The 72,089-nt window shown below is 31.9% G+C and overlaps 1 protein-coding gene, 1 long non-coding RNA gene and 2 pseudogenes across 3 annotated transcripts; 1 reads left to right on the top strand and 3 right to left on the bottom strand.

Annotated features, from left to right (window-relative positions):
- Window positions 1-3,275: 3,275 nt before the first annotated feature.
- On the top strand, window positions 3,276-3,906 carry LOC149513440 (secreted RxLR effector protein 161-like; annotated as a pseudogene).
- Window positions 3,907-44,389: 40,483 nt separating this feature from the next.
- On the bottom strand, window positions 44,390-45,304 carry LOC111309585 (IAA-amino acid hydrolase ILR1-like 6 pseudogene; annotated as a pseudogene). The gene is made up of 2 exons (XR_016330395.1): window positions 45,191-45,304; window positions 44,390-44,999 (listed from the first exon to the last, which is right to left on the bottom strand). The product of XR_016330395.1 is annotated as an IAA-amino acid hydrolase ILR1-like 6 pseudogene (transcript).
- On the bottom strand, window positions 45,300-49,010 carry LOC149513441 (uncharacterized). The gene is made up of 5 exons (XM_089748568.1): window positions 48,778-49,010; window positions 46,754-46,829; window positions 46,551-46,659; window positions 46,145-46,256; window positions 45,300-45,653 (listed from the first exon to the last, which is right to left on the bottom strand). The coding sequence occupies exons 2-5, from the start codon at window positions 46,802-46,804 to the stop codon at window positions 45,617-45,619; spliced, it is 309 nt and encodes a 102-aa protein (XP_089604694.1). The 5' UTR covers window positions 46,805-46,829; window positions 48,778-49,010; the 3' UTR covers window positions 45,300-45,616.
- A 1,958-nt stretch (window positions 49,011-50,968) lies between these two features.
- On the bottom strand, window positions 50,969-53,522 carry LOC149513442 (uncharacterized). The gene is made up of 3 exons (XR_016330521.1): window positions 52,802-53,522; window positions 52,587-52,663; window positions 50,969-51,224 (listed from the first exon to the last, which is right to left on the bottom strand). It is a non-coding gene; the product is annotated as an uncharacterized LOC149513442 (long non-coding RNA).
- Between the last annotated feature and the right edge of the window lie 18,567 nt (window positions 53,523-72,089).

Genomic DNA, 72,089 nt, shown 5'->3' on the forward strand with positions numbered 1-72,089 from the left:
TTCTGAATTGATAATATTCATTTGATTAAAATAGTGAGAGCTACCAATACATAGATTTGGACTTTATCTATATTAGTATTGAACTATATGACTAATACTTGTTCATATTTTATAGGTTGCAAAAATGAGTAATAACTTACTGCTTCTTAGCATACTTTAGCTAACAAGCTCATGGGCCTAACTTTAATGATTGGTACTGCAATCTAAAGCTTGTTCTAAGGTAAGAGAAAGTGCTTCATGTTCTTGATGAGTTGATTCCATCAGAACTAAATGCTAGTGCTATGATGCAGTGTGACATGTTTATGAAATCAATAAATACCACACCGATCAAGTTGTATTTGGCTAACATGACCCTTGTGTTGTAAAGGCAACATGAGAATATGGATGCTTCAACAATCATTTTACACTTTAAAGAATTATTTAACAAACAAGGGCAAACTAAGAGGTTTGAGACCTCTAAGAAATTATTTTGAATAGTTATGTCTAAGAGCACTTAGGTTAAAGTGCATTGTTGTAAGATGATCAACTGGATTGAGAAACTTGGACAATTGGGATTTACGATGGATCATAATTTAAGTGTTGACTTGATATTGTCATCTTTTTACAATAGCTTTTCATGATTTGTAATGAACTTCAATATGCATCAAATGAAAGTAATATTACCACAATTTATGAATATGCTAGAAACTACCAAAAAGTCTGTTAAGAATAAAAAACTTGAGTCTCTTTTAGTTTCTTCATTTAAGGCCAAGAAGAAATCGACTAAGCAGAAAAAAAGTAAAAAGGTTTATAAGAAAAGGGATGCAAGCAAAGCTATCAAGCTTGCTAGCAACATAAAGAAAGACAAGAATGCATGTCACCATTAGGGTAAGGAATGTCACTAAAAGAGAAATTGTAAGGTTTACTTGGCAAGCTTGAATGAGAAGAAGTCTAAAAAGACTTCTACTTCAAGTATGTTTATCATTGAGATCAATCTAACTTTTCTTGACACATTTTTTTAAGTATTAGATATTAGATGTGGTTCTCACTTATTTAATGGCATACAGGGACTAAAGAATAATAGAAGCCTAAAGAAGGAAAAGGTGTCCTTACATGTTAAAAATGGCGTAAGTGTTGCTGCCTATGCCATGAGGACTTATTATTTACCTTTATCTTCTAGTTTAGTTTTAGAGCTAAAGGATTGTTATTATGTTCCTGTCATAACTTGAAATATCATTTTAGTTTCTTATTTAAGTATGAATGATGGATACTTATTAAATATTGAAGACAATTGTTGTTCCTTTTATTTAAATGATGTGTTTTATGGCTTATATGTTTTAAGATTAAACAATGATGTTATCAATATAAATGTCAAAAAGGCTAAACTAGATAACCTGAATCAATCTTATTTGTGGCATTGTAGGCTTGATCACATCATTGAAACAAGAATCACAAAGTTACATAAACAAAGATACTTTTATCCTTTTGATTATGAATCATATAGAACTTATGAATCATGTTTGCTTGGAAAGATTACCAAATCACCTTTTACTAGAAAAGATGAAAGAGCCAATGTGCTTCTAAGACTAATACATTTGGATATATGTGGCCTAATGAACACAAATGCTAGATGAAGATACTTGTATTTCATTACATTCACTAATGATTATACAAGATATGGTTATGTGTATTTTATGAAACATAAATCTAAATCCTTTGAAAAGTTCAAACAATTTAGAATAGAGGTTGAAAATAAAACTGGTAAAAGTATCATGACACTTAGATTTAATCAAGGTGGTGAAGAGTTAAGCCATGATTTTCTAGTTTATCTAAAAAAGAATGGGATTCTTTCACAATTGACTCCACTTAGAACACCACAAAATAAGAGGAGAAATAAAACTTTGTTGAACATGGTTTGATCCGTGATGAGCAATTCAAATATTCCTATAGCTTTATAAGTTATTCACTTGAAATAGTTACTTATTTTCTAAATATAGTTCCATTTAAATCCTTTGACAAGACACCATATGAGATGTGGAAATGTAAAATACCTAACTTGTCACACCTAAAGATTTAGGGATGTGATGCTTATGTGAAGCATGCACAAGACAATGAGTTTGGAGCTAGATTGTTTAAGTGTAAATATGTGAAATATCCAAAAGAAACTATTGGATATTATTTCTGCAACTTTGAGGAACAAAAGGTGTTTGTCTCTATACATGCTATCTTCTTGGAAAAAAAGTCTATTCTTGAATAGAATAGTAGGAGTAATATAAAACTTAAAGAAGTTTAAGAAACACAAATTGACACAATAATGGAACTTGAGCTAACCGTTAAGGCATCAAATGCACAACCGAAAGCTCAAAGTACATAAAAACTCTACAAGTCAAGTAAGACTTACCAAGCTCTTGAGAGATATAGATTTCTTGTAAACAAGGATGAGTTTATCATAGATGATGATCCTACTACTTATCAAGAAGCTATGTTGGACATTGATTCTAAGAAATGGCATGAGGCCATGAAATCCAAAATGGAATCCATGTATCAAACCAAGTGTGGACTTTGGTAGAACCACCTGAAGGGATAAAAGCCATAGGGTGTAAGTGGGTTTTTAAGAAAAAAACTAACATGGATGGCAATATACAAATGTACGAAGCCAAGCTAGTTGAAAAAGGTTATAATAAAAAGCATAGAGTTGATTTTGATGAAACTTTTTCACCAAAAGCCAAGTTAAAATCCATTAGGATTTTATTTTCTATTGCCACAACCATGACTATGAGATATGGCAAATAGACGTTAAAAATGCATTCTTTAATGAGAATTTGCAAGAGGATGTGTAGATGAAACAACCCAAAGATTTTGAATCCAAAGATAATATTGACATGGTGTGTAATCTTCAAAGGTCTATCTATGGACTTAAGAAAGTGTCAAAGAGTTGGAATATACATTTTGATGAAGCAATTATATAATTCAAATTCATAAAAAAATGTATATGAACCTTGTGTATATAAGATGACAAGTGGGAGTGCAATCATTTTCATAGTGCTATATATAAATGATATATTGCTTATAGGAAATCCGATAACCATGCTACAATCTACCAAGATTTGGTTATCAAAGAAGTTTTCCATAAAAGATTTGGGAGTAGCAACATATGTGCTTGGCATTAAGATCTATAGAGATAGATCAAAGAGGTTGATTAGTCTTTCACAATCCTAATACATAGACAAATTGCTAAAAAAGTTTAGCATGGAAGAATCCAAAGGGAATTCTTGCCAATGTCATGTGGCATAAATCTTTCTAAGGACATGTGTCTTAAGACACAATTCAAAAGGGTAACATGAATAAGGTTCCATATGCTTCAGCAATTGGATCCATTATGTATGCAATGCTATGCATAAGGCCTAATATCTTGTATGTTTTAAGCATAACAAGTAGATATCAAGCAACTATAGGTGAATGTCACCGAAAGGCCATGAAAACAATCCTTAAGTACTTGAGAAAAAACTAAAGATGTGTTTCTTGTCTATGGTGGAGTTGAACTCCTTGTTTAAGGCTATTGTGATGCAAGTTTTCAGTCTGACAATTATGATAGTAAGTCTCAAAGTGGCTTTGTTTTCACTCTGAATGGTGGAGAAGTGAGTTGAAAAAGTTTCAAATAGAGTATAATTGTAAGCTCTGCAATTGAAGTCAAATACATATGAGGCTACAAAAAAAGCCATTTGGATCAAAAAGTTTGTAACTAAACTAAGTGTTGTTCCTAGCATTGTTGATCCAATAACAATCTATTATGACAACAATAGAGCTGTTGTTCAAACCACGAAACTAAGGTCTCATCAAAGATCCAAACATGTATTAAGGCAATATCATCCCATTCGATACTTTGTTTCTAGAGGTAATGTTAAAATTGAACGAGTACCCACTTAGGATAACATTGTTGATCCTCTTACAAAAGCTATGTCCTAATAGAAACATGATAAACATATAGTCAAATATGGTATCAAATGCATGAATGATTTGCTTTAGTGCAAGTGGGAGATTGTTGGTATTTTCCCATTGTCATATTTGTAGTTTTTTGATATTTGATATTTTATAAAGGTCTTATTTCTTTATCATTGAGGTTATGTACATATATTTCGATATGATAAAGTCTTCATAATATAAATAAAGCTTTGCAAGAAAATTACAATGAGATTGTAATTATGAGATCATCATTAAATAAAAGTTATATGTTCTAAAATAGTTTTTAGTCAATGCTTTATCAATAGGAGGATATTGACAAAAGCTATTGAGATTAGCACATGGTTATGTTCTTGCTTATGAAGAAAGCAACCAATCTCATAGGTTGAAGTTTGGGTAAACTTGAGCTAACATGTGGGTGGTTGTTACAAGAACAAGTTCACTAAATACGACCCGATATAAGAATGCTATATAGTAGTTCATATAGTGTTTATAGCTACATTCTCATGTGATGGTTGTATAGGTTATCCTTTGACTTGAGATTATTTCTGATCTTAAATAATGAATGTTATACTTTGATTTTACTTTACTTATGGTTTAACTAAAAATGCTCTAATCAAGTATTGTTGGGTGTAACATGAGGCATATGAAGATGCATGATGTAATCAAGATAGGATTTATCACCTTATGTGATCAAGAGACTATCTGATAACTCTATAAAATAAAGTTATTTTTAGTGCTTTATTAGTTTATTTTTGCTTAGTTTTTAGCTAAATAAGGTTCAAATTACTCCTAATGTGCTTAATTTTCCATGAATCTAGAAGAAAAGAATGAATCTTGTTAAATCTTAAAGAATCTTGATAATTCTTTATCAGTCTTGGATGATTCTAGATGCATTATATGGAATCTTAGAATGTTCTTGACATGTTCTTATTGAATCTCAAAATTCTTGGAATTCTTGGAAATCTTTAAATGGAAAGATGTTCAAGATTTATTTTGTCAAGTTTAAAGGAGTTGAAATTATGCAATCTTGATGATCAATAGAGAAAATTCATGTAAGAATCAAGCTAGGGAATTTTTGGCTATATTGAAGGTAGAATTGTAATTTCAAGTGAATGCAAGTCCGTGGTAGCTATTTGTAGGTGCACATGCATGGGATTACTAAGAGATGACATGGCAGCAAGTCTTTTTTTATTGGTTTGTAAGGCATTTAAGATAAGGGTATTTTAGTAAAAATATGAATGGTTTGCATGTTCATTCATACACTCTCACATTTACATTACATGCATGAGCTCTATACTCAGACTTTAACCCCTTTTTAGGAGGAATTAAAGTAATTATACTCTCGTGAGGTATAAACCTTTGTAATAGCTAGTGAAACACTCCAACATTGATTGAACCATTTTTGTTCATAGCCTATAATGGGTGAGGATATGGGTGCCTTATTAGTTTGTGATGGACGATGATGTGAGAAACAATTAAAGAACCTTTAGACAAGCCAATTCCCAACCTAGCATATAATGAACCTTAGGGAGCCAACCCTAGGTAGAGCCATACCACACCCCCACTATAGAAATTATCTTAAATAAGCCACATGAAGAAACAACCATTTTTTTTTCTTATTTAATTTTCTGTTAATCTGCTAATTTGTGTTGTGCTTTTGATAAAGAAAGAAAAGAGTAAAAAAAATCATTAGGAATAACAATCTTTTCTTTTTTTGTTTAAAGAAGGAAACAAGGGGAAAAAAAGAAAACAAAAAAACAAAAAAAACAAAAAAAATGATGAAAAAAAGAGAGAAATTGCTTAGAAGTGTTAATTTATCTATTACATTGCATTTGCACTTTTAAGCTTTCTTTTCAATAAGTTTTCTAAGTTTTTTGTGTTTTCTTTTGTCTTGTTTACTTCATGCATCTACAACATTATGGTATTGGGGCATACATCTTAGATAACTTATTAACAAAAGTTTTCATGGCATTCCAAGACTCACAAGTAGAGTCCTCTGTTAATAAGTTATTCTAGAAGGTTAAGGAGCAGTCAGAAAATAGGCAACAAATAAAAAGAAATTGTTCGATGAATAGATATTTTGTGAGCCTTTTGGATTTGGTGTATTTGGATTTAAAGAGGAATGATATGATGGATTTATAGGTATTTTGAGTTAATAGGACTCAAAAAATAAGGTAACCTTCATGACTAAATACGAAAACATTGCCCTGGTGGTAATGGTAAAGCCTAATGATCAACTACTGAAAGCTACTGTGTGGTTCTAGAATCTAGCATATTGATGCTTTATGTTCAATAAGGAAGACTTAACGCCTACCATAGAGGAGTACTCCACCTTGTTGTACTCAGATTTGCCCAAGCTCAATAGAGTGTATTGGAAAGCATAAAAACCATCAAGGTATAAGAAAAAGTTGGCAAAGTTAATTGGAGTCAATATTTAGGTGATTAACAAGGAGAAAAAGGCTAGTCAAGGGATACCATGGACATTCTTGTGAGATGTTATGCTTCAAAATCATAACGAAAATCAGGTTATAGATATATTCACATTAGTAATCTATGGTTTGTTAATCTTCTCAAAGGTTTTAAAGTATATAGAGGCTTTAGTGATCAACTCTTTCATATAGTTGTAGTAAAAGACTAACCCTTCACTAACAATTTTGGTGGAAACCATTAGGTCTTTGAATCATTATTAAAGGAACAGAGAAGAAAGGATGGTAGGATGTATTCAGCTGTTATATGTATAGATTCCAAGTCATTTCTAGGGTGTTGACAAGTCTCCTTTGATGCCATATACGAAGTCTTTATCACCTCTAGTTTAGTTCAATGCAGAAGAATGGCCTACAAGTTTCTCTAAAAAATAGTAGATAATGTTTTTTTGAAGTTTAGAAAGGGATGGAGTAACCTGGAAGGTGCCTTGGGTGCTTCATATCTCGATTATGTATAGTCATAGAGCTCATCCTTGGGTCTTATTACTTGGAATATAGGGTGGTACTAGTTATGTGACGTTGATGGTCAAATGATAGTATAGGTCTTAAAAGTTCATCTCAATGACCCAAGAGCTAGATTAGATGAAATTTTACTATGGTACTAAAAACTACATAGCCAGGGTGTGCAACATTACAATGGCTTAAAAAAAGACATTCAGATTAAAGTTAGAAAGGTACATTAATGATGTGACTTTGAGGTACTTAATTTGAAGGACCAAGCAAGTCAATTATATATTGCATCCATCAGATCATGAGTTAACCTTACAAGTTGATTCATAGGGCAAGGCACCATTATCAAATATAGAGGTTACTAAAATAGAATTTGAGGCAGAAAAAGAAAAAATGAAAAAAGAAAACTTGAAGCTAAAAAAGAATTGGGACAGTTAAGGTATGACAAGAGTTTACAAAAGGATAAGCTTAAGAAAATGGCAAATGAAAGAGATTTGGCTCAAAGTCACCTTAATGAGTTACACTTGGAAAATCAAAGGTTAAAGGCTCAACTAAAGGATAAAAAAAAAGAGAGCAAGCACCAAGAGAAGATAGAATAGCTTAATATAGAGGTACGACTTTGGAAACATAGGGCCCGAGAAAATAAGGATAAGATCATTCGAATAGTGCAAGAAAAAAAAGATTCAAGTGAAGTGATTACTATAAACAAGAAAAAATTAAGTAGGAGCCAAGAAGAGAATGAAGAACTTAAGGAGGTGTTGAAGAATGAAAATAAGAGATTATCAGCCACTCAAGGGGAAAATGATGCACTTGGTATAGAACTCAAGGCTCTAGGACTACAATTGTAAGAAAATAAGGACTACATCACTCTCTTACACAACGAATGGTGGGAAAGAGAGGCAGAATGTGGAGGGAATTATACATCAATATACAAAGTTAAAGCAATGAAATTTTTAAAATTTTAATTCCCTAAAGTCAAGATTAATCAACAAGATTATACAAACATATAACTTCACAACCATGCTTGGGTTTTGACTTAGGTGGTTACCTTGGATGCCAAAATTCCTTTGGTTGAATTTAGTGATGTTCCAAATAGTTTCCCAAGCCAAGAAGCTATGCAAATGTTCATCCTTTTATAGTGATCCACACGAACTCTAGTGAAAGAATCTTCTCTAGGGTTTGATAGAACTCAAAGCCACACTCTAGCTAGTATGTGCTTTCAAGATCTCATGAATTCTCTCAAGTTTTGCATAGGCTCTCTTTACTTATTTTTACTTTGAGTAAATCTTGCCTATTTTTAGAAAAATGGTGTTTCTTTTTTTACAAGAGAGGTGGCATAATGTTTTTTTTAATAAGCAAAGTATTTGGCCATATTAGGTTTAATACATGGAATGCAACTTTTCACAATTAACCCTAGGCTCAACTTTCCACAAAAGCTAAGAGAGTCTAAGCAAAACTTGAGAGAACAGAAGAGATCTTGTAAACACTTACTATATAGAGTATAACTTTGAGTTCTACCAAACCTTAAAGAAGGTTTTTTCATAAGATTTCATGTGAATCTCTATTAGAGGCTAAACACTTGGGTAATTTCTTGGCTTGGGAAACTACTTGGAAGGTCATTAAATTCAACCAAAAGAATTTTAGCATCCAGGGTATCCACTTAAGCCAGAACCCATGCATGCTTGTGAAGTTACATGTTTGTATAATCATGTTGATTGATCTTGGCTTTAGGGAATTCAAAACTTTAAAATTTTTTATGTTTTAACTCTGTATAGTGATGCATAATTCCATTCAAGTGGTATCAAAGCCTTTTAAATATAGATTATCCAAATTACAAGTTTGCTTGGTTGTTCATGATATCAAAACTATTTTGATTACAATATGTTATTATGATGTAGAGGCTACAAAAATTAATTTTTTCCATATTTTTTTATTTGGATTCTTTTATAATATCAAAGAATGATGTCTTAGGATGATTGGATATGAATTTTATGATTTATAGATATTGTTTGGATACTTAATGAATTTTTTGTTTGCTATCTATCCATATCAGGAAAATTCTATTGTAGTGATATTGCAAAAATTGTTTCTTACTTTAGGGTTATTATCAGGTAATGAAATTTCAACATATGAAAATAGCCACATTGATAATCATTGTGTAAAAATTTAAGAATTTTTGGAGTTGATTAGGTCATTCAAAAGTTGATGCCAAATTCAGTCCAAAAATCTGCTAGTGGTAGCTAGGCATGTATAATATACATATAATGCATGGTTACCCTAATATGATTATGGTAATTGGTTTTCTTGATACAGCTAGTATTTTTAAAAGTTAAGAGAGTTTAAAAATTTATTCACCAAGATTTTAATGAAAATCTACTTGGTAATCAATTTTGGGAATCTTAGGAAACTTATTCACCAAGGTTTCAATATTTGCTTTCTTGATCACCAAGTTTAGTGGACTATTTTTGTATAAGTCAAAGTAATTATTGCTTGTGACTGAAGAATTATGATAAAGGCATAAAAAAAAGAATGGGAAAGAGTTTAGAACTCTTGAATGGTGGCAAGTTATGGCAGTATAAGAAATAAGTGGCCGAAACTACCTAGTTTCCATAAATAGAACCTTAGTCGCAACATGCTTTCCTTCTTGGATGGGCTTTTGGCCAAGCACTAGATTTTTTTCTATTTCTTGTTGAATTTGGATTCCTTAATTGTTTGGGTTTTAGAAATAAGATTTCATATAAAATCCAAATTGAATTAGACTTTCTAAATTGTTTAGAACTTCTAATTCACAAGAAACTATTTCATGACAACACCTAGTTGGACTAGGAAATTCCAAATGGATATAATTTGGCTTAATTTTAATTGATTGGCAATCCTAAATGGTTTAGAGTGATGTTAACCATGTTACATTAAAATCTAAGCAAAATTATGATTCCTTAATTGTTTAGGAAATTATGATTGCAAATTAAATATTCCTAAGATAATACTTAGACATATTCGGCCATGCTAGCTAAACATGTCTGTGCCTTGCTTCACATTGAGTTGAATTGATGATTGTTATATGATATTGATATTGATTCAAAGAATAATGTGCAAAATCATGAATTTGAACTAAACATGATGATTGTTGTAGTATACATGCTACTTATGAGATAAATACCATATATGCTATACTGATTTGTTATACATGCTAGAATATATATGTGATAAATGTCATATATAGTTGTGAGATGTATGATATGATTACATATATTAGATATATGATGAATATATTTGTGATGAATACCATGTATGTTGCTGTATAGCTAAAATACTTGATGAGACATATGATGAATAAAAAAAATCTGTCATGAAAAATATTAAGTCTTGATGCCTTCCATTAACATAAACAACTAAACTTTTTACTTATGAGGCTTGTTAGGACAAAACTCAAGATACTTATTATTCAAAATAAGGTTGTGTTATGGTTAATGGGTCTTACTTAACTATCATTATACTATTTGAATGCAAAAAACCTAACATATAATGATAGAGGCAATGGTTGGGTGAATCACATATGATGTGATTAGAGAATGAGTTGTACGAATCACATATGATGTGATTAGACAAAAGAGTTATGCAAATCACATAAGATGTGATTAGACAAAGAGTTGTCACCTAATTGATCTAGGAGTCACATGAGGATGTGATTGATAAGTAAGTTATTTACCTAATTTACTTATCATGGCTTGTTGAGACAAAGCTTAAGGTTATTGTAAATTAAAATGTATCCTAGCCCACTAGAAAAAAATGATTTTTCCATATTGATAGTGAAGGCTATTGGTTTGATAAAAATAGTGGGAGCAACCAATATATAGATTTGGACCTTATTTATATTGGTATTTAAACAATATGACTGATTCCTTTTTACATTTTATATATTGCAAAATAAGTAATAACTTGTCGCTTCACAGCATACTTGATGCTAACAAGCTACAAGGCCTAACTTCAATAATTGGTACCACAATCTAAAACTCGTCCTAAGGCAAGAAAAAATTATTTATGTTCTTGATAAAATAGTTCTATTGTAACCAAATGTTAGTGCTGATGATGCAGTATGGCAGGTTTATGAAAACCATGAAAACCATACTGATCAACTCGCATGTATCATGGTGGCTAGTATAACCCTTAAGTTGCAAAGGAAACATGAAAATATGGATGCTTTGACAATCATTCTATACTTTCAAAAATTGTTTGACAAACAAGGGTGGACTAATAAGTTTGAAACCTCTAAGGAATTATTTTTAACAATGATGTCTAAAGCATTTCAGTTAAAGTGTACTGTCTCAAGATAATGAATTAGATTCAAAAACTTGGACAATTGGAATTTTGTGATGGATCATGAGTTAAGTGTTAACTTGATATTGTCATCTCTTTCTAATAGCTTTTAACAATTTGTAATGAACTTTAATATGCATTAAATGGAAATAACATTACCATAATTGAAGAATATGCTAGACACTGTCAAAAAGTCCATTAAAAATCAAAAGCTAAGGCTCTTCTAGTTTCTTCATCTAAAGCCAAGAAGAAGTCGGCCAAGAAAAAGAAAAGTAAAAAGGTTGATAAAAAAAAGGATGTAAGCAAGGCTATCAAGCTTGCTAGCAACATCAATAAGGACAAGGGTGTATGTCACCATTGTGGTAAGAAAAGTCATTAGAAGAGGAATTGTAAGGTCTACTTAGCAAGCTTGAAGGAGAAGAAGTCTAAAGAGCTTCTACTTCAGGTATATTTATGGTTGAGATCAATCTATCTCTTTTTGACACATCTTTTTGGGTATTGGATTCCAAATGTAGTTCTCACTTATGAAATGACATTTAGGGACTAAAGAAGAGTAAATGCTTTAAGAAGGGAGAAGTATCCTTGCGTGTTGGAAATGGCACAAGTGTTTTTGGTTATGATGTGGGGACTTATTTTTGTCTTTACCTTTTGGTTTAGTTTTAGGACTAAAAGATTGTTATTATGTTCTTATCATAAATCAAAACTTCATTTCAATTTTTTATTTAAGTATGAATGATGGATACTCATTTAATAAAAAAGGAATTGTTGTTCATTTTATTTAAATGATGTGTGTTATGGCATGGGAATATATGATAATGGCTTTTATGTTTTTAGATTAAATAATGAAGTTTTCAATATAAAGCTCAAGAAGGTTAAACTAGATAAACTGAAACAATCTTATGGCATTGTAAGCTCGGTCACATTAATGAAATAAGAATCACAAAGTTACATTAACAATGATACCTTGATCCTTTTGATTATGAATGATATGAAACTTGTGAATCATATTTGCTTGGAAAGATGACCAAATCACCTTTTACTAGAAAAGGAGAAAGAGCTAGTATGGTTCTTGGACTAATATATTTGGATATTTGTGGCCCAATGAACATAAATATTAGAGGAGGATACTCCTATTTCATTATATTCACTAATGATTATACAAGATATGGTTATGTGTATTTAATGAAATACAAGTCTAAATCCTTTAAAAGTTTAAAGAATTTAGAATGGAGGTTGAAAAGGAAACTAGTAAAAATATCATGACACTTAGATCTAATCGAGGTGGTGAATACTTAAGCCATGATTTTCTAAGTTATCTAAAAAAGAATAAGATTCTCTCACAATGGACTCTACTAGAACACCACAACACAATGGAGTTTCTAAAAGGAGAAATAAAACCTTGTTGGACATGGTTCGATTCATGATAAGCAATTCAAATCTTCCTATATCTTTCTAGGATTATGCACTTGAAACAACCACTTATCTTCTAAATATAGTTCCAGCTAAATCCATTGATAAGACACCATATGAGATGTGGAAAGGTAAAAGACCTAACTTGTCACACATAAGGATTGGGGATGTGATGCTTATGTGAAGTACGCACAAGCTACCAAGCTTCAAGCTAGATCGAACAACTATAAATTTGTGGGATACCAAAAGTAAACTATTGGATATTATTTCTACAACTCTAAGGAACAAAATGTGCTTGAGAAGGACAGTGGGAGTAAGGTATGTCACAACGTATCGGTCCAAAAACTTGATCATTAGATGAAAAATTTTAAATTTGTGAAATCATGGAGAGTCATCACCAATCTTTTTTCAGGATGTGATTAGCCACCCAAAATTTTTTATCTTTTTAATAAAATAGTAAAATGGATTTAAAGTTTATTAAAGGGATACTTTCGGTCTACAAAAATAGAATTAGGTTTGGGAGTTGATTACATGTAGGAAAAGATTAGCACCCCCACAGTGCTCATAAAATTGGTACTAATTAATTATGTGTTATCATAGGTTTGGATAAAATGGTTTTATTTTGAAATTTAATAATAATTCCCTTCATTTAAAAAAAAATCAGCTAAAAATCTATGATTAGGAAGATTGTGAAAATCTTTAGATTAAAAAAATACCTTATAATTCTTCAATATCTAAGCATAATGCAACGATAATCCTTTCCATATGAGATTCACCATAAAATTCTTTTAAAAATAAAATAACATTGTTTGTAGATAATAATTATTGGTGACTCTCCAACATCTAGGTAGAGTACTATGAATTATTTAATTCAAAATGTTATTTTAATTATTTTTAAATCAATTTTCAAAAGAAGCTTTTATGCAATAAAAATGAAAATTGCTATTATCAACCATAAGCATCAAAAATTAAAATAATCATATAATTATGCAATAAATGCAAATATGTATGCAAATATGTGTCATAAGTGATAAAGAGATGTGACTTGGGATCAGGTCCTTAAATATAAAGAAATCACCCAAACTCTGTAACCTCTAGGTAGAGTTTGGGTGTGACTATTTATATATAAAATCTTATTATTTATTTATTTATTTATTATTATTATTTATTATTTATTTTATTATTTTTATCTAATCTTTTTATTATTTTGATTATGGAATTATATGAAAAATCATAATGAAATAAAATCTTCTAAATACCCTATCTTCTATGCAGTATTTGAAATAAATTATTTCACAAAATATTTTCATACAAATCCTTAAAAATTTAAGATGATTTTGGGGCTTTCGGCAGGTTTAGGGTTTCAAAGTTTTATTTAGAGTTTCAGGGTTTGTTTGGGGTTTCAAGTTTCATTTAGGGATTCAAGGTTCTACCCTAAGGTTTAGGGTTCCACCTAGGGTTTAGTTAACTAAGGTTTACAATTTTACCTAATGTTTCGTTTAAGGGTTTCATTTTGAGATTCAGTTTTAGGATTTTGCTAATTTACGAACCTTTCTAAGAATCTCTAACATCTAAGTAGATTTTTGAAGCAAATTCGTGTTTCATAACTTCTTTAAAAATGAATTTTTATATATTTTTATTTTTTTTTCTTTTTTATTAAAATTTTATTATTATTTAACTTTTATGATTTTATTTTTTATCATCATAACGGTTTTGATACCGCCAGACGTAAAAGAGTTTTAAAATCGAGAAAAATAAAAAGGGGGGAGTCACCACCAATCTTTGTTAGGGTGTGATTGACCACCCAAAAGTTTATCCTTTTAATAAAACTATAAAAACGGGTTTAAAGTTTATCAAAAAGATAAATTTCGGTCTACGAAAAATCAGATTAGGTCCGAGAGTCAGTTACGCGTGGGGAAGGATTAGCACCCCCACAACGCCCATAAATTGGTACCATTTAATTACGCATTATTTTTAGTATTGGATAAAAATGGTTTTAATTTGAAACTTAACACTAATTCTCTTTATTTGGAAAAATAAAATTTTGCTAAAAATTTTTATTTAGAACTATTGAGAAAATCTTTAAGTTAAAGAATTATCTTAAAATTCTTCAACATCTAGGTAGAATTTAAAATAACTCGTTTCGCTTAAGATTTAACACAATAATACTTAAAATGAAATAACAATCTTTATAGAAAATAATTGTTAGTGACTCTCCAACATCTAGGCAAAGTACCAAGAATTATTTCTTTCAAAATGTTATTTTTATTTTATTTTATAATATCACAAAAAAATTTTTTAAAAGTATTATTCTTTTTTTTACTATAAAATATTTTATCATCAACAGTAAATTAAAGAGAGAATAATGTAGACAATTATCGATGATAACATGCTAACGTATGTATGCTAATGAATGTCATATAACATGAATTGAAATTTAATAGTTGGATTCTTAAGTATAATGAGACCACCCCGACTCTCCAACATCTAGGCAGAGCTTAGGTGCGACTGTTTATATTTAAGATCTCAATTTTTTATTATACTTTTTATTTATTAATCTTATTATTAATGTGAATTAAAAACTCTTGTGAAAAACTTAATGAAATGGAGTTTCCTAAATACCCCATCATTTAGGCAGCATTCGGGAACAAACCATTTCATGCAAGATTTTCACACGTATCCTTAAAGTTTTGAAATAAATTTAGGGTAAAATTTTAGGGTTTAAGTTTAGGGTTTGGGGTTTAATTAAAACGCGAACATCTCTAAAAATCCCCATCATCTTGGCAGACTTTTAGAGCAAGTTCAATTTTTTTATTATTTTGAAAACTAATTAAATTTTTTTTATATATTTTTTTTTATGAAAATTTATTAATAATAATTCTCCAACATCTAGGAAAAATTATTTGTTTAAAAAATATTTTTTTATTCCTTCCAACATCTAGGCAAGGAAAATAAAAAGCTTATTCCATTATTATTATTATTTAAACATTTTAAATATTTTTTTTAGTTATTATCCTATATTATTTTCATTTTATTATTATTAATAACAATTAGATATTTATCCTAATAAATTTAAACATTTATCACGCATAAATATAAAATAACAAAAATAATAATATATAAAAAAATTAGAAAATTTTTTTTTTCTTTTATCTAACCAGTCCGGTCAATACTGGTCTAGGCCGATCTGACCAGTTCGGCGGTTCGGGTGACCCAACGATTCAAACAAGTTCACTGACGGTTCATCTGAACCGACTCAAGGTAGTCTGAAGCGGATCGTCGGGTCGGGTTACGCGGATCTCAGGTCGGGTTCGGTCCACGCGTGGATCCTCTACACTTAAAATGACGTCGTTTTGGTCCTATGCTCAAAACGATGTCATTTTGCCCCTATGTTTTCTATTGCCCCTATGTTTTCTATAAAAATCAGATTTTTTTCCTCAATTTGTTTCTTTTTATAGAAAAAAAAAGAGGCTTTGAAGGGTTTTCTGGCTTCCGCCGAAATTCGGTGTCGGACGTTGCGTCGACCGTTGTGTGGGTCACCATTGGCGGTGGTCGTCGGTGATTGAAAAAGGGGCAAAGAGTCATCAAAAATTGCGCTCGACGCCCTCTTTCCAGATCCGACCTTTGTTTGGCCTGAAAGTACCTTGACTGTCACGAATCTGTCTTCAAAGTTTTTTATCTCTCCTTTTTTTTTTCGAACGACTTAAACTGATGATTTCTCCTTATTGTTTTAGGTGGCTGTGGCGTTGAGGTTCCTACCTACGGGGAGGACTGTGTTGTTTTTTTTATTTCTGTTTTCTTTGTCTAGATCTGTTTCATTTTCAGTTTGAGTATTTTGGGGGGTGTTTGAAATTTGATTTTTTATGCGTGGGAATAGGGGTTTGTCTGGGGGTGTTGAGAGTGTTTTGAGGGGGGAGTTCATCTAAGCTTGAGGGTTTTCATGGGGGTAGATTGAACGGGTATTTTTTTTTTCAGAGAGCCTCCGAGAGAGCTGAAGGGGAAAGGGGTTGGGGATTTTAAAGAGCTTCAATTAGGGAGATCTAGGTAGCTGTAGGGTAGTTGTAGGTGGGCTAAACAGGAAGGTGGTCAGGAGGCTGACAGGGGACTGGTCATGGGCTGGACAGAAGCGGCAGCAGCATCGTACCAGCCCTTGGTTTCTGTCTCATTTCCTTTTTTAAAAAATTTTTTAATTAATTAATTTTTAATTAATAATAATTTTTTTAATTATTAAATATATTTTAAATATTTTATTATTATTATACTAAAATGGAAATAGTAGACCTGGACAAAATCGATGTCTACAGCTGCCCCACTTTGCACATTGCTAAGAATCAGGAATAAAGCAAAGACAAAGAGAACGATTTTGTCTGAAAGGAAATCATGAATTTTTTTTTTTTTTGCAAGTAAGGTCAAGTGATAAAGAAAACGACATTGTGAGTTGAAAAATAAAGAATCGATTAAGGCAACACCGAAAGTTGAATAATAAAGAAAGTGATCGGGACGACACTGCGAGTCAAGGAATAACAAGATCCAGATTGAACTTGGATTGAATTACAAGTCAGAAATGAAGAGATCAGGATTAGACCATGAGTAAGAGAAATACTAAAGATCAGGATTAAACCACAAACCAAAGAATAAAGAGATCGAGATTAAACCACGAATCAAAAAATGACGTTAAAGGATTAAATCACAAGTAAGAAAATAAAGAGACCGAGATTAAACCACAAGTCAGAGGATAACAACAATCGAGATTAAACTGTGACTTTGAATTAAAGAGATAGGGATTGAACCGCGAATCAGAGAATAAAAAGATCAGGATTAAATCGTGAGTTAAAAGATAACAACAATCGAGATTAAACTACGATTTTAAATTAAATAAATCAGGATTGAACCGTGAATCGGAGAATAAAAAGATCAGGATTAAACCACGAGTCAAAGGATAACAACAATCAAGATTAAACTATAACTTTGAATTAAAGAAATCAAGATTGAACCACGAATCAGAAAGATAAAAGACCGGGATTAAACCATGAGTCAGAAATGACGTTAACTTAGATTGAATCACAAGTAAGAAAGATAAAGTGACCAGGATTAAACCACGAGTGAGAAAAATAAAAAAAATGATTAGGATTAAACTACGAGTAAAGGGAACTATAGAAATGATCGAGATTAAACCATGAGTCAAAGATTAAATATGACTGGGACTAAATCGTAAGTCGAGGAATTAATGAAATGATCGGGATTAAATCGCGACCCAAAGATTAAAGATGATTGAGACTGAACTGCAAGTCAGAGAATTAATGAAATGACCGGGATTAAACCACGACCCAAAGATTAAAAATGACTGGGATTGAACCGTAAGTCAGGGAATTAATGAAATGATCGGGATTAAACCGCGAGCCAAAGGTTAAAGATGATTGGGATTGAACCGTAAGTCGAGGAATTAATGAAATGATCAGGATTAAACCGCGAGCCAAAGGTTAAAGATAACTGAGATTGAACCATAAGTCGAAGAATTAATGAAATGACCTGTATTAAACCACGAGCCAAAGATTAAAGATGACTGGGATTGAACTGTAAGTCGAGGAATTAATGAAATGATTGGTATAAGTTGAAGAATTAATGAAATGATCGATATTAAACTAGGAGCCAAAGATTAAAGATGACTGAGACTGAACCGTAAGTCAAGAAATTAATGAAATGATCGGGATTAAACCGCGAGCTAAAGGTTAAAGATGACTGGGACTGAATCGCAAGTCAAAAAATTAATGAAATGACTGGATTAAACCATGAGCCAAAGATTAAAGATGACTGGGATTGAATCGCAAGTCAAGGAATTAATGAAATGATCAGGATTAAATCGGGAGCCAAAGGTTAAAAATGATTGGGACTGAACCGCAAGTCGGAGGAACTATATGAGACTGAGCTGTGAGTTGAGAAATAAAAGATTGGGTACTCCATAGACCAACAATTTTGATTTTAAAGATTATGCTAACATACTATCTTCAAGGCCATCATCTTTGTTTCGAGAAAGAAAAATGTTGATTCTTCTTGATGTCTCATAAAAAAACCTTTTATGCAACTTATCGAGAGGCATGTAATGCGTGCAATGATTGTGATGAATGAAAAGACAAAGATGCCATCAACGAATTATATCATGCATTTCATCCAAGTTAATTCAACTTTTGGTTCAATTCTTTCAAACTTTAAAAGCCGCTTCCAGTACTCTCGTCCTTTTAAATCTTTCGATTTTCGATCAGAAATCTCTATCTCATGATGGACCCATTTGGCTTTTAGTCGCTCAAAAATCCCCTTTTTTATTCTTTACCCCTTTTTTCTTTTTTGTCTTCAGTAATCAATCGATTTCATTTCATTCTTTCTACCTCATGTTACTATTTTTGTCATCCTCATATTGCATTCTCTTTTCGAGCGATGCATTGGTTTATTATGAACTTTATCAATCAATATCTTAATTTTAAATGACAAATGCAATGATTTCAGGTTTAAAGTTGGTGTGCAATACGATCAGTAATAGGGTATTTCAGGTTTAGAAAGATAAGCCTTTCGAGACATAAAGAACAGTTGACTCAAAAGTATTTCAAAAATCAAATATCAATTCTCTAAATAATGAACATTTGGACTACCTCGGCCTACTCAGACCAGGTTTTTTGCTAAAACTCGTTACATTTGTGATCTTGTCACTTATGATTTCATATGAGCAATCCTTGCCCCACATCTGTGACTAATGAGAACTTACCCCCTAAAAGTCATCTCTTTTAATTCTGATGACAATTTATCCATTCGATGCCACTCCTTCGTTCTCTGAAAAACTTTCTCCAAGCTCCACCTTCATTCAAGCCGCCTTTACAGGTTTTCAGCTTAAATGACCCCTTCTGACTCAAATCGCCCTTTTCAGATTTTCAATCTGAATCACTTCCTTTCTCTTTTTTTTTTCATTATTTATTTTTTTTATTTTATTTTTTTAAGCAAAATATTTCTTGACAACGTCTGAATTTACAAGACTTGGTAATTCATCTCTGTCCATTTTTGTAAGGATCAGAACTCGACCAGAAAAAACCTTTTTTACCACATATGGACCTTCCTAATTGGGCATCCATTTTCCTTTATTGTCATGCTGATATGGCAAAATCCTTTTCAAAACCAATTCGCCCTCATGAAAGCATCGGGGTCGTATCCTTTTGTTATGTGCTCACATGATTCTTCTTTGATACATTTGTCCATAACTGAGTGCTGAGAGCCTTTTCTCTTCAATAAGATTCAGTTGCTCGAAACGATCCTGAACCTATTCTATCTCATCCAATTTTGTCTCTATCAACACCCTCAAAGAAGGAATTTCCATTTCAATCGACAGTACAGCTTTTATCCCATACACTAATGAAAATGGGATGGCCCTTGTGGAGGTTCAGATTGATGTTCTATAGGCAAGCAAAGCAAAAGGTAAATTTTCATGCCAATCTTTATATGTGTTAGTCATTTTCCCCAATATTCTCTTGATGTTCTTATTCGTAGCTTCTACTGCACCATTCATTTTTGGGCGATATAGTGCTGAATGATGATGCTTGATCTTGAACTGTGCACACAATTCTTTCATCATTTTATTATTTAAATTGCTAGCATTATCTGAGATAATCTTTTTTGGGAGACCATATCGACATATTATCTCACTTTTTATAAATCTGCATACCACTAATCACGTAATACTAGCATACGAGGCTATTTCTACCCTTTTTGTAAAATAATCGATTACCACAAAGATAAATCGATGCCCATTTAAAGCTTTTGGGGTTATGGGTCCGATCACATCCATTCCCTACATGGAGAAAGGCCATAGTGGTGCCAAGACGTGCAACAGGACAAGAGGAGAATAAATTTTATGTGCATAAATTTGACATTTATGGTATTTTTTGGCATAACTGATGCAATCATTTTTCATTATAGACCAGTAGTAACCAACTCTCATGATCTGCTTGGCCATCATATGCCCATTAGCATGTGTTCTACAAATTCTTTCGTGTACTTATTCAAGTATCATTATCGCTTCCATAATATCGATGCACCTTAGCAAAATTTGATCTTGACTCTTTTTATACAAGATTTCTCCATCAAGCACAAAACCTGCTGCTAATCTTTGAATGATCCTCTTATCATTTTCTAAAGCCTGCTTTGGGTAGTTTTAACACTTGATATACTGTACAATGTCATAGTACCATAGTTGTCAATTTACCTTTTCTTCCATATTTGAACAATGGGCTAGTGAAACTTTCATTTGTACTCTAATGGGTTGGATTTCCATACTATTATTTAACTTAAACATTGCTGCCAAAGTAGCCAAGGCATCAACAATCTGGTTTTCTTCTCGAGGAACATGCTGAAATTAAATTTCTTTAAAATGTTTCCTCAACATATTTTTTTTATTTGAGGGTACTTGATCTCGTATTCTGTAAACTTTTTACTCAAATAGTATATAGTACGCTATTTCTTGCCAGTTTCATCTCTTTGCCCTAATACACATCCCATCCATTTTTTTTGAACTGTTAGATATAAAATCAACGGTCTTCTTGCAATTGGTGGAACTAACACAGGTGGGCTTATCAAATACTCTTTAATCTTTTCAAATGCATTTTGGCATTCTTCATCCCATTTACCAGGATTATTTTTATGAAGCAACCTGAAGATTGGATCACATTTCAAGGTAAGTTGGGATATGAAGTGAGAAATATAATTCAATCGCCCTAAAAAACCTCTCACCTCCCTTTGCATGCGTGGTGTTGATAATTCTTAAATGGCTCAAATTTTATCAGGGTCTATTTTTATACCTCTTTCACTGACTATAAACCCTAACAATTTTTCAGATTTAATAGCAAAGGTGCATTTGACTGGATTCAACTTAAGCTGGTATCTCCGTAATCTTTCAAAAAGCTTTTTGAGATTAACAACATGATCTTCCCCTTTTTAAGACTTAGCTATCATATCATCAACATATACCTCTATCTCCTTATGTATCATATCATGAAAGAGAGTGACCATCGCTCTTTGATATGTGGCACCAGCATTCTTTAGCCCAAAAAGCATAACTTTATAGCAAAACATCCCTCACATTGTCACAAATGTAGTTTTCTCCATATGCCATTTTGATCAGATTATAGCCAGAGAACCCATCTATGAAAAAAAAAGTGGAGTGTTTAGCATGTTATCCACAAAGGTATTAATATGTGGCAATGAAAAATTATCCTTTAGGCTGGCCCTATTTAAATCTCGATAGTCCACAGACATTCTAACTTTTCCATCTTTCTTGGGAACTGAGACTATATTGGCCACCCATTCAGGGTACTTGGCTACTTCTAAGAAACCAGCATCAAATTATTTTTTTACTTCTTCTTTTATCTTCAGCAATATTTTTGGCTTCATGTGTCTCAACTTCTACTGTACTGGTCGACATTTTGGTTTTAAAGGCAATCTATGCTCAACCACCTCTATGCTAAGTCCTGGCATATCCTGGTAAGACCATGCAAATACATCTATGTACTATTGCAGCAGATTCACCAACTTTTGCTTTTCAATCTGTGGTAGTGAAGTACCGATCCTAACTTTTTTCTTATTGTCACTATCTCTCAAATTTAATGGGTCAGTTGATTCCTGGTGGGGTTCTATAATTTTTTTCTCTTGTTCCATCCATTTCAATAGATCATGAGTTAAATCATAGTCTTCTGAATTAACATCATTATCAAGCTCGCTAATGTGAGTCAAATTTTCAACCGGTGTTATTGCCTTGGTCATCCATAATGTTCATTATTAGAAAACCTGAAAATGGGTATAATCACAAAGAAATATATATTAATCTTAGCAAGGGCAAAGAGAATGGTAATGAAAGAAAAGAAAAATGAAAAAAATAGAGAACATGATATAAGTGAAATGCATTGCATTCATCATTTTATTAAAACAATAAAAATAAGCCCATACACTTAACCTCCGTATGCTCTTGGGCAGAAGCAATTGGAATTTTTGAGTTAAAAGGTTCAAGGACAACAAAAACAGTACACCATTCTTTGAGTCTCTTAAAAAGGAAAAAAGATCTCTTCATCTTGCATGACTCTTTCATCTACTTCAACTTGAAGTCGTGAGAAAGCTATCTCTAATCCCATTACCAGTCCCCTTTGTTCAACTTTTGTTGACCCAGGATAGACATGCCCGACTGAACAAAAGGTTTCATATAAATAAAGGAACACCATTTTTCCATCAATCAAATTTTACCATTTGAGGTGTGCCATTCTCTTTTGTTTCTTCTCCAACATTACATTCTTTTTATCAGTAATCGTAGGCTTATAGCCTAACCTCCATCTTTCTTTATTTTCAATCGGGAATGGTGCTCTCGTGATTCCTTGTAGAACTTTCCCAAAGCCTTGCCCGGCTCGGCAACCCTTACAAGTAGTTTGTTTAATCACCATATTCGTAGCTTTCAACAATTGAGGGATCGATATCTTTGACCCTTCTCTTATGTAAATAACGTTTGCTACTTCAAAAGCTCTGAAAGGATATTCAATCACTTTTTCTGCTATCTCAATGTAGGGAGTTGTTAAGGTCTTTGTTACCAATAAATCCTCTTCACCATCCACATAGACTTGTTTTTCTTTCAAGATGAATTTTACCTTATAATGTAAAGATAAAGGTATAACTCTGATCGTGTGAATCTAAGGTCTTTCAAGTAGACAACTATATGCAGAAGTTATGTCCATTACTTGAAATATGATGTTGAAGGTATAAAGACCGATCTATAATGGGATCTTTATATCATTAATTACCTCTCTTTGTGCCTTGTCAAATGCTCTTACAATCACATGGCTATTTCGCATGTAAGAGAGATCCACTGGAAGCTTTGATAATCTTGTCAGAGGCATAACATTAATAGATAATCCATTATCAATCAGCACTTTGGCCATAGTGTGGGACTTGTACTTGACAGTAACATATAAAGCCTTAACACTACCACGTCCTTCTGGGGGTATTTTATCATCATTGAAGGTGATAAAATTTGAGGCTATAATATTCCCAACCATGTGGTCTACCTTCTCAATAGAAATGTTATGCTCGACATAAGCTTGGTTGAGCACTTTTAGCAAAGCATTCCTATGTGGCTCAGAATTCAGTAGTAGCAACAGTAAGGAAATACAAGCTGGTAGTTTATTTAACTGATCCACTACACTGTACTCACTGTGTTTCATGATCTTTAAAAACTCACAAGCTTTTTTTTCTGATACCGATTTGTTAACTTGCACTTCTGAGCTTACCACTAGTTGAGAATCTTGGCTTTTCTTTGTGTCTTCTTCTCTTATCTTACCTTTTCCTTTCCTGGCCCTTTCTGACATTTCAAGAGTATAAATTCGACCACTTTGGGTCATTTCTCCTATTCTCACTATGTTGGCAGTATTCTTCAAGCTTGGATTATTGGAGGGCATATTCGACCATCGCATCACTACATCATAATCATATCACCATGGGACTGCTTTGTCGATCTGATAAGGGAATGGACTAAGGACATAAATGGTCATTAGTGTCCTAGAAAAGGAGATAGTTTTCTCAATTAGGGGGAAAAGGAGATAGTTTTCTCAATTAGAGGTTCTGGTTTCTCATCATATTAAACAGTAAAGAGTTTGGAGATAAAAGACTTGCTAGGACGCTCGTCACCCACTGTATTCACACTATTTCCATCATATTCATCACAAAACTCAATGATGGCCTCATCCATCAAGTTCTGCAATGTTTGCTTAAAGACCTCACAACTTTGGATCGAATGTCTAATTATTTTCCCATGGTATTTGTAAAAATGGTCAGAGTCTTCATGACTGCCATTGTCATCCAAAAATAATGGTTGAATCATGCCCCTCTCATACAAACAGCCATACACCCATTTAAAAGGGGTCATCACTTCATTCATGCATCTTTTGATCTTCACATGTTTTCCCTTACCCATCATATTGATTTTCCCTTCAGTGTGATCTAGCAAAGGATTCCACCGACACTTGGCTTGAATTTAGTATCAAAAAATAAAAGTCCATCATTTATCAAACCTTGCACCTTGTGTTTAAATGCCGTGTAATTTTCAGTAGAATGTCTTGTAATTCCGTAATGATAATTGCGCTTGACGTTAGGGTCATACCAACTTGGGTAAGGTGGTTTTAATGGTTTTGCATAAGTAGGAGTGACAAGGTGGCCCCTCATTAACTGAGGGTACAAATCGATGTAAGATATGAGAATTGGGTCAAAGTGAGGTCTTTCTCGATTGTTATTATTCTGTGAGTTTTTTTTATTGCTGTTTAGATAGGTTGGTCGGATAAATGGTCGAGTTGGAGGTATAGAGGTGTAATTGAATGATTGAAGGCTAAAACTTGGTATGGGTAGTGGTTGTTGGGGTGCTCGATAATGGTATGGTTGTTGAGAGATTTGGTTTGTGACAAGGTAGTAAGGGGGTATAGATTATACGGGACAAAAAGATGGTGTAGGGGATTTCTGTGAGTGATAGCATGTGTCTCATACTCTTTCTTCTTTAAAGTTGCTGTCTTCTTTTCGGACCCTTCAAATTTGCCACTTTTGATAGCATTTTCTATCATCTCCCTTGAGATTACCATGTCAGAGAAATTTTTCATGGTATTTCCCACCAATCTGTCATAATACGGGGCCTTCAGTGTATTGACGAATAGCACAGTTTCTTTTTTTTAGTCAATGGTGGTTCGACTTGGGTTGTCACGCCTCTTCACTGATATACGTATTTTTTGAAAGTTTTCATCGATTTTTTCTCCATATTTTGTAATGACAACCTATCAGGGGCTGTATTCAAGACGTGCTTATACTGAGCAAGCAAAATTTTGGCCAAGTCTTTTCACGAATAGATCTTGCTCTGATCTAACTGCACATACAATTTAGCTGTCGAACCAGTCAAACTATCTTGGAAACAGTATATGAATAGTTTTTCGTTATAGGTATGACCCGTCATCTTTCTACAAAACATTTTGTTCCATCATATTTCTCAAAATTTGAGGTCTTAAATTTTGGTGGGATAACCAAGTCAGGCACTAGGCTAAGCTCATTGGCATCGATAACCCCATAAATGTCATTACCTTCAACCACTTTGAGCCTCTCTTCGAGTTGGTCATACTTGTTTCAAATTTTTGAATTCATAACAGGTTGTGACATTTCGTGAGACTTCTCTTATTCAACAGGGTCATCAAGATTCAGTACCATGATGGGATCAACTGGGATGGGTCTCGAATTAGTATTTAAATGGGTCAGTTGTTGACTTGTAGAATGATTGACATAGGGGTATTTCTGTGCACTTGGTGGTTGTATGTGTATACCCTAAGGAACTTGAACCTGAACCTAAGGCAGAGTGAATCCCGGATGGTATAATGGCTTTTCCATATTAACCTCATCTCCTATCCTTGATGCGCCAGCAACTCATTTTCCTTTCATTGAACCAATCAACAGTTGCCTTAATTCAGCCATTTGTGCTTCAATGCTTTATTGTATTTCTATCACTCTTTCTCGTATCTCCTCATGTGCCCTTTCGACCCTTTCAAATCTGGCTATATTCTCTTCTTTTATGGCTCGAGTTTGAGAATGAGTATTATATCTATGCGAAATTGACGATTTCGATTCCTCGACTTTGCTATCCTTGAACCTTAGTTTATTAATCATAAATTAGATCTATGATATAATATCGTTGATATTGTTGTTAGTATGAAAATGCATGCATAAAATGAATGAAATGTAAATTAGGGTACTGTCTTGGATCGATCAAAACAAAAAAAAACTTTCATTAACCATGGGAGTCTTTATATATCATCCGATCATTCTTACATTAAAGCCATAAAAATATTTGATTTGAGCATATTGCTCCCTAGCTTCATACAAAAAGTGTAATAATCTTTGACTGTGGCCTTTGGTTAGTACAATCTCTCGTTCCAGTGCTTTCACCTTTTCAACCATATTGCTTGTTTTTCGAACAGCCTTGTAGATTTGAGCAGTCAGATGTTCAATGTATTGCTGCCTCCCTAAACTTTCTACTCTCCACATCTCTCGAGCATCTACCTCTATATTGTAAGTGCAAGCCCAATAATCCTCTCTCTCTTGCCACTCAGTCAAAATCTTGTCTATGTGACTCTGATTGCTTGTCAATTGAAGCTCCAAGCTCATTAATTCATGATCTAAGGCTTTTTTCTCACTTTGCAAATCAGAGTTCTTGTTTTGTTCCCTTATTGGTTCAACTTTTAGCTTTTCACTTTCTCTTTGGTGCCTTGCTACCTTTTCAAAAACTCCTGAAAGTTTTTCTTTCCATTCATGCTATTCTTTAGTGAGTATGGAGATCATTTCTTTGTTCTCTCGAGCTTTATTCTTCCAATATTCCACCATATCTCATAGTTTTTCCACATCTTTCTTGGATCCCATCAAAGGTCTACTATCCAACCTTAATTTCTTATTTTTTTAATATAGATTTTACAGATCATCTTTTAATACTTTTCATTTTTTAGTCAACTTCTATACTGTATCATCTCTCATCATCAAATCATATCTCAATTGGTTAACCTGATCCATCATAGCCATCTTTTCTTTCTCTAACCTTTTTTTTCAATCTCAAACTCTCGTTGAGCAATTTCAAAAGTCGATAATACTGGTACTGAAACAAGAGCTGGTAATTTCTCTGAAACATCAGCTGGTAAAGGCCTAATTTCATTAACCTTTTTCATCTTCCACGTAAGGTAACCTTCAGCAACATTATCTGCGAATCTAGCTGGGCTCATTCGGTTGACCTACTTCTATGCTTTGATGATTTCACGAACCCTTTTCACATAACCGGATGTTCCATAATCAAACTCGAGTGAACCGAGCCTATGAGTCATAGGGATGAACTACCGTGAATCATCTTACTTTGAACTATAAGGGGTGCGTAACTTACTGCCCCTCATATTCTTAACAAAGGTACCCATGACTTGTCTCCACAACTATACAAGATGGCCATCGGAAGCATCCATGATGCCCTCCATGTTACATCATCGCTAGTGAACTTTAGAAAGAATGCCAACCACTGACTTTTTGTCCAATCTTTTCTCCATTCTTTAGCAATAAACTTCTTAATAAGATTGAAATGAATGAAAAATGGTCGAAATGATGCCTTTTCTTTTCCCCAAAAATGGCTTCTGAGCCATACAAAAAGCAATTGAGCACACCCTATAAATCGTCATTCACCCTTTCTTCGACAAAAATTAAGTGATCTAATAGTCTCTACCAAAATAGTTGGTGAAGGGTTTATACCTTTATCTAATTGCTCAAAGAAATCAACCACTGATGCTTCTATATGTCCTAAAACCTTAGGGAATATCATCAATCCATATACGACCAAAGCGAACACATCCAACCCTTGATCAGTATCAATATACTTTTTTATGTACTTGAGCAAAAAAGCTGATAGAATGGTCTCAACCCCATTCTTTTCCTTCTTGTGCTTGTCTATCTCTTCAACCTCTACTTGCATGATCTTGGCTAACTTCTTTCTATATCCGATAGTCTTATGCTCTTTTCAATAGATCTTATCTTGATTGGTAGACTCTACCCTGAGTAAAGAAGAATATTCTTCGATCGTGGGGGCCAAGTCTTCTTAGTTGAATACAAAGCATCAATAAGATGGATCCCAAAATTGTATTGCAGCTCTCATTAGCTGTTCATCAACCTTTACTGACATAAGCAGTGCCACATCCTCGTATTTCTTAGAAAAAGATTCTTTTCTCTCTATTCTCTACTGTTTCCAAATGGCTTCCAATTCTAATATATTATTCTGACTGAGATCCATATGCATTGACTGTGGTAGCACCAATATGTGACCATCTACTAAGCAATCTCCTTCTTTCCTCTGAGTACCTTCTAAATGGCTTTTGACCTCTAAGTAGCTCTTATACACAGACGACATCCTTTAGGTTTTCTGAAAGTTTTTCTTGCTGAAGATTGGCCAAAACAATACCCTATAGAAATATGGTACCTATATGATGTATGCAACAAGATTGAAGATAATAAAACAAATCAATAATGTAAATAAAACAAATAAATAAAAATGAGTAAATGAATGAACAAGTATAACATACGTCATAACAGAATATACATAGTGTCCTAATTTAGGTAATTTTCTCATAAAAAGGATAGTGTGGCTCTATCCTAAAGTCAGACCTTACAGCTCACTATATGCTTGGTTAAGATTTATGTGTCTAAAGGTTCTCAGACTATTCCTCACATCATCGTCCATTATAGACTAGTAAGGCTCCCCGATCTTCACCCATTACAAGCTACTAAAGGAACGGGTTCAATCTGAGTGGAAGTGTTTCACTAGCAAATACGGAGGTTATCACCTCACGAGAGCGTAGCTACTTCACTTCCTCCTAAAAAGGATAAAGCCCAGGTCTAGAGTCCATACATGAATATACAAAGTGTGTGCAAAATAATGTATTAATCAAAATACCATAAACACAAAAATAAAATAACAACTAACATACAATTTAGCTTATTCATTAACATATATATTTTTGAAAAATCAAAATAAAGGAGATTAAATGAAATGTCAAATAAAACCAATTAAATCTAATGACTCTTAGTAGCGCATAATTAAAAGTTTTGGCTTAACTCTTGAATTTTATCCCCAATGGAGTCGCCAAGCTGTCATAACGGTTTTGAGACCGCCAGACATAAAAGAGTTTTAAAATCTAGAAAAATAAAAAGGGAGGAGTCACCACCAATTTTTGTTAGGGTGTGATTGGCCACCCATAAGTTTATCCTTTTAATAAAACTATAAAAACGGGTTTAAAATTTATCAAAAAGATAAATTTCAATCTACGAAAAACTAGTTTGAGTCCGAGAGTCGGTTACGCATGGGAAAGGATTAACACCCCCATAATGCCCATAAATTGGTACCATTTAATTACGCGCTATTTTCGGTATTGGATAAAAATGGTTTTAATTTGAAATTTAACACTAATTCCCCTTATTTGGAAAAATAAAACTTTGCTAAAAATTTTTATTTAGAACTATTGAGAAAATCTTTAAGTTAAAGAATTATCTTAAAATTCTCCAACATCTAGGCAGAATTTAAAATAACTCTTTTCGTTTAAGATTTAATACAATAATCCTTAAAATGAAATAACAATCTTTATAAAAAATAATTGTTAGTGACTCTCCAACATCTAGGCAGAGTACCAAGAATTATTTCTTTCAGAATGTTATTCTTATTTTATTTTATAATATCACAAAAAAATTTTAAAAGTATTATTCTTTTTTTTACTATAAAATATTTTATCATCGATCAGTAAATTAAAGAGAGAATAATGTAGACAATTATCGATGATAACATGCTAACGTATGTATGCTAATGAATGTCATGTAACATGAAATGCAATTTAATAGTTGGATTCTTAAGTATAATGAGACCACCTCAACTCTCTAACATCTAGGCAGAGCTTAGGTACGACTGTTTATATTTAAGATCTCAATTTTTTATTATACTTTTTATTTATTAATCTTATTATTAATATGAATTAAGAACTCGTGTGAAAAACTTAATGAAATGGAGTTTCCTAAAAACCCCATCATTTAGGCAGCATTCGGGAACAACCCATTTCATGCGAGATTTTCACATGTGTCCTTAAAGTTTTGAAATAGATTTAGGGTAAAATTTTAGGGTTTAAGTTTAGAGTTTGGGGTTTAATTAAAACGCGAACATCCCTAAAAATCTCCATCATCTAGGCGAACTTTCGGAGCAAGTTCAATTTTTTTATAATTTGAAAACTAATTAAAAATTTCTTATATATTTTTTTTATGAAAATTTATTAATAATAATTCCCCAACATCTAGGTGGGAATTATTTGTTTAAAAAATATTTTTTTATTCCCTCCAACATCTAGACTGGGAAAATAAAAAACTTATTCCATTATACTTATTATTTAAACATTTTTAATATATTTTTTAGTTATTATCCTATATTATTTTCATTTTATTATTATTAATAATAATTAGATATTTATCCTAATAAATTTAAACATTTATTATGTATAAATATAAAATAACAAAAATAATAATATATAAAAAAATTAGAAAAAAAAAATTTTTTTTACCTGAACCGGATCGTTGATGCTGGTCTGGGTCGATCCAGTGGTTCAGACCGATTCACTGGCAGTTTGTCTGAACCGATTCAAGGCAATCTGAAGCAGGTCATCGGGTCGAGTTGCATGGATCTAGGGTTGGGTTCGGTCCACATGCAGATCCTCTACGCTTGAAACAGCATCGTTTTGCCCCTATGTTTTCTATAAAAATCAGATTTTTTTCCTTTAGTTTGTTTCTTTTCATAGAAAAAAAAGGCTTTGGGTGGTTCTCTAGCTTCTGTCGGAATCCGACACCAGACATTGTGTCAGTCGCCATGTGGGTTGCCGTCGATGGTGGTCATCGGTGATCGAAAAAGGGGCAAAAAGTCACCAAAAATTGCTCTTGACGCCCTCTTTCTAGATCCGACCTTCGTTTATCCTGAAAGTGCCTTGACAGTCGCGAATCTGTCTTCAAAGTTTCTGATCTCTCTTTTTTTTTTTTTACGAACGGCTTAAACTGATGATTTCCCCTTCTTGTTTCAGGTGGCTATGGCATTGAGGTTTCTCCCTGCGGGGAGGACTGTGTTGTTTTTTTTTTGTTTTTGTTTTCCTTGGTTAGATCTGTTTCATTTTCGGTTTGGGTATTTTTGGGGGGGTGTTTGAAATTTGGGTTTTTATGCGTGGGAATGGGGGTCTATCTAGGGGTGTTGAGAGTTTTTTGAGAGGGGTAGTTCGTCTGAGCTTGAGAGTTTTCGTGGGGGTAGATTGAATGCGTATTCTTCTTTTTTCAGAGAGCCTCCGAGAGAGCTGAAGGGGAAAAGGGCTGGGGATTTTAGGAGCTTCAATTAGGGGGATCTGGGTGGCTGTAGGTGGGCTGAACAAGGAGCTGGTCAGGGGGCTGGTCAAGAGGCTGGTCGAGGGCTGGACAGAGGCAGTAGCGGTGCCATACCAGCCCCTAGTTTTTGTCTCATTTCTTTTTTTAATTAATTAATTTTTAATTAATAATAACTTTTTTAATTATTAAATATATTTTAAATATTTTATTATTATTATTATTATTATTATTATTATTATACTAAAATGAAAATAGTAGACTCGGACAAAACCGATGTTTACGTTTATTGTTTAATAATTTTTCCACATCTAGGTAAAATTATTTTTAAAATATAATTTTTAATTCCCTCCAACATCTAGACATGAATTAAAATAAATTTTTCTTTGTTATTATTATTTATTATTATATATTTATTATTATTATTAACTTTTGTATAAATCTAAAATATATGCGATCTAAATTATATTCAAAGTGAATTAAAGCATGAAAAGTTAAATTGTATAAAAATTAAGATATAAATTGAAATGTGATCAACACGAAATTTGAAAATACATAAAACTTAACATAAGAAAACGTGCATGGATGTGAATATCATGACCTATGCATAAAAGTAAATTTTATTAAAAACAAACAAATTCTTTGCCTTATGTTTTAAAACTTTTGTTTATTAAATTAAAGAAAAATATCCTAACCGTCCCCACCTTCTTCCATAATTAGTTGGCCATCATAGAAGGGAGGAGGCCTCCATGCACAAATTACATACAATAAAGAACTGACAAACCAGCATGCAAGAAACTTTAAACTTTTGCAAACTATGAACCTCTAACATTATCTTCCTTTTTTCAATGTTAAAAATAGATACCACAAACACAAATATATTGTTATGTTTCATTTCATTGTATACCAGAAAATATACTTCAAAAGAGGGAACTTCAACTTACAGCAACTTAGTGCAGAAAAATAAAAAAAGTAAAGACAATATGGATGAGGGGGAAGAAGATATAGGTGAAGAGCTACCTGTTTTCTATTTGTCGACCAAAAACAATAGTCGAACTTTCCCTTTTCTAGTTTCTTTTTCCTACTAAAAGCTTTCTCCTTATGTTTGTTTCTTCCCTTTTTTTTTTCTTTTAGTTCTTTTTTCGTTCCTGCTACGTTTTCAGTTCAATTTGTTTTAACTGAATCCTTCTCCTCCTTATTGTTTGTTCTTCTTTTCTCTTTTATTTTTTCTTGTTTCTCTTTCTCTCTATATTTTTTTTGCTACTATTGATTTTTTTTCTTTCCTGCTTTCTAGTCTTATTTGTTTCTGCTTCTATTCTCCATTCCAGGGTTTCAAATAGCAGTTGTGTAGTGGAATTGCGACGTTATTTTACGATTTTGGTAGCGTCCGCCACTACTACATATCCAAAATTGGGCTTTGAATGGAATTCACAATCATAATGGCTATGCGCAGCCATAAAATAATAATGTAAAAGACAATAGCGGCTATAACGGGATGCTATAGCCACAATCATCATTTTTAGTTCAAAATGTAATTCGAAAACCCATTCTTTTTCAGCAGTTAAATAATTTCATATAAAAAAAACACATTCTAAGCAAGAAAAACCTTTAAATTTATAACTCAATTAGCAAATACAAACTCAATCAAGATCAAAGAACATGTTGTTGAAGTCAATCAATAACTACTTTAGACCTTGAGAGTTGAGAAGAAGCAAAACATTTTTTAACTGCCAAGATGGGAAAATGAGATGCTTGGGTTCAATAGTAGTGTCACCAGTGGCTTGGGTTGAGGAAAAAGACAAAGATAGCATGGATGGAACTTGGAAAAGGTTAGAAGATAGAGGAAGCATGGAATATGCCTGTCAATTTTCAAAAAAAGAGAGTGAGTGACAGAGTGTGATACAGAGAGATTTAATCGTGAAATTTGAAAAATGTATGGATGTGGGAAAGGTTTAGTGGGTTTGGGTTCAATTGAACCAAATCAACCAATCATAGTATATTTTTTTTCTAACTTAAAATTAGGTATGTATGACATTTAAAAATACATTGTATTTTGCTTTTTCTTATTTAGGGGAAAATATGGAAAGGAAAAAGCAAATGAATTGGTGAGAAATTGGATATTTTAGAAAAAAATTTTATTGATTTTGATGAAAATTTAAAGGGAATGTGAGCTAGAATTTATTTTTATTTATCATCATTTTAAAGTAATTAGTAGTTTTTTTATATAATTTTAATATTATTAATGTTATTGTTAATTGTATATTTTTATTAGCTAATAAAGATTAGTTTGCTACTATTATATTATTTTGGTTTAATTTAGTTATTTAAAATGTTGCAGTTGAAAATTTGATCTAATAGTAAAGTATATTTATCTATAGTCAATCAGTTAGTTTTATCATCTTCCCCAAATAAACATATATTATAAAAATATCTAAAATATTCATCACTAATTTTTTAATTAAATTAATTAAATCTTAATTAACTTCATATAACATATATTTTTTCCTTCATATGTATTTATAATATTTATATCTTTGAACTTCATGCATATAAAAAAGAGAAACATTTATAATATGCATTTTCATTCTGAATTATAACTACAAAATAAGAAAAATTATTTTAATTTATAAATAAAAATAAAATATCATAAATTACTTTAAAAATTATAAGTACTACTTTTTATTATTATAATTATAATTATTACATTTTATAGTAAATTGTGAAAAATTAAAAAAAAATTCATGACCTTGATAATCGCAATGACTGCAATAATCTCCATTATATACGCTATTGTAATAAATGCGACACGATAAAAAATGTGCTCGTGACTGCAATTTAAATCCCTGTTTCTTTTTTATTTTTGTTCACACCTATTGCTCAAATTTTCCTTTGTTCTGCCACTGCTTCATGTTTCTTTTTATTTTTGGCTTTCTATTATCTTCCTTTCTATTTTTTAGTTGCCCTTGAAAGCCTTTTTGCTTCTGTTTTTTTTTCCTTTTTACTACTGCTCCTCTTTTCTGGTTTTGTTTATTTGTTACTGGTCTTGTTTCTTTTTTGCGTGCCCATTTCTTCTCTCTTCAATTTTTCTTCTATTCACCTGAAAACTTTTTAAGTTTGTCGATTACTTTTTTTCTTTCTTATTTCCTTTTTTTTTCTATTTTCGTTTGCTACAGCTTTCTCTGGTTTTCTTTTGGCTCCTCTTCTACACTCGTTTCGTTTTTTCCCCTCTCCCCCCCAGTTATTCCTTTTGCTGTTGCTAGTTTTTTTTTTATTTTTTGCGTGTTTTTTTCTCTCTTTTTTTTCACCAATGCCTCTTGCCTTCACCGTTTCTCCTCTTCTTACTGGCACCCATGCACCAACGTGTTCTCTTTTTTTTTCACCAAGGCCACGATGCCTTTTACGTTGTGCCATTTCCTTCAGGTGTTCATGTAGCAAGTTTTAACTTCTCTTTCACATGTTCATGCTTGGTTTCTTTTGTCTCATAGGCTGTAGCTTCCTCATACAAAAAAATTTGATAAGGCCGAATGTGCCTTTGCTTTTTATTTTGGGTTCTTATTTTGTTTGGTCATGGGCCTTTATTGATTGATAAATTTGTTTAATATTATTTTGCTTGGGGGCTTTAAGCATTTGGGTTATAGTGGGCTTTTGATTAGGGCACGTTTAGGTCACTTTTAATGGTTCAGGTTGGGCTTTTTTTGGGCTTTGAAAAAAGTCTTTTATTCTGGGCTTTTTTTATTAGGCCATTTAGGAGTTCATTCAAGCCTATGCAATAAAGCATTTAAAAATGGACCATAAAACGGGCTAAAAAATAATGGTTAGGGCCCACTTGCAAAACTGAACATGGATTTAAATAGATAAAATATCTCGAACAAAATTAGGTATCTACAAGGTCAAACTTGAAGAAGTTCAAAAAACATAAATTGGCACTGGGATGGAATTTAAGCCAATGGCTAAGGCATCAGATGAGCAGCTAAAAGCTCAACATATACAAGAACTCCATAAGTCAACTAAGATTTGCCAAAATCTAGAAATATATGGATTTCTTATGGACAATGATGAGTTGATCATAGATGATGATCTTACTACCTATTAAGAAGTAATATTGGACACTGATTTTGATAAATGGCATGAGGCCATAAAATTCGAAATGAAATCCATGTATACAAACCAAGTATGGACTTTAGTCAAACCACCCAAAGGGATAAAACCTATAAGGAGCAAGTGGGTTTTTAAGAAAACAATTGACATAAATGGTAATGTACAAACGTACAAATGCTAGTTGAAAAATATTATAATAGAAAATAAAGAGTTAATTTTCATAAAACCTTTTCACCAATAACCATGTTAAAATCTATTAGGATTTTCCTTGCTTTTGCCTCCTACCATGACCAAAAAACATGATTACTTATTTTCTTAATGCTTGCAAGTGCATAGATCTTAATCAAGTAAGAAAATGATGAGAGTAAGAGTATCATCAAATAAGGTTTATAGAATTAAAATGTTAAGTGGATTCAATTACCAAAGTTGATAAACTAATCCCTTATATCTAGACTAATGAAAAGTTTGATTAATTTGCAATAAAAATAAACAAGATCATAAAAGAAAGATTTATGGGCTTAGATCTATTTAACCAATTGTCACTTGGCAAGTACTAGATTTGGCCGAATATAACTAAAACTTAAAATAAAGAATGCTTTGAAAAAAAAATGATATGTGAAGGTCGAATATTGTAGAAGCATAAAATAAATAATTGAAACAAAGATCTCATGAAAACCAAAAGCTTCAACTTGTTAAAGAATTATGAATAAAACTTGTAAACAATAAATCAAGATGTAAATTGATTCAGGTATTCTGCAAACGCACAGGCCGTATGAGCAACAATAGTGAATTTTCAATCAAGATATCATTCTCACAAGGATTTGATAAATAACTCCTAAGCCAAAGTATCTATTATCACCACATAATCATTAAAGTTGTCTTGATCACAAATTGAACATAAAGAGAAATAGCAAGAAATTACTAAAACAAATCAAAACAGAAACTTAGTTGTACTAGAATTTTACTAATTCGATAAGAGAAAAAGCAAGATCTAGAAACTTCTAAGGAGAATGAACTGGAACTGAGCTAAGGTAAGATTCATCAACAAGTTTACCATAAAATTCAACAAAGAAATTGCATCATGTAAGAAGAAATCTAGCTTATTAAACTATTAACTCAAATAGTACATTAATCTAGAAAAAATAGAGCATGTTCAAAAAATATATCCAAATAATAGGTAAATTCATGAAAATAAATGCAATCAATTGAAAACTAATAAGTAAACATGTAAATCTAAGAATGTGAAGTGAAAAAGGAATAAACCAAATGTCAAGAAGAAGAGTAGATCCTTGTTATGCTGTCACTAGGCAAAGAAATAATCTATTAACTAAGTTTAGGTGTGACTTTGGAGCAATTTTTTTTGCTTGTGTGGATAGAATTTGAAGCTAATTTTTTTCAGAATTAAATATCTATAAGTTAGGAATCTAAGAAAAAAGTTTGGCTCAAAACAAGCTAGAATTCATGAACAACTGATCTAAAAATCATAGAGCTCAAAACCATGAATTTCAAAATATATTTGAAGAACACATGAATTCAATTGAAATGGAATGGAAAAATGTGAGAGACTTGAAATTTCAATAAGAAAATCTAAAAATATATTAAAATTTGACATAAGAAAATTAAATTTTCATGGAAACTAAAAGAAAATTGGTTGCCAAATAGCCTTATGTTAAAGAATAAGAAAATATAAGTGTAGAGAAAAGAAAATGTAGAAGTTTAAAACTATAATCTAAAAATCTATCTAATTCACCCTTTTGGCTGGCCATTCTCCCTTATTTATAGACAAATGAGAGGTGCCTCAACCCCTATATACCTTGCAAAAATATCTTGATATGGATAGTCTTCTAGAACCTTATTCTTCCCTTATTTCCTGGCTTGTGCACACTTATTTGGCTCTTTAAGCTCCTTCTTGTTTTCAAGCCATTTTCTCATGAACCTTTACACTCCAAGAAGTCAAAATAATGACCAATAAAAAACCTTCATTTAGCCAACTCAATAGCTCCTTATGGCCTTCTTTGAATTGCCAAGCCAAAGCATATGATCACATGAACCTTGCTTACAATGTGCAAGCTCGAATTTTTTTCCTTTTCTTTTGGTGCTAAATGCACACACTTCCTCTTCAATTTTTTGCCAAAATTTCAAGCCATAAAATGAACCAATTTGACATTGTAATGGTTGGAAAAATTTTGGAAATTAATTAACTAAAAATTCACTTCCAACTCCATAATGCATACATTATCTTTCAAACATGTATAAATATACTAGAAAGGTACTAATGCAAAATTGAGTTAAGGAAGATAATTCCAAACGAAAATTATAAGAATTAGGACTTAAAACAAGATTTCATGAAGTTCATTTGAGCTTAACAAGTCATAGAAGAAAAGGGTAAGAAGAACTCCTTTAAAAGGCAATAAAGCACAATTACACTAATTATGAGCTTTGCTAGCTTTTACCACCATAAATCCTCCAAATTGAGTCCAAATTGTCTGAAATTCCTCATTTTCTATATTTTTTCTTACACATGAGACAAATATGCATTTAGGTGTATTTTTGCCAAGATTCTTAAGAAACAAGCCAAAGTACAAAAGAAATTGCACTAAATATAAGTAAGAAAATGCTAACATTTTAGTGCAATCATAAACCGAAACTATAATAGAAAGATTACTTTGAGAAAATAGATCTTAAATAATAATTTTATTGAAAGAAGAATTTAGAAAATAATTTTAGTGGTGGCTAAACTGTCACCTTAGCCAAACTATAAAAAAAACTAAAGAAAACCATGAACTAAAAAAATCCAAAAGAAGAAAAAAAGAATCAAATGTGAAGTGTAGGATGTTTGGAATACAAGAGCTAGCCTCCCCTTTTACAGAGGTTATTTTAGCTAAAGGGGTGAATACAAGCTCAAAGTTTTAATCCTATTAAAACTATAAAGATTGAAGTTATCTTGATCTCTAAAAAAGGTGGCTGAATGTGGTTTCTTTCTTCTTGAATCATCTTGGTTGATCATGCTACCTTGGGAACTTATCTTGGATGTTAGATCGTGGAGTGCTTTATCTTGATCTTACTCTTGGTAAGTTTGGCTAAGGCTTGCAATCCAAGACTAGAAATTTGATTTTCATTCAATTATCTTGCAATTTCCTTCTTCAATTATAACTTTTTGAATGGTGATTAAAAGAGTCATTCTTACACAATCTCTTGGTCGAAGGTCATAGTGTCCTTGTTTGATTAAAACTTTTCAATTATCACACATCGGCATGAAGCCTTCTTGAACATGATGTAGCCAAATCCATCTAGGTGTCTTCATGGCATCAAAATTCTTATTTGAAGTCAAATTTAGTAATTTTACTAATAGCCAAATTTCATTGGATCCTTACATGCTTATCTTAAAATTACAAGGATAATGCTTGTACTTATCTTGTATTATTTCTTGCATGAAAATGATAGAAATCCTACTTCAAGTAAAAAAACCTAAATATCAAGAAAATAAACATTAAATCAAACAAAATCAATCAAATTTTAAAATTTTTCCACTAAATTGATCTTGTAAACTACATATATTTAAGTGTTATTACACCCCCCACACTTAAGTCTTTGCTTGTCTTCAAACAAAATTCCCAAATCCACAATAGTAAACTTCAATATACATATTTACAAAGTCAAAATTTCACAGCTTTCATTCATACATCATTGCATAATACAGAGTTAATTACAAATATAGCTTCACAAGAAATACATCCATAAAGTAAGCTTTTAATCTGATACAATCTTCAAGCATAGGAATTTACTCATCTCCAATCATACATATAACTTAAGCAAAAAAATGCAAAATACATCATCACATATCAACTGAAAAATAGAATAAACTTCATATGTTTACTTTGCCCTTCCTTCTCTACAAATGATAGACTTACATATTTGACTCAAGACTAAAAGATCTTTTAGACTTGTAATCTAAGGCTTGGGTTAAGGTAGGAAAAAGGAATTTTAGGCTCATAAAACCTTAGCTTACTTTCTTGACATTTCTTAGACTAAAGATTTGACTTTAAGAACTTAAGCATCTTTAAAACTTTAAGGCATCTTATTCTTTTTCAAAATTCTTTTTTCATAGCCATTTTTGACTTTTTATTTAGGCTTTGCCTTACTTTTTTTTTTTTTTTCATTCTTTGCACCTCTCTTCCTTTTAAATAAGTCCATAATGCACATTGGGTTAGGGTAAAACAATAAAGAGGGATAATAATAAAAGAAAAGGCCTTTAGGCTTATTATTGTAGCTATAATAAACAAAGAAAATGAATATATAATAGGCTTAAAAATAAGGCACTAGGGATGCGTCATTCAAAGCTTGGCTTGAAAAGGCTCAATTGGTCCAAAAAATGCCTAGATCACTTCTTAAGTCAAGTAAAGTCTAGAATTTTCGCTTTGAGTATTGAGTAGGTAAATTATAAAGTAATATTCTTTCTTCAAATTTCTATGCAATTTAACATCCCATAAACTTTACACAAAAAAAATATGCATTTCATAGATCAAGAATAAAAACATATACATAGAAATCATTTTCCAAAGAAAAACACACTTATGAACTTATTTCATGCTCCACCACATTCATACTTAAATCATTCTTCAAATTTCTATGCAATTTAACATCCCACAAACTTTACACAAAAAAAATATGCATTTCATAGATCAAGAATAAAAACAAATACATAGAAATCATTTTCCAAAGAAAAGCACACTTATGAACTTATTTCATACTCCACCACATTCATACTCAAATCATTCTTGAAAAATTAATGAAAAATCAACTAAGCCTATATAATAAAGAAGTTAGCATGCCAATTTGGTTTGAATCATAAAGCAAAAAATGGTAACAATTTTCTAAAAACATGTTGAACTCAAAAAATTTCTTTTCATCCACACTTACTACTTTAAACAAAGCAAAAAAAAAAAAAAAAGGAAAAAGAAATACTCTCCCAAAATTTGCTTCATGGTCAAATCTTCTTGTGTTCTTCATGCAGCTTGACACTCCATCACTTTCCATTCCTACAAAACACAAAAATAAAAACAAATTAAAGCATACATATCCTAAAAATAAAAACAAAAAGTATAAACCACTTAAAGTAAAACTTGGGTTGACTTCCAAGTAGCACTAGTTTTGATCAAGCTTGACCATCCTTAAATCTAAAAATCAACTTATCCTTTCAAGAGGTAGTTTACCTTGTTTCATCCTTCTTTATGGTATCACATAAATAAAACTAGGCCTATGAGGTGTACTAACTCTCGATACATAAATAAAATAGTTTGGACTAGAACTTAACATGTGGGTTTTTGGTCTAGAGGTTTCGATTATAAAATTGCAAGGGCTAGGGCTTGAGGATTTCACTAAGTGGGCTTGTGACACTGGGTCAGGAGGTTTAGACATCAAGCTTAACTCTCTAAGCTTACCATTTTCCTTAACTCTTGTTATTGAGTGTACATCATCCTCATTTATAAAGACACCATATCTACTAGTTACGAATTATATTCTTTTGCCCTTAAATCTTAGAGTAAGGTCACAATTATACACATCAATTATAGCTTTAAAGGTTAATAGGAAAAGTCTACCTAAAAGCAAGGGGGCTTTATTATCTTCCATATCTAAAACAACAAAATCTACAGGGAAAGCATACTTACTAACTTTTACCAGAACATTCTCTAACATTCCTTGTGACTTCTTAGTAGATCTGTCAATAAATTTAATGGTGAATGTTGAAGGCTTTATTACTTCACAACCTAGCTAGATAAAACCATTGATAGGCATAAGGTTAATACTAGACTCAAGATCACAAAAAATTTTATCAAATTTTAAATGATTAATTTTGTAAGAGATTGTAAAACTCTCAGGATTTTTTGCTTTTTGAAAGGAGTTGTCGAAGTTCAGGACTACAATTTTCAACAAAAGTGACATTCTTCAACTCCTTGAGTAGCACTTTGGGGTAGGCCTTGACCGACTGCTGCTGTGGTCACGAGTTGGAACCAGAAACTTTCCTCAATTAGGCGCACAATTTAACTGACAATGAGTTGGCTGACTAGGCATTTAGTAGCACGATGATTGGCCAATGTTAGAGACGTGCGGATTATCTCATGGTCAGAATTACAAGCAAAGGAAACAAGCTGAAAACGTGACTAGTTGCATTGGAAAATGAAGCTGAAATGTGCTAATTGTGCTGCTGATTTGGGCTCACAATGCAAGACCATTGGTGCGTGGAAAAAACCTAGGAGAAGGCCTTAAATAAGACATTTTACAGCCGCAAGAGGGAGACCCTAGCCGCCTATCATTTTTTTTAGGTTTTTTGAGCGCCTCAAGACTGGCAGCCTCTATGGCTGACCGGTTTCGAGGTCTTTTAGGTAGTTTCTTTTATTTACTTTCCCAAGCCTTTAAATTCCATTTTTACGTCTTTTACTTGCCTTTGTCTTAGTTAATTTTCCATTACAATTTGAAAGACCTTAATCCTTTTTCTTTTTCAAAGCAAAATTCTCCTTTTGCTATTCAAGTTTCTATTCTAATTTTTAGCAGCTACTAGTTTCGGTTTTTCTAGCATTTTGAGTTTTTTTCCTTTGAGTTTTCAATAGCTTTTTTCACTCCTTTAATCCTTCACTTTGTAGTTCAAGTCTCCTTTCAAGTTTGCAAGCTTTAAACCATTGTCTTCCCATGCAAAATCTACTTTCTTCCATTCGGTTCCTACTCTATTCCAGCACTGATTTGGCTACTGTTTTTGTATTTTTCTTGGGCATTCCAAACCTGGTTGGTCTTGATTATGATGGTACAAGGATGCCATTGGGTAGAGAAATCACATGGAAGGCACCTTGTCACTTGAGTCAATTATTTTGAGTTTTGTTTGATTTATTTTCCTAATTATGCTTGCTGCCATTTAATTTCTGTTTTAGTTTCTTAATTCGGTTTATTGAGTTTGCTAATTACATTGCTTGGCTGCTATGATCTCTACGTTAATGTTACTTTAAAGCCATTTGAAGCTTTCTATTTTAATGCTTCAAAGTTCATACTATGTATATATTTTTGCGTTCTATTTACAAGCATATTATATGTTCATTCTGGTTTTAATTTTATTACTTCTAATTTCTTCTCAAATAGCTCTTATAATTTTGTTGGTTATAATTTTCTGTTTTATTTCCATAATCTTTAAATTTTGATGGTTAATTAAATCCTTTTGTAGTTTTAGGCCTTGAGGCTCTAATGTTCATGTCATGGTTGTTAGACACATTTAATTTGTTTTCATGCATTTTACTATGTGGTTTTAGTATAGCCCGAAAATCATGTACTCCATTAGGGTTAATTTATTTTTCATCCATCTTCTACATTACTAACTTCCATGCATTGTTAATTTAGGAGTTATTTAGATTTTCATGTCATATTAAAGTTAAATTCATGTTTAATTAGTTTAGATTTCACGCAGATTTTGAATTGATGCCTAATTCTAATTTCATGTTATTATTATGGAATTTGAATTAAAGCCTTGCCTTTAGTTTATAACAATTTTCCATTTTTTTAGTAAGTGCAATTTTAGTAAGCCTAAGTATAATTTGCTATACGTTCATAATTGGTAGGCTTTAGGTTTAATTCATTTGGTTAATATAAGGTTTAGTAATTTCACCAATTTTCATTAAAACCAAATATAATCTAAGTGCCCAATGTCGATAATTAACTTTAGATTAATTACAAAATTCAATATTTGTAGAGATAATACTTGATACTTCCTATTCATATTACTTGTGCGACTCGTATACTTATAGCATTCGGCAACATTCATAGCAATAGATACATACATAAACAAAAAGGATCCTCCTTTCAAGAATTTTTGCATGACAGTAGAATACATATCTAAACAAAAATCCAGATAACCACATATACTCCATAGCATCCAAAATCCAACAAATTGTTTTCACTCTCCAGTAGAGTTGAAAACTACATACACCCTGTCAGTTATTGTAATCAGTAGAGCCGAAAGCATTAAAAACCTCAAAAATTCAACTTCTAAAATTTTGCTTAATTCAAAATTCCTCAACATTTTAGTAAATGCTAAAATTGATATCCTGTACAACAACAATTATTGTTATAAAAAATCTCAAAGAACAACATTCATACTATAACACCCATCAAAACAATTTAATCTTTGCAACCATCGTAAATGGTAGAAACTTTTTTGACCACATTTAGAAAAATCCACAAATAGAAATCAACAAATTGTTCGGACTTCCCCGCACATAATTCGCAAGAAACAACATAATGTATATTAAGTAATAGGCAAATATTCAAATACTACTAATGACTCCTGATTCATTCTGCATTTAAAAGAAAATAAAAAAAAATTGAAAAACTCATACGTCCATTTCTAATCGTTCTATTAAAGAAAGCCATCAATTTTAAATTTAAAAACCAAATTATTTTATTATCATATGAATTCGCAAAATTCAACCATTTATACAAAAAATCAATTTAATAAAAATCAATTGAAAACCAACCACAAATCAACCAAAATTTAAAGTTTTAACAAAACTAAAAGGGGACTAATAGAAAACATAAATACATACCTTCTCAATTAATTAATTCACTCTCACCTCTTACTCAAACAAAAAGAAAATAAAAGCAACAAAAAGGCAGACATCATATAGCTGAATCAAATAAATATACCTAAAAAAGGATATTACACAAAATAAAAAATAAAAAAAAAATGAAAAATCAAAATTTCTTGCATCTAAAAACCAAAACTCAAATTTTCTTCCAACCAGAGAAGATTAACATATCATCAATAATGAATTCTAGCACTAGAAAAGACAAATCTAAAACACAAAATATGAAACCCACAAGAGAGAAAGAGCAGATTAATAAAAAAAAAAAACATAATAGCACCAGTGAGATTTTTTTCACACTGGAATGTGCTCGGTTGGGTTGGGGATATACCAGAGATAGCCTCTTCACTTTAACCATGCTCAACGAGTTGCCTTTTTACAATAGTGGCAACTGCAGCACCGAAAGGAAGAGTATCTTCATCAATCATAAAATATGGCGAGTGACCTGTATCTATAGACCCCGAGGTCTCATTCCTCACGCTAATGTTGTAGAAGGTTACCGGAACCACCTCTGAATAAAAGGAGGGGTCCTCAGCACCCATCATTGGAGGGAGCACCTAAAATTTGGTGGTCCGAGTAAATTATTAGGCACCTTCTTTTCATGCTCATAGATTCTGTCATCATTCACGGTTAGGGGATAGATTGTGTACTCTTTTTCAAAGAAGTTAACCATTGCCAAGCATCTAAAAACACAGGCTTGTTGCACGATTACCTGTGTTCCATGTCACGTGTGTGTTAGAAATGGAAAACCAGGCTTGTAGTGTTGGAAGCAAGGCTTGTAGTGTTGGATGCAAATATAAAAGTAAGGCATTCATGAAACCCTTCGAAAATTGAAGAAAAATCTTGAATCCGTCATCGCATCCTTGAATTAGGATTAGAATCGAAAGTAAAAGCATGACAAACCTCTTCAATTCTTTGAAGGAAGATGTAGAATCTGGCATTGGAGAAAGCCCTGAAGGTACCTCCAATTATCACCGTGTCAGGGATCATATCAAAAAAACAAAGATGAAACTCGAGTTAGAAATATGAAAAGGATAAAGAGTAAAAACAACGTTAAAGGTGGAGAAAGATAAACGTGGGAGTCCAATGGATTTGATTTGCGAGAAACAATTCCTTGTAGGCTAATTAAAGCAGCTGAAGCAGCCAAGGTAGGGTCAACTGAGTGGCGAGGGTTCCCAGTGAGGCCTTTTCTTCCACTGATCACAACTCTAAACAAGCTACACCGGGCAAGCAGAGGACAAGGCCTTGAGTCAATTATAACTGTGAGGTGTTCATGAGAGACATGGACTGCAAAAATGGCTTCGATATTTTCGAGGGTCCTATCTCTTATCATCCCCGTAGCACCATTTCCTGCTTCCTCAGCCGGCTAAAAAAGTAATATAACAGTTCCCTTAGGCAGCCAAAGGATTAAATTTACAAAAATAATTATTTTTTATAAATGAGGACAAAGCTTGAACATTATCAAACTATCAAATTTGGTTTATTTCACTGTCTAGAACCTCTTAAAACGATCTTGAATTCCAACCAAGTTTTGTTTAATTTTAATTTCCAACCAAGCAAAGTTCTTTTAATCATTTTACCCCTCCAAAATTTTCTTCAAGAACCAAAACAGATCATAATTCAGTTTTACCTCTTAAAGCCCTGAATTCTCAGCTGTTAACTATTAAGCTTTCACTTCAAACAACAAAACCAAGCACTTTTAAACCATATCCAAATTGAATGAATAAATACAATTTAAATAGCAAACCAACTAAAGAAATGAAAAAACAACAAACCAAATTCATAAAATAACTTGAATTTTGCGTAAAAAAAAAGAAACCGAACAATTCAATAGAGTATTTCAAATTAATACTTAACTTTCCGTCTAAGCCCAAGCCAAAAATGTTTGTCTCATCTGGCCCAAAAAGAAGTGAGATAATTGCAAAATCATGTGCACGCCACCCAGTGATTTGTAGACCAGCAGACTTGTCTTCGATCAGTCAAGGTGCATGCATATTAAATTCTTGGCTCAGCACAAATGGAAAACTGCATAAAATGGGCATTCTTCTCCTTTCTTATTGATTTGTTAGCCCTTCAGCTAAAGGGCTAACCAGTCCATCAGGAAACAGAAATGTCACAATGAACTAAGGCAGTTTTCTTAGAAAGTTATTATACTAGACCTTATAGCGGGTAAAACATAGGTGTGCTTAGTTAATGTGAAAATCATAATCACTTTAACTGAAAATAATAAACACAAAATATGAGGCCATAAAGGAAAGGATACCAAAAATATGAATCATTCCATCAGTTGCAAAGGCAACTAAAATCTTCCCATTGTGATTGAAGCATAAGCAAGTAATTGCAGGTGGATCTTCACCAAGAGGAAGGACAGTCTTCATTAAAGTTGGAAGTCCATTAAGGCATAGATAATTTTTAAGAAAAGCTACTTGTCATTAATAAGAAGTCTCTGTATATATAGCTACATACCATAGCTTTCCATGTTTTCATGTTCCATACAGTCAATGAAGCATACCCCATAAAGTCAACAGAGTTTGAACCAAGCCTGAAAGGAGAATGACATTCAATTAATCTCATGCCCCAAAATACATTCAAATTACGTTATGTAACTCTGTTATGAGACCTGTGATGAAAAAAATAAAAATGCCATATTCAACATTCATTCAATCCATACCATAAACAATCCTTCAATTAAGCAAGTGACAGTGGGAATGCCAAAATGTTTATAGTTTTTTCTATGTAAATCCCTTGGAATAATAATATGATACGAGATTCAACAAATTTATTAAACTAAAAAAAAAAAACAAAGAAACGAAATTGTGATGGATGTAGTAATTTCATATAAACTAAACACTAACACCAGATATTTAAATTACAGTTACGGTCGTGTTTTCAATCAACTCATATTTATCGTGTTTATGGGTATAACGAAGATCATTGCAGTCATTACAATTATCACAGTCGTGAATTTTTTAAAATTTTGTATAACTTACTATAAAATATAATAATTATAATTATAATAATAAAAATTATTATTTATTATTTTTAAATAATTTATAATATTTCATATCTTTTATTTACTTGATAAAAAAATTATTTACAATATTTTTGAGATTATAATAAAGTAATATAAAGTTAATAATAAAATTTCCTAATCATAAACACGTTTTGAACATCTAACATGAAATTATCAAAAACAATAATGTTTGTTCAATCACAATTCAAAAATTTTTCCCCAAAAATTTCTCCTAAATTAATTGTCTCTAAAATAATAAACATTTTCAGTCCATTTTCCTAAATCAAAATTTTCCACTAAAACAATAAAATCCCAACCCCTTCCCAACCTAACAAGGCCTTCATCCAATTCCCAACGTCACCCAGTCACCCACAATCCACACACACACACTCCACACACGTTGCACTTCTACTTTTCTCCCATCTTCCCGTTGCCCATCAGCCCTTCAATCCATTTTCGTTCTTTTTTTTCTTCTCAACTCTCTATTTCTCTTTTCTCTGCATGGTCTCTTTCATCATGTCTCAAACTCAAAAGCATAAACCTCCGATACAAGCAAGAAGCTCGCTGTCTTCCTCTCATCTCATCCTCTCCTAATCGACAGTTTAACCCCAAGCTCAAGGATCAGCAGGTAGCAAGCCAAGTAGCTTGCCACCCCCTGCTTTTAGCTGCAGAACCATGGAATATGGATGGCCAGACAGATACTAAAGAACGGAATGTTCAAGAGAAACAAAATCAACAAAAAAAACAATTTTATGCACCTTCAAAATTCAAAAAAATAAATTATATTATGCTGGTTGATGTTGATTAAAGCTGAAATTCTAAATTTGGTTGTGTGAATTAAGTTCTTTTTTTTTTTTTTTTTTTCTGTTCTTAGGTTTCTCTGGGGTCAAATTTGAACAAACAAAATAAAAAATTTTCCTATCATTTTTGAACGAAAAACAGAGTAGTGAGAATAACGAGAATAAAGAGCTGATATTTTCACTATTCTCCATTATTCTGTTTTGCTACAGCTGATTACGGCTATTATGGTCGAGATTGAAATTCTTCCCCATTTTTTCTTCAACATCGGGCGGCGGTAGGTGGCATAACCGCAAAATAGCGGCTACTATACCGCTATGCCACCACTATTTAAAACGCTATAACACTTTAACATACCTCAAAAGTAACTCTTAACAATCAATTTCAGCCAAAAACTCTAACCTTTTGCTTCGTTGCCAAGAAAATTAAGGAAAATCCAAGTAAAAGAAAATTCTCCCTTTTTATCATTTACATAGCTAAGTGCAATTTAACATTTATAATTAAGAAATCCCTAATAGCATTTCAAACAAAAAAAAAGAAATTTCTTCATAAGCAACGCTTCTTTTTTCTAAAAATTTATCAACATCCAAAAGAGAAATTCAATTTTACTATTGTCCAAAAAATGGGCGATGAATTGAAAATAAAAATTAAAAGAAAAAAAGGGAGAGTAAAAACTTACAGATCAATGTTGATGAGAAAATCTTAAATTCATGATCGATCAACAGATTCTCAATTTCCTTTTGAAAGCTTAAGTGAGATTTAAACCTAGGGTTTTTATATTTTCGACCATTTTTTTTAGTTTAGATTTTTGTTTTAATTTTATATATAAAGAATAAAGCAACTATTAACGGCACAAAATTAAAGAAAAGTTTTCGTTGATTTTCATCCTTTACATTCTGATGAAAACCTTAAAAGGTCTATTATCATAAGTTTATAATCATGTTTGCAAATATGAATTTTTAAAAAAAAATTACATACAAAATAAAATAAAAAGAGTATATTAAACATGCAAAAAAAAAAATTACTTAATTACAGAGAATTCATTCTTAAATAGGTCATTGTGAAAATTTCAATTCAATTTTGATTTTTGTCTTTTTTTTTTTTTACTTGAAAGATAAAAAAAAAAAAAAAAAAAAAACTTAGATTTTGGGAATTCTTAATAAGTAAAATAATAATACTATAAGAAAAGAGAGCAAAAGAGAATTAGGAATTGCAGAGAATATTGAAAATAAGGCAAATTGGAATTGCAAGAGCAATGCATGAAAGGCTAAACCTCAAAACCAAACAAAAAATTTTGCGAGAACATACAAAATCAAATCTTTGGTGTCTCAATTCAATAAAATTGAAAAAAAAAAAAACTTACAAATAAAAAATCATTACCTCCTATTACATCTGTGCACCACTCTTGCTTTTCCTTTTAGATTAAAAAAAATAAAAAGAAAAAAAATATATCTTTGCTCACAAAAGAAAAAAAAAAGAAAGAAGAAAAACTAAAAAGTAAAGTTCGAAAAACAATGAAGTGCTCCTAAACTCCCATCCTTTTCTCTTCACACCTTAGTCTTTTTTTTTTTTTTTTTTTAAATAAAATTACTTAATTATCTTTTCTTTTTCAAACAAATTTTCAGAAATGAATTTTCAAAAAGTTTTAAAAATTTTTGAAAAATCTTTAAGATTTTTCAAAAATCCATTTTTGGGAGTTCTAAATCGCACTAACACATTTCAATATGAAATCTTACGAAATTAAACATAAAATCAAACGAAAAGGTAGAAAGAACAAATAATTCATCTTTGATTTTTGGCTTTTGTTTTTTTTACGTCAAATGGGTGAAATTTTTAAGTTTTTTTTTTTTTTTAACCTTTAAGAACTTCAAATGTTTGTTCTTTCTACTTTTTCATTTGATTTCATATTTAACTTTGTAAAATTTTATGTTAGAAATGTCTTAGTGCATTTTAGAACTTTTGTAAATTCATTTATGAAAAGTCTTAAAAGTTTTTAGAAATAAATATTTAAAAACCTTTAAGAACTTTCGAAAATTTATTTTTAAAAATTCATTTTCAAAAAAATATATAACTTTTCAAAAATCAAAAACTTGTATGAAAGAGAAAAAATAATTAAGTAATTTTACTTAAAAAAATTAAAAAAAAAAAAAAAACTGAGGTGTTAAGTGAAAGTGTGGAGTGCATTTAACAACACCCAAATTAATGAAAAGGCAATTGTAAATATCAAAGCAAGAATGAGTTTTTACCAAACTTAACCTGCCAATCATTTTTTATTATATTGTTGGGCTCTCCATATTATAATCAATTGAAAACAACTTTTATATTATACAATAGATAATTGCTCATAATAAAAAATACAGAAAAAAAAATTGTGCTCTCTTATCCATGAAAAAACAGGACTTAAAAAATCATAGCTAAAAACTCAGTTTAAAATCTAATTTTTGAGCCAAATCTTAATTAAGAATATAATATTTAATTTGATTCAAATCTAAATCAAATATTTTCAGGATTACTCAAATGAGGATTTTTTAACAAATGTGAAATACACTCGCGATCTAATAGCGTGATATTTTGAAATATGCTCTAACAGATAATTTTTTTGCACATGTGGCATGACATGTGGTTAAAAAAAAAAAAGTCTAAATCCTAACTCTTTCTTTCATTTTTAACTCTCTGATACTTTTTTTTTTTTTGCAAAATCAATAATATAATCAATATTTGTTTGTATTAAATGGCAACGTCTTTCTATTTTTATTTTTAAGTTATAATCAATTTCCAGAAATGAGAAAAAATATATGATAACATTCAAAATCATCACAATCACAAATCTCAAAGTGAAAAAATATTTTAAAAAATCTTAATTGCCACCGTTTACCATAATTTTAATCTTCAACATCCCAAAATTATTACAACCACAATTCACAATTACTTCAACATCTCAAAATCAACACAATCACAATCTTCCAAAAATTGATAACAAGAAATACAATTTGAAGAACAAAGCAAAAATACCAAATTTGAAACCCAAATGTGTATATGTGGCCAATAATATTGTTTTTTGTTGAGTTGATGTAGCTCCCTCAATCACCATCACCATTGCTCCACCATCATTATCAATTTGCTTATCTACCATTTCCTTCATTGAAAAATCATTAGTAACTGACTAATATTCAATGCTGTGCCAAGGAAATCAAAATCTAGACCAAAATTAGCTCCCGTAACACAGATGGCTTGGGTATAGGTGGTGACATTTACAAAAAGACTTTCTTTTTTGTTGTTGGAGACGAGCTGATGGGTTTGCTTGGGAGATTAGAATGAAAGCAAATTAAACAATGAAAATAGTTAAAACTTTTTGAAAAAAAAATCCTCGTTTGGAGAAGATAATCATGGAGAGTGGCACCCGGATGCGGTAACCATGGCGTAGAGTTCTAGGTTCTCAAGGAGTTTTTGTGTTGAATCTAAAACTAGAAAAGAGAGGGAGCGGGGGTGTTTTAGAAAGAGAACTGATAAAAGAAAGAAAAGGAAGAAGGAAAAGAAGGAAATAAGCGAAAAAAATTAGAATTTTTCATTTAATTTTTTTTATTTTATTAATTTTTACCAGTGGTAACAAGTTTTTTGCCAGCCATCAGAGGTAAGGGCAAGGGTATATCACATGCGTCAAAAATCTTTATTTGAATAATCCAATTTGATTTTGATTTAAATCAAATTAAATATTATATCCATAATTAAGATTTGATTCTAGCGTCAAATTTTAAATTAAACATTTGATCAATTATCATAACACATTTATCTACAAATAAACAAATAAATCCATGGCAAAAGCAAAACGCTTTTTAGTAACAATTAAATAATGTAATAAATAATGATATTTAAAAAAAAAATTTACATACATCCCTAAACGAAAACAAATGATTGGTTCAAGTAATTTAAAAAATTTAAAAATTGATTTAATTGATTTAATTTATAAAAAAGAAAATCAAATCTCTTGATTAATAGGACAAAATCGAAATTAATCTAATCGACAAGTTAAATCAGTTGATTTTTTCAGTTAGCAATATCAATTAGATCAAAATTGATAAATAAAAAGAAAAAAATCTTAAAGGGTCTGTATCTTTCGTCAAGAACAAATCCATTAACCTAACGCAAGACCAGACGAGAGAACAAGAGATCGGAAAGAAAGAGAGAGGAATCGTTTGGGATTTGTGTGGCTATATCAGAAATCCAAAAATATCTATGCCCAAGACATAAACATCCATGAATAGAAGCGAATCTTATAATAAAATTTATCCCCTTAGCAACAACCCAATGATATTTAACAGCTTGAGAATAATTCCCTCCATTACACTTGTCTATGGGACAAAAGATGAGTCCATGGCTATATAGCGAAGCAGACAAATGTTATTCATAGAATAGTAAGGAAATCATACTACTAAATTAGTTTGAGAAAACTAAGCACAAACTTATTAGGCACACAGTAAGCAGTGTTACCTTTTCCAGCATCCCTGCAAAAGTTCAATGATGCTCCAGGCTACAGTTGTAGTTTCAAGGAAAAAAAAGTCCAGCCTCTTGAGAGACAAATAAAACCAACCAAAGAATTTTAAAAGAAAAAAATCAATTAAAACCAAATAGACCCATGAAAAAAATTATACAAAAATTTAAAGAAATCATAAATAAAATATGAAGATAAGAGATCAAAAACTTACCCTAGAGTTGATGGACTAGATCGCTCACTGTGTTTCAATTTAAGAATTCCACAATTCAGACAGAGACGTTGTTGAATATGTGGCTTGACTTACTCCAAGGTGAATCAAGTCTCGATTGAGCAGTCATTTTTCATAGTCATGGGTCCTGCTTTAGCAAAGTTTCACATTTGCAGCTGTAGAGGGCGGTTTGTGACCTTCCCATTTTCCAGTGAAACCATGGACCGAAAGGTTAGTGAGAGATAGCAATAAGATGCATCCATTTCTTGGCTAATTCAGTATCTTGTGGATGCTATCTATGAGGCAGTTAGACACGCCTCATGGGGGATCTATTGGGTCTTTTAAAAAGATTCAATCAAAAGCCACAAACAAATGAAGGGAAAGCCTGCTGTTTTTTTGAGATTGGGTTTTAAGATGAGAGTAAGATACACACGTCGAAGAAATCCGTTGTATAGAGAGAGCGGGGTGATCTCAAAGAGTTTTCAATTTGAATATGTATGAAATTTTTATTTATGTATATGTTCAAATTAGAATAATTATATATAAATACGGTTCCCTCCCGACTAAGGTTTTGAGTTACCTGTCTATCGGACAAATTTTTTATATTACTGGTATTTGTGCTGAGGGATAAAACTTTGAAATCATAAAAGATGAAAAAAGAGTGATTAAGAGTAAAGGCAAAGAGTTTTTTTTGTATTTGTATTTCGATGTTTAAGTCAGAAATCGACTATAAAAAATTAGAAAGAGAATAAAATAGAAAAAAAAAAGTAAAAGAAAATATAATGATTAGATAATATCTAGATGATCCTATTTATAAATAGAAGACGATAAATCTATAGGGTAAATTGATGACATGATACTATACATGTTAGATCAATTTGATATGTCAAATCAATCGAAAAATAAAAAATACCCTAATTATTTACCGATAGTCTCTAATGAAAGAAAAGATGATAATTCTATAAAATAGAATTATTTTTAATAATAAATTTTGTTTAATTTTTTATAAAATAAATTAATTTTTACTCCTAAATTATTTAATTTTTTATCTGTAAGAAAATTCATTAAAAGTGGAAAAAATAATTTTTAAGCAAATTGGACGAATTTTGTAGCAAATATGCGAGAATGGCTAGGCCAAGTGAATGCCGACCAAGGATCAAAGAAAAAGAAAACGCTGCTACATTGCCTTGAAGATTTTGTGCATTAGTGCAAGGCATTAATTGTAAGATTTGCAATATCATGACAAAGTAAGAGAATGCAAGGTGGCGCGAGAAGAAATTGCAAGGGAAAAGAAAAAGGAAGCCACGTTGTTGCATGCCTAATAGGAGGTGGCGTAATAAGGCATAAGGAAATTTGGATGAAGATATAAGGTGGCGGCACAAAATGGAGCCAAGTTAAATTGTCTTAGCCATGAGTTGTCATGATGAGGAAAGGCCAAGGATTCACTACAAGAAATCTGACATATAGTGATGCTCAAAAAAGTATTATAAAATCTCAAAATTCATTAGTATAGCACATAAACCTTGTATCGACGATCAAAATATATATTTCGATGAATTTTTAACCATCAATATATCTCTTATCGATGTAGACTTGTACTGACGATTTTTAAGGTATCAGAATAGCTTTCAAAGATATAACAATGCTTCAAAACTATCAGTAAATGTATATCTATTTTGAGTTCCACCGTTTACTTTTTACCGATGGTTAACACCCGTTAGTATAGACTTGTATGTTTTAATTTTTCTTGCCTATACTGACGGTTTATGGTTATCAGTATAGACTTGTATTTTTTACCTATATTGACACTTAAAGCCAATCAGTATAGATTTTTAATTTTTAATTTTTTACCAATACTGACGGCTAGCATCCGTTGGCATAGACTTATATATTTAATTTTTTTGACCTATATCAACGGTTAACGTCTATCAGTATAGACTTGTAATTTTTCTTACCTATATAGACGCTTATTTTCTATCAGTATAAACTTGTATTTTTTAATTTTCTTACCTATACCGATGGTTAGAGACTGTCAGTATAAATTTGTATGCTTTACTTGTCTTACCTTTACCGACAGTTAGAGAGTGACAATATAGACTTATATGTTTTAAATTTTTTATAATATTTTGTTGACTGTTAGTATCGCTTGAAATATTCCAACAATCAAGTGCATCAGTATAAATGTTAAGACATTGGTAAATATTTTTAAAAATTATATTTTTAATTATTAATATTAATTTATTTATTGTAGACATCAAAATTGTCTAGGCTTGATCAAATTTGCTATTTTTTTATTAAATAATAAATAAAATAATAATATTATTAAATACAATAATAGAAATTAAACAAAAAATACAAAAAAATATAATAAAAAAAAAAACAAAAGAAGAAAAGACTGGTGGCAGTGGTGCTTGGCACGGCACCGCTAGCCACCATACCTTACCACCATTTTCCGGTACCACTGCCATCATACCCTACCCACCATACCCTATCCCTCTCACATACCTACAAATTTTATCCTAAATAAAACAAAAGAAATAAAATAAGGGTGAGGAACTCATGCTCACCCCCATGTTGAGCCCTGTGCCACTTACTCAAGTACAGAGCACAGCCAAAACTTTATAAATAGAGCTCATGGTCAAACCAGGAACAAAGAGCAGAAAAACAAATGCTGCAAAAAAATAGAAAGAGCTTTCTACCAGAAAAACAACAAAAAAAACACAAAAAAATAACTTAGTCCCCTGGAACGGAGAACCCAGCGCCGAGAGTTCCTGCACAAAGAAAAAAATAAAGTCAGTTTCAAAAAAAAAAAGAGAGAATAAAAAAAAAGGTTTGACCAAAACTTTCGGGCCAGATATATGTCGTTTAGGGTACTTTCAGGTGAAATGGAGGCTGGATCTGTGTTCAGGGGATTGAGAAAAACATTTTAGGTGATTTTGATTTTTTTCAATCACAGGTGATGGCGATCGACGATCATCAGAGACAGCAACAGCAGCGGTGACGACGATCGACTAGCCATCTACATTGGCTGAAGAAAAAAAAGGTTTTTTTTGTTGGGGAGGAAAAAAGAATGATTGAAAAAAATTTGGACCTTTTATATAAACTGTGAAAACCAAAACGATGTTGTTTCAATAAATACCAAAATGACGTCGTTTTGAACCCTAAGGATCCGCGCGTCAACTTGTGACCCAACCCGAAGTCTGAGCACCTGATCCGACAACCCGTTTCTCTTTCAGGCTCTGACTGGTCCAACCGAACCGGCTCAGACCAAACCAGACCGCCCCGAACTGCTGACTCGAACCCCTTACACCAGACTGAACTGCCAAACCGAATTGTGCATTGACCAGACCGATCAAGTAAAAAAAGATTTTTTTTGAATTTTTTTATTTTATATATATATTATTTTATTAATATTTATGCATATTAAAATATTTATATTTTTTAGATTAAATGATGAAATATGTGGTTAAATTTATATTTATATTTTTTGTTAATTTTTAAAATAAACTTTAAAAATAAAAAAATAAACTTAATAATAATATCAAAATAATAAAAATGCAAAAAAAGAACATTTTTATCCAACGATGAGATTCAAAGGTATTTCAAGTAGTGATGCCTATGAAATCTCTAGGTAAAAAGATTTTTTTAAAAATACTGCAAGTGTATTGGAGTATTTATAAAAAATTTTCTATTTTTATAAAGTAATAAATAAGAACTAATTAATAAATTAAGAATAAGTAATAAAAAATAAAGAAAAGTAAATTTTATCCAATGATGTGATTCTAAAAGTATTCCGAGTAAAGATGTTTTAAGAAATCCCTAGGTGAGAAGATTTTCCTTAAATATTACCAATGTATTGAAATATTTATAGAAAATCTTTGATATAATAAAAATTCTTCTTTTCTTCCAAATTTTAAATGAAAATATTAATAAAAATTAATGAAATTTCTACATAAAAAATAAAATATGTGCATTAACATATTATCATTTGTATTGCATACATGGTATAGTTATTTTTTTTTTTTACTAAAAAATAAATTTGAGCCTCCGAAGATGAAATTCTAAGGTATTCCGAGAAGTGATGCCTAAGAAATTTTTAGGTGAAAAAGAGTTCTTTTAATGTTACTAACGTGCTGGAACATTTTTAAAATTATTTCAATAAAAAAGCTTAAATTTATTTTTCTCGAATAAATTTTAACAATAAATATTAAATAAAAAAAATCAAGAAAGTTATTTTTTTAAATATTGAAAATGAGACTATTTTTTATCAAAATCAAAGGATAACACGTAGTTAATTGGTACCATTTTAAATGGGCACTGTAAGAGTGCTAATCATTCCCTACGCGTAACCAATCCTAAACCCAGACTGTTACGCAAATCCTAAAATTATCCTTTTAATAAATTTTAATTAATTTTAAGATTTCATTAAAAGGATATGTTTTAATAGGTGGCCAATCGCACCTAGCCAAAAAAAGATTGGTGGCGACTCCATTCTCTGTTATTTTTATTTCGTTTCCAAATTCGTCGGGCGGATATAAAACTGTTATGACAGCTAGGCGACTCTGTTGGGGATATCTTTTTATTTTTGAGAGTTAGACCAAAGTTAACTACGTGTTATCCTCAATTTTTTATTTAAATAGTCCTAATTGGTTTCTTAGATTTTTATTTTTCACTTTTAACAAAAAAGGTAAAAAAAATCGAAAACAAAAAAAAATTTCCCTCACTTTTTTTTACTATGCCTCTTATGCTTTATTTTTTGTATATATTACTCTCAATAAATTAAGATATATTTGCACACATAATGACATGATGCAACTCATGCATAAGCTCTATACCTGGGCTCTGTCCTTTATAGGAGGAAGTAGAGTACCTATGCCCTCGTGAGGTGATAACCTCTGCAATGGCAAGTGAAATACTTTCACGCAAATTGAACCCTTTCCGTTCATAGCCTATAATGGGTGAGGATCAGGGTGCCTTACTAGTCTAACATGGACTACAGTAAGGAGCAATTTGGAAACCTTTAGACTGTGTCAATCCAAACCTAATATGTAATAAGCTTAAGAAACCAGCCTTAGGTAAAGCCTCATCCACCTTTTTATAAGAAATACCTAAGAATAAAAGTTGTGTATAATACAAAATAAAATAAAACTAAAAAATCTCAAAACTAAAAAACAAAAAAGTTTTTTTCTCAAACCACATCCTCACACTAACTCAATTTTGTTTCATTTTTTTTTGCATTAATCATATCATAAAGCTCTGCATCAAGATATTTGCTCTAGGACATATTTCTCCTAAGAAGTTTTCATGGATCCCATAAAACTACAGATTTGCTCATCCTCAATTAGTGTCCCATGTGAGCCATATAATGAAATACATGTTTGGTCAAAAGAAGCCCAACAAAAGAGTGGAGATTGTTTGCCTATCGGTTATGTGTTTGAATTACCTGAAAAAGTGCATTTAGATCTCACACAGAATGATTTAGAAGACTTAGCCACCATCTGGGGTCAGTTAAATAAAAAAAGAAAAAAAAGCTTTTGTAAAATGTATGAGCAGATTACATCCCTCATTTCGGTAATGATTGATGAACAGTTGATCAAAGTAGCTATACAGTTTTGGCATCCATCCTATAGATGCTTCACTTTTAATCAAGAAGATTTAGTGTCAACTATCGAAAAGTATTCAATTTTGCTTAGGATAGAACTACAGTGTCCAAATAAAGTATTCAGCCGAAAGCCAAAATCAGGTTATCGTAAAAGGTTGGCCAAGCTTATGGGGGTTAAAGTGGAAACCATTGATTCCTTCGTGAAGTCTAAAGGTGAACATCTCGACATTCGTTAAAACTTTCTTCGAAACTTCATTCAGGAGCATTTAAATGATGATCAAGGTATGGTTGTGTTTGCTTTAGCATTGTATGGCATGGTAATCTTTCTGAAGACTTTGGGTTACATTGAGATAATTGTGGTAGACTTTTTCAAGCAAATTGAAACCTAAGAAATTAATCCCACTCCAACAGTCCTACCTGAAACCATCAGGTCATTGAATTTCTATCGACAAAATGAAAAATGACAGTTCATAGGATATGCATCACTATTATATATGTCGATCAGAAGTCATTTCAAGTGCAGAAATAATGCTTTCTTGAAGCCGTATCTATGAAATAAAGCACCAATTGAAGAGTTTTACAGAAGTCAATGGCCAACATTGAAGATTAAGGAAGAATGGGTTTTTTTCTTACGAAGGCTTATTGATGATGAAATTGAATGGTGGTGCCTTGGATGCCTCGGGTGCCCTTATTGTATCATGGAAGAAACGAGCCATGGAGACCGTTATTAGGGCTATGGGGCGTTGTAAGTTATGCTCCATTAATGATGCTTAGGCAATTTGGTGCAAAGCAGTTTGTTCCTGTCACTCATGGCCTGGTCCAAGTAGAATCATTTATGGGGAACCAAATCCATCAAAAACCTCGAAGCAGTTGATCCAAGCATGGAAAAGAACACGAAGAATAAGGTTAGGGCCTCTCATTGACAAAGTCACCCCTGATTATCAAATTTGAAAGGTAAAACGACTTAGAAACGTAATACTCCCTCATGATGACAGCTCATACCAATTGGTTAATCTTTCGAAAGAGGTGCAATTATCATAAGTTGAGCTTGTCAAGAAAAAATTAGAAGCTGAAAAAGAAGAAATAAAAAGAGAAAATTTGAGACTTCGCAAGAAAGTAGGACAATTGAAATATGAAATAGAGATACAATGGAGCAGATTAGAAAAAATCATAAAAGAATAAGATATGGCCAATAGTGATTTGAAAGATCTACACCAGGAAAATAAGAGGTTACGAGTTCAATTCAAAACTAGAAAAGTCACCAAGTCTTACTTTAGTCAACAACGTGAAATGGATGAGCTCCGAGAGGAAATGAACCAATGAAAGGGCAAAGCTCAAGAAAAGTAAGAGGAGACCACCAGAATTTCTCAAGAATGTCAAAATTGGAAGGGGTTATATTCTACAACCTCAGCAAGATTGGTGGAATGCCACAAAAAAAAAGAAAGGTTGAAAGTCATGCTTGCAAAAGAGAAAAGAAAGCACTTTGAAGTATTGAATGAAAAAGAATCACTTCACCAAGTGATCTAAGGGTTAGACATGCAACTGCAAGACCACAAGAGCCATATTTCAATAATAATAGATGAGTGGCATAAAAGAGAAAATGATTAGATCTTCACATGTAATTCAGAAAGGGATGTCGTATGAGGTGGAAAGCTAAAAGCTTAGGAAGGCAACAGTATATAGAGCACCTGACTAATCAAGTATGCAAGGCATTGAAGAAAGCATGGGAGATGGTTGACAAGGTAGAAGTATTAAGAAGAGAAGTTAATCCCATTAGAGAATATAGGTAGCACCTAGTGAACTTTTTAGATCAGGTAAAGGATCATTATGAACAAGTCAAACACTTCTATGGATATAATTCTAGGATGGTAAATCTCATGTAATAAAAGTTGTATGGAATCAATAAAAATTTCTAGTGTTAAAATTCATCCAAGAGCAAATATCTCCTACTTGCATTCATGCATCATGTATATCATATTTCATAAAATAAGTGAAAAATAAAATTTTTAACACATAGTATTTTGATTTTTTTTCTTTTTTTCAAAAAAAAAAAAACACTTTGTGGTAATAAAGGTTCAAGAATAGCTCGCCCATCAAAAATTTTGACCCAACCTACTCGTCATTCATATAATACTAGGACTTAAACAAGAATTATGGAGTAAGAACAGGTTAGTCAATTTGAGAGAATCGAGAAAGTTCAAGAAGAACTAAGAGGGGATCTCAGTACAATAATGGATATGCTCAAAAACCTTGACAAGGGAAAAACAGTGGAAAAAAATTCTAACTTTTAAGAGCAATCACCAGATATGGTAGATCCTATCTACCTTCCAAGGTTTGAACCACGACTGACCTAACCTTCTCAAGGAACTAGAGTGGCAATTCTTACTCCCGATGGATATCCCAATCTTTATCTATGAATGACATCCACACTTGCTCCATGACTATTTCAAAATTTTGTTAATCCCATTATAATGGAAAAACCACCTGAGCCAATCTTAGTTCTTGATTTGGATGATCCCAAGGAAAGAAAAAAGCTAAGGATACAGACACTTAAGAAAGTGAAAGATACCAATGCCTGAGAGAAGATGAAGTTATTGAAAGAAAGGTTTAGGGCTATAAAAGGAATGAACTCTTATGGCTCTATAGATGCGGCTGACCTTTGTTTAGTCCCGATGTGGTCATTCTACCAAAATTTAAGGTCCCTGAATTTTAAAAAATACGATGGCACAAAATATCCAATGACTCATATCACCATATATTATCGTAAGATGGCAGCACATACTCATGACGAGAAGTTGTTGATGCATATATTTCAAGATAACTTTATAAAATTTGTAGCTAAATGGTATGTCCAACTAGATAAAACTCTATTCATTCCTAGCAAGAGCTCACAAGGGCATTTCTTACACAATATCATTATGTCAGGGATTTAGCTCCAGATCGTCTATCTTTACAAGATATGAAAAAGAAAGTAATTGAGAGCTTCAAAGAATATGCACAAAGATGGAGAGACATGACTACATAAGTTCAACCTCCTCTCATTGAGAAAGAAACAACTGTTTTATTTGTGAACACCCTGAAAGTATAGTACTATGAGAGATTGATAGGCAGTGCAACCAAAAACTTTACAGATATGGTGATATCAGGTGAGATAATTGAAAATACCATAAAAAATGACAAGCTCGATACAAGAGAGACAAGTGGAGCAAAGAAAGGTGGAGCTTCTTAAAAGAAAGATAATGAAGCTCAAGCAGTGATCTATGTGGGGTAACAGTTCAGAGGTTTCACACTCTATTCTACACCAGTCTATCAAACCCATTACCCTTTTGTAAACCATGTTACATCCATTCCCCGTCCATATCAACCATACCAGTAATTACCACAACCAGCTTATCCACCTCGTTTTCAGCCATCCTTTTAGACACCTACCTATAATCATCCTACTGTACCTATAAGATAGAATGGAGATCTAGTCCTAATATTGGTATGAGAGCTTCAAGAAATACCTAAGAAAAACTCATATTTGACCTCATTCCTATGACATACACAGATTTGTATCCCCGACTTATTGAGAAACATTTACTTGCTCTTGTTATTGTTGAACCTTTGAAACCTCCATTTCTCAAATGGTATGACCCCAATGCACATTGTGATTATCACTATAGGAATCTAGGTCATTCCACTAAGAACTGTACTGGTTTGAAGAGCAAAGTGCAAGGGTTAATCAATGAAGAGGTATTAAACTTTGATACTAACCAACAAGGGACTCTAAATGTTAATGGAAACCCTATATCGAACCATACCAGACCATCAAAAAATACCTTAATTGATGGGTAAAAAAACCACGTAAAGGAAAGAATAGATGAAGTTAAGACTTCAATGGCTAAGATGTTTGAAGTCTTGGTCAAAGCTGACATATTGAAGTCAATAGAACCTTAGAATTACTCTGAAGTGATTAACTCAACTGAGAGCTGTAAATATCACAGAGGTGTTTTGAGGCATTCTATCGAGAATTATCTCCAATTCCATCAAGAAGTGTAAAAATTAATGGATATGGGTTGGATAGAGTTTTATGAAAAAAATGAAGAGTTAGTGAAAGCTAAACTGTCTACCATTGATTCAAAGAATAAGTTTATGCGTAGATCGATAACTATCTATTATAATGAGAAATAGACATTAAAGCTAGAAAAGCCCGTCTCCTGACCATGGTGACAATTAAAGTTTCTACCCTTTTTTCATACCAGAATGACAAATTAGTACCATGAAAGTATGATTATGATGTCATAGTCAATCCAAATACTATGAACATAACGGACGTAGGAGATATAACTCGAAGTGAAAGATGTTATACTCCAAAAGCTTTAGAGAAAGCTAAAAAAGAGAAAGCAAAGATAAGAGAAGAAGTGAAAAGTCAGAATAATCCTGTCATAGCCCCAGAAAAAAAATGTCAGAAGCCAATCTCTGAGAGTGAAGCTTACAAATTTTTAAAGTTAATAAAACATAGTGAATATACCATGGTAAAATAGCTTAACAAGATGCCAGCTAAAATTTCATTGTTATCATTATTGCTAAGCTCAGAGTTATACTGTAATGCTCTATTAAAAGTGTTTAATCAAGCATATGTGGCTCATAATGTATCTGTTAAGTACATAGAACAGCTTGTTGGTAATTTGACAATTTTAAACTATATCTCCTTTAGTGATGAAGAGATTCTCCTAAAGGTCGAAGAAGTACCAAGGCTCATCATATTACTGTAAAGTGTAAAAGTCATATAATGGTTAAAGTTTTGATCGAAAATGGCCCATCCATCAATGTTATGCCTATGACTACTCTGACAAAACTCCCTATTGATGGATCTTATATGAAGCTCAGTCATATGATAGTTCGAGCTTTCGATAAAACCCGAAGAGAGGTGCTAGAAGATATAGAAATGCCATTGTAGATTGACCCATGAACTTTCAATGTGAAATTTTAAGTTATGGATATCTCTCCTTCATACAATTATTTATTAGGTAGGTCATAGATTCATATGGCAGGTGTTGTTCCATCATCATTGCATCAGAAAGTCAAATTCATTGTTGAAAAAAAGCTAACATATATGACAGGAAAAGAAGATTTATTGGTAACTCAATTGATAATACTCCTTATGTGAAATCAACAAATGAAGCACTAGAATGCTCTTACAGATCTTTCGAGATAGCTAATGCAATATATATGGCTAAAGGATCTAAACTATATTTGCCACACCTATCTACGACTACTAAAATGGTCATTAAGCAGCTTACCAGGATGGAATGGTAACCTAAAACTAGACTAGGGAAGAACTTGCAAGAAATTATAGAGCCACCAATAATATATGATAAGAAAGATAGATTCGACTTAGGATATAAACCAACAAGAGGGGACATAATGAGAATGGTGAATGAAAAGAAAAATAAAAGGATAGCTAATCTTGGAGGATATGAACCGAAATCAGAGCTTATGGTCATTTCATACCTTTATGATTCTTTTCATTCAGGAGGATATATTTACCCAGATTTGCTTGAAGCCCTAAGTGCAGGATTTGTAAAAAAATTTTCAGAGTTGGCTATTCAAATGGTGGATGACGAAAAAAAAAGAGTCAAGATAAAGAGCTGTTCGTACACCCTTATCCTCCAGATTTCAAGCTAGACAATTGAAAAGTCGTAGAGTTGCCTGTTGTCTTTAAAATTTCTGAAAAGTAATGTATTGTGAAATTTTAAATCTATAATTGCTTTTATGAGCATTGGGTGATCTTTGGTGATGTCTTTATGTTTGTCATTTTAATAAAAGACTTAAAAGATGCATCCGTATTTCTTCTATTATTTTCATCTATATTTTGCTTTTCATTCCCTTTTTTCATCATTTTTTTATCATTCCATTTTTATGTGCCAATATTCTCTTTCTCTTACCCTTTTATAGGGTCTCAAATAATAAACACAAAGATAATCATAGCAAAAATCTTGGATTTGATTTCGAAAACTTAATTCATGTTGATGAACTTGATAATGAGGAAAATTTAGATAACCACACACCTGATTTGTTAGAATTAATAGAACATGAAGATAAATCAATTAAACCCCACCAAAAAATTATCGAATTAGTGAATTTGGGAGATAGTTAAAATAAAAGAGAGATCAAAGTTGGTACATCTCTTTTACCAGTTGAAAGGTAAAAACTAAAAAAAATTGTTCCGAGAATATGTGGATGTGTTCGTATGGACTTACCAGGATATGCCAGAACTCAACACTCATATTATTAAGCATAAGTTACCTTTAAAACCAGAATGTAAGCTGGTACAACAAAAGTTAAGACGTATGAAGCTAGAGATACTGTTGAAAATTAAAGATGAAGTGAAGAAGCAATTTGATGTTGAATTTTTAGAAGTGGCAAAATATCCTAAATGGGTAGCCAACATAGTGCAAGTTCCTAAGAAGAATGGAAAAGTGAGAATGTGTGTCGATTATTGAGATATGAATAGGGCAAGCCCTAAAGATAACTTTCCTCTACCTCAGATCGATACTCTAGTGGATAATACTGCTAGGCATTCCATATTTTCCTTTATAGATGGCTTATCAACCTATAATCAGATCAAAATGACTCAAGATGATATGGAAAAAACTACATTTGTGACCATGTGAGGGACATTCTGTTACAAAATCATGCCTTTTAGGTTGAAAAATGTTGGTGCTACTTATCAAAGAGTAATGGTGACTTTTTTTCATGACATGATGCATAAAGAAATAGAGGTATATGTGGATGATATGATCGTAAAATCTCATGAGAGAGAAGATCATGTAGTTAACCTCAAAAAGCTATTTGATAGATTGAAAAGATTTCAACTGAAGTTGAATCTTGCTAAATGTACATTTGGTGCCAAATCAAGAAAACTATTGGGCTTTGTGGTCAGTGAAAGAGGAATCGAGGTAGATTTAAATAAGATACAACCCCAAAAGAAATACGAGGTTTTTTAGGGAGATTGAATTACATTGCTCGCTTCATCTTTCAACTCACCTATAAGTGCAATCTTATTTTCAAGCTTCTTAAAAAACATGATCCAGGAGAATGGAATGATGAATGTCAAAAGACTTTTGATAAGATTGAAGAATACTTGTCAAATCCACCTGTGTTGGTGTCACCAATCCCGAGAAAATCTTTGATTTTATACTTGATAGTACATGAAAATTCAATGGGATGTGTGCTGGAGTAAAAAGATGAAACTGATAGGAAAGAATGAGCGATTTACTACATGAGCAAAAAATTCACTGATTATGAGTTCAAGTATTCACCATTAGAGAGGATGTGTTGTGCATTAGCCTGGACAGCTAGAAGACTCTGACAATATATGCTTTATCATACACACTACTTGGCTCATAGCAAAGTTAGATCCTATTAAGTACATCTTCGAGAAACTTTCATTGACAGGAAGGATAGCACAGTGGCAAGTTATGCTTTCAAAATATGATATTATTTATGTGACTCAAAAGGCTATTAAAAGAAGTGAGATAGCTGAGTTTCTTATTGATCGTACAATGAAAGATTATGAGCCAATGAAACTGGATTTTCCTGATGAAGATGTGATGGCCATTGAAGAAAATGAACCTATTAAAAAGTTTTGGATAATATATTTTGATGGAGTCGTAAATGCTTTAGGTCATGGTATTGGGGCAATTTTAATATCTCCCGATGAACATTATTATCCCATCACAGCTAGGTTGAATTTCAATTGCACAAACAATGTGGCTGAATACGAGGCCTGTGTTATGGGTCTACAAGAAGCGATTGAAAAGAAGATCAAAGTGTTGGATGTGTTTGGAGATTCAGCTCTAGTCATCTATCAATTACCAAGAGAATAGGAAACAAGAGATTCCAAGTTGATACGATATCATAAGTACATCTTTGAATTGGCCAAGCAATTCAAAAAAGTTTAGTTTGAGCATCTGTCTAGAGAAGATAACCAAATTACTGATGCACTGGCTACTCTAGCTGCATGATTAAAATAGATGCAAATATTGAAATCTAACCCATCAAGCTGGATGTGAAGGATGAACCAGCACATTGTTCAGGTGTCGAAAAAGAAGTTGATGGGAAGCCATGGTATCATGACATTATGCAATACATTAAAACCTAGCAATACCCAAAATATGCAACAAAAAATGATAAGAGGTCTATTAAAAGGTTGGCTATGAGTTTTTTCATTGATGAAGGTGTTCTCTACAAAAGAGGTCGAGATTAAGTGCTCTTAAAATATGTGAATGCAGTTGAAGCGAAGAGGATTATTGAAGAAGTGCATGATGGAGTTTGTGGGGCACATGCAAATGGTCTTATGATGGCTAGACAAATTATGAGGGCTGATATTGTTGGTTGACAATGGAGAGTGACGTATTAATTATGCTAGAAAATATCGTAAGTGTCAGATCTATGCAGATAAGATCCACGCTCCTCCAATAGCATTACACGTTTTGGCTCGTCCATGGCCATTCTCTATATGAGGTATGGATGTCATCAGTCTCATCATTCTAAAAGCTTCGAATGGGCATAGATTTATCTTTGTGATGATTGATTACTTCACCAAATGGGTAAATGCTACATCATATGCTAGCGTAACTTAATATGTGGTATGCAAGTTCATAAAAAAAGAGATAATATACAGATATAGGCTTTCAGAGATAATTATTTCTAATAATGCCAAAAACTTGAACAACAAAATGATGAATGAAGTATGCACTCAATTTAAGATCCATCATCATAATTCAACACCATATTGTCCAAAGATAATAAGGTAGTAGAGGTTACAAACAAGAATATCAAAAGAATCTTAGAGAAAAAGACTAATACTTATAAAGATTGACATGAGAAGTTATCTTTTGCTTTGCATGCTTATAGAACATCAGTTCGAACATTTACTGGGGCCATTCCATTCTCTTTGGTATATGGAATGGAAGTTGTGTTACCGATCGAAGTGGAAATTCCCTCACTGAGAGTCCTGATGAAGATAGAGTTAAAAAAAGCAGAATGGGTTCGAAATCGCTACGAGCAATTAAACCTTATTGGAGAGAAAAGACTTACAGCACTTTGTCATAGTCAATTATATCAAAAGAGGATGATAAGAGCACATGACAAGAAAATCCATCCTCATTGCTTTAGGGAAGGAGATTTAGTGTTGAAGAAGATCCTTCCAAATCAACATGATAATCAAGAAAAATGGACACCAAATTAGGAAGACCCGTATGTGGTGAAAAAGACCTTTTTTGGTGGGACATTGATTTTGGCAGAGATGGACGGAGGTGATTTGCCTACTCCAATAAATTCAGATGCTGTAAAGAAATATTTTGCTTAAAAAAAAAGAAAAAAAAATGATGACTTATCTAAGCTGAAAACTTGAAAAATGTGACTTGGATATGAAGGAGAAGCATCATCAAAAGAAAATTCCACAACACCGGGGCAAGTGTAGTTTGATGAACTCTGAAGAATCAAAAAAATCTTCTGATTTAGTTTTAGAAAAAGAATCTAAAAATATTTTGCTCGTGATTATCTTGTGATCATTACTTGGGTACCTTTGTTTCAACTAAAACACTTTTGTTGCCATGCCCTTATTATTAGTCTAATGAAATATGCTATCTTTCCTTTGGAAATAATGCCTATCCATTCCTTTATTCTCATTTGATATTTTTGTTCACCATACAAATAAGAGAAATGTGTGATTGCATTTTGTTTGTCTTGAGCTTAAAATGATGAAAAAAATGAACACGAAAGATCTCAGCATTACTTTTAAAAGTTGACAAAGACAGATGAAAAAAGATGAAAAAGCATGACAAGACATTGATGTTATAGACTTTTGAAGAAGAAAAATATTGTTAAGAAAGAATACAATGGTTAGATGTTAAAAATAGATTGGTCATATGGCAATTCTGATAAAAGAAACCAAAAAGCAAGAGATTTCGAGAACCTTTTTACCACAATGAATAATTTTGATTGCATTACATGCATTGCATTTAGAGCACTAAGTACATGCATCCATGAATAATAAGAATAGAGACTTTCCATTTCCTAATGAAAAATAAGATCAAACAAAAAATTTCAAATGAGAGAAATTTACTTGTTCAAAAATGAGAACTCGATTTGAAAAACAATGATAATTTTTAAAGTTGTTGAGCCTCTGCTGAGATGAGCCCTTTTCAAGATGAGAATTTTTAAAGTTGTTGAGCCTCTGTTGAAAGAAGCCGTTTTCAAGATGAGAAATTTTAAAATTGTTGAACCTTTGCTGAGAAGAGCTTTTTAAAGATGAGATTTTTAATATCGTTGAGCCTCTACTGAGAAGAGCTTTTTCAAGATGAAATTTTTAAAATTGTTGAGCCTCTGCTGAGAGGAGATTTTCCAAGATGAGATTTTAAAGTCGTTGAACCTTTGCTGAGAGTAGCTTTTCCAAATAAATTTTTAAAATTGTTGAACCTCTGCTGAGATGAGCCTTTTCAAGATAATTTTAAAGTTGTTAAGCCTCTACTGAGAGGAGCCTCTTTTAGATTTTAAATTTTCAAAAGTTATCGAGCCTCAAGTGAGAGAAGTATTTTCGATTTGACAAGAAAAACTTTCTGAGTAGTTTATGTTAAAAAAAATCCCTTTGGATTTCGAACAAAATTATTGTCTTTGTCTTTGCCCTATTCCTGATTCTCAACAATGTGTAAACAAAGGTAGCTGTAGACATCAAAATATCTAGGCTTGATCAAATTTGCTTTTTTTTGTTAAATAATAAATAAAATAATAATATTATTAAATACAATAATAAAAATTAAATAAAAAATACAAAAAAATATAATAACAAAAAAAAAACAAAAGAAAAGAAGACTCGTGGCAGTGGTGCCTGGCACGGCACTGCTGGCCACCATACCCTACCACTCTTCCCTAGCACCACTGCCACCATACCCTACCCACCATACCCTATCCCTCTCCCATGCCATGCAAATTTTATCCTAAGCTATCCTACCCTACCACTAAATAAAATAAAAGAAATAAATGAGGGTGAGGAGCTCGTGCTCACCCCCATGCCGAGCCCTATGCCACCTATTCAGGCATAGGGCACAACTGAAACTTTATAAATAGAGCTCATGGTTGAACTAGGAATAAAAATGAGAAAAAAAAACCTTGCAAAAAACTAGAAAGAGCTTTCTGCCAGAAAAACAACAAAAAATACAAAAAAATAACTCAATCCCCTAGAACGAGGAACCCAGCGCTGAGAGTTCCTGCACAAAGAAAAAAACAAAGTCCGTTTAAAAAAAAAAAAAAAATAAAAAAAAGGGTTTGACTGAAACTTTCATGTCAGATCTATGTCGTTTAGGATACTTTCAGGTGAAATGGAGGTTGGATCTGTGTTCAGGGGGTTGAGGAGAACATTTTAGGTGATTTTGGTTTTTTTCGGTCATCGACGACGGCGACCGACGAGCACTGGTGACGATGATGATGGCGATGGCAGTGACAACGACCGACCGGCCATCTACGTTTAGCTGAAGAAAAAAAAAGAGGGTTTTTTTTTAGGAGAAGATAATGACTGAAAAAAAAAATTTGGACCTTTCATATAAACGGTGAAAACCAAAATGACGTTGTTTCAATAAAGACCAAAACGACGTCATTTTGAACCCTGAGGATCGGTGCGTCAACCCGTGACCTGACCTGGGATCCGCGCACCCTACCCAACAACCTGTTTCTCATTCAGTCTCTGACCGGTCCAACCGAACCGGTTCAAACCAAACTTGACTACCTTGAACCACTGACTCGAATCACTTACGCCAGACCGAACCGCCAAATCGAACCGTCAGACCAAACTGCGCATTGACAGGACCGTTATCGATCCAGTTCAAGTAAAAAAAAATTTTTTGTTTATATTTTTTTGAATTTTATATATATATATATATTATTTTAGTAATATTATGCATATTAAAATATTTATATTTGTTATATTAAATGATGAAATATGTGGTTAAATTTTTTTTTGTTAATTTTTAAAATAAACTTTAAAAATAAAAAAATAAACTTAATAATAATACTAAAATAATAAAAATGCAAGAAAAGAAAATTTTTATCCGACGATGAGATTCAAAAGTATTCCGAGTGGTGATGCCTATGAAATCTCCAAGTAAGAAGATTCTTTTTAAAATTGTACCAGTGTATTGGAGTATTTATAAAAAATTTTCAATACAATAAAAATTTTCTTTTTTTATAAAGTAATAAATAAGAACTAATTAATAAATTAAGAATAAGTAATAAAAAATAAGGAAAAAATAAATTTTATCTAATGATGGGATTCTAAAAGTATTCCGAATAGAGACGCTTTAAGAAATCTCTAAATGAGAAGATTTTCCTTAAATATTATCAGTGTATTGGAATATTTATAGAAAATCTTCAATATAATAAAAATTTTTCTTTTCTTCCAAATTTTAAATGAAAATATTAATAAAAATTAATAAAATTTCTAAATAAAAAATAAAATATGTGCATTAACATATTATCATTTGCATTGCATACATGGCATAGTTTTTTTTTGTGAAAAAATAAATTTAAGCCTCCAAAAATGAAATTCTAAGGTATTCCGAGAAGCGAAGCCTAAGAAATTTCTAGGTGAGAAAGAGTTTTTTTTATGTTACAAACGTACTGAAATATTTTAAGAATTACTTCAATAAAAAAGCTGAAATTTTTTTTTCTCGAATAAATTTTAACAATAAATATTAATTAAAAAATAATTTCTAATAAATAAAAAAATTATGAAAGTTATTTTTTTAAATACCAAAAATGAGACTGTTTTTTTATCAAAATCAAAAGATAACACGTAGTTAATTGGTACCGTTTTAAACGGGCGCTGTAGGGGTGCTAATCTTTCCCCATGCGTAACTGACTCTCGAACCCAAACTGTTACGTAAACCCTAAAATTATCCTTTTAATAAATTTTTAATTAATTTTAAGATTTCATTAAAAGGATATGTTTTAATAGGTAGCCAATCGCACCTAGCCAAAAAAAGATTGGTGGCGACTCCATTCTCCGTTGTTTTTATTTTGTTTCCAAATTCGTTGGGCGGACACAAAACTATTATGACATTTATAATCATAATATGATATGTTTTGATATAAACAAAAAAAAACACAATAAAATAAAAGATATTTAATACCATTAAAACTACAAGTAAATTATTTATAATCCACAAACTTATTATAAGTGAAAAACTAGAGTCATTGTACCAAGTCTGATAAAACAAACATCGATAAAACAAATATAGATAAAGAGTTATACCATCTCACCCTAAAAAATATAATCATAAGTTTGCACCATCAGACACCTAAAAACTTTTTGATCACCTTAAAACTAAATAGAACTTTGAACAAGATAATCTTAAAAATTTTGTAAATGAACAAACAATTGTAAAACCACCTTAATAAGAAAAAACATACATGCACTTATTACAAGCCCTTTCTAAAACCAAAATATTTTAATTCATACAAAATATCACAAGTCTTGAACAAGTCAACAAATGTAGCTACATCATGTAACTAACAAGCTCAATGAACCCAGCTCACTAATAGTATTCAATACACCAATGAAGCATCACAAAACACAATAGCCTTATTTCAACAAAGTGCATAATATCCAAAACAAAACCAAATCTCCCTACAAACATAATGCTC

The sequence above is a fragment of the Durio zibethinus genome, chromosome 19 (genome assembly GCF_047325235.1).
Source record: "Durio zibethinus cultivar Kanyao isolate XHJ-2024 chromosome 19, ASM4732523v1, whole genome shotgun sequence".
Lineage (NCBI taxonomy): Eukaryota > Viridiplantae > Streptophyta > Magnoliopsida > Malvales > Malvaceae > Durio > Durio zibethinus.

Excerpts from the sequence above, each read along its gene's own strand:
- LOC149513441 (XM_089748568.1), bottom strand. The coding sequence starts at position 46,804 with ATGGGGTATGCTTCATTGACTGTATGGAACATGAAAACATGGAAAGCT. Across the intron at positions 46,660-46,753 it reads TGAAAACATGGAAAGCTATG|ACTGTCCTTCCTCTTGGTGA; the intron begins GTATGTAGCTAT and ends ACTTTAATGAAG. Across the intron at positions 46,257-46,550 it reads TGGAATGATTCATATTTTTG|ACAAGTCTGCTGGTCTACAA; the intron begins GTATCCTTTCCT and ends GACTGATCGAAG.